At 40.3% G+C, this 64786-nt stretch overlaps 1 protein-coding gene across 2 annotated transcripts; it reads right to left on the bottom strand.

Annotated features, from left to right (window-relative positions):
- Positions 1-28210: 28210 nt before the first annotated feature.
- Positions 28211-29235, bottom strand: LOC120876182 (intraflagellar transport protein 22 homolog). 2 transcript variants are annotated; one of them, XM_040257876.1, is made up of 2 exons: positions 29077-29235; positions 28211-28986 (listed from the first exon to the last, which is right to left on the bottom strand). In XM_040257876.1, the coding sequence occupies exons 1-2, from the start codon at positions 29191-29193 to the stop codon at positions 28636-28638; spliced, it is 468 nt and encodes a 155-aa protein (XP_040113810.1). In that variant the 5' UTR covers positions 29194-29235; the 3' UTR covers positions 28211-28635. The 2 variants fall into 2 exon arrangements, with proteins under 2 accessions (XP_040113810.1, XP_040113809.1); XM_040257875.1 differs by having other exon boundaries at positions 28216-29235.
- Positions 29236-64786: the final 35551 nt, after the last annotated feature.

The raw sequence follows: 64786 nt of genomic DNA, 5'->3' as shown, positions 1-64786 counted from the left end.
TTTTCCATCACTTGTAGAGCTAGAAGATCCATTACACAGCCTATTCACTAGGCCTTTTTAAAGAAGGGGTTCAGTCACCATATTGTTTGTTGAATGAGATTACCTTTTCAACCATAAGGCTCCATGATTCACACTGAATTGTCGTAGGGTGAATGCTGATCATATTACCAAATAGCAATAAAAATACTTTCAGAAATTTTCATTTATGCATTCAATAAATATTTACTCAGTACTTGTGGGTCAGGCACTGTTCTAACCCTTAAGGAACTATCTTTAACAATAAGTATGATTTTTGGAATGAAGCCTTTTATTTGATTCTTCTCATTTCAAAGAACCACATTTTGCCATCAAAATACACCAATTTAGAATCTTAAAAAGAACAATGCAAATCCAGAAAGAATTAGGCAATAAATATATGAAGCAGGTAATATACCTGTCTTTCAATGACATTTTATACTGAAATTCACAGAGATTTGTAGGGGCGTCTATGTTGAATGCATAGATATTTACAAGTATTATATCCTCTTGTTGGATTGATCCCCTTATCATTATGTAATACTCTTCTCTTGTAACATTCTTTGTTTTAAAGTGTATTTTGTCTAATATAAATATGCAATCCCTGTTTTCTTTTCATTTCCATTTGCATGGAATATCTTTTTCCATCCACTTTCATTTTGTGTGTTTTTAGATCTAAAGTGAGTCTCTTGTAGGCATCTTGTATATAGGTCTTGTTTTATATCCATTTATTTACACTGTGTCTTTACTTAAACATTTAGCCCATTTACATTCAAAATAATTGTTAATAAATATGTATTTCTTGCCATTTTTATTGCTTTTTTGTTGTCTTTAAAATTCTTCTCTGTTCCTTTCTTTTCTTGTTCTGTTCTCTTGTTATTTGATGACTTCCTTTGGTATTAATTTTGTATTCCTTTCTCCTTATTTTTTGAGTATCTGTTATTGGTTTCTTGCTTTTGGTTACCTTGAGGTTACTATATAACAATCTATGTATATAGAAGTTGATTTTTAGTTGATGGTCACTTAAATTTGAACTCATTTAAAAAGAACCGCATTTTTACACCCTTGCTAATGTTTTATGGTTTTGATAATTTATATTTTAAAATTTTGTGTAGTACTTTGTTTTGGATGCATTTGATTTTTACTAATTTGGCTTTTAACCTTCTTTCCAGTTTTATGGATAGTTGATCCACTAGCTTTTATATATATTTGCCTTTACCAGTGAGTTTTTTTTTTCTTTCATAATTTTGTTTGTAGTTAGAACTTTTTTTTTTTCCTTTAAAAGAAAACACTCTTTTTTTTTTTTTTTTTGTAAGGACACTTCAGTGGTGATGAATTTCTTTAGCTTTGCTTATCAAGGAAATTCCTTATCTGTATTTCAATTCTGAATGATAACCTTGCTGGGTAGGGTGGATTTGTTTGTAAGTTTTTACCTTTGAGTACTTCCCTGTTGGCTCAGATGGTGAAGAATCTGCCTGCAATGCAGGAGATTCAAGTTTAATCCCTGGACCATGAAGATCCCTGGATGGCAACCCATTCCAGTATTCTTGCCTGGAGGATTCCATGGACAGAGGAGCCTGGCAGGCTACAGTCTATGGAGTCTCAAAGAGCTGGACGTAACTGAGCACTTTTACTTTGAATATATTATGCCAGTCTCTTTTGGTCTATAACCTTTCTGCTGAAAAATCAGATGATAGTCTTATGGGGGCTCCCTTGTACATAACTGGTTTTTCTCTTGCTGCTTTTAAGTTTGTATTTATCTTTAACTTTTGACATTTTAATTATAGTGTGTCTTGGTGTAGGTCACTTTAGGTTATTCTTTTTGGGAATCTTTGCTTCCTGGAATTGGATGCCTGTTTCGTTTGCCAGGTTAGGATAATTTTCAACCATTAATTCTTTGAATAGGTTTTCTGTCCTCTGTCTCTTCTCCTTCTGGGATCATTACGATGCAAATGTTAGTATGCTTGATGTTGTCCCAGAGGTTGCTTAAACTAATCTTGTTTTGAGAAATTCTTTTTCCTTTTGCTTTTCTGATTGTGTTACTACCCTGCCTTTATTCTTCTGCATCCTCTCATCTGCTGTTGATTTCCTGTAGCATGTTTTTCATTTCAGTTATTGCCTTCAGTTCTGATTATTTTTAATATTTTCTCTTGGCTGACATTCTCAGTGAGTTCATCCATTCTTCTTCCATGTTTTGTGAGGATCTTTATGACTGGTTCTTTGAATTATTTATCTGTGTTTTACTTATTTTTTCCCTTGAAAGGTTGTTTTGTTCTTTTGTTTGTAAGGTATTCCTTTGTCTGTTCATTTTACCTAATTCTCTCTGTGTTTATTTCTATATATTAGGTATATCAACTACATTTCCCAGTCTTGAAAGAGTGCCTCGTGTAGAATATGTCCTTTGGGGTACAGTGGCACAACTCCCTATGGTCACTTTATCTAGGTATTCCAGGTCTATCCTCTGTGTGGGCTGTGTGCCCCCTCTTCTTGTGGTTGGGCTCTGATTGCTGCAGGCATGCTAGTGTGTTGGACTGGTCCACTGCAGCAAGAGCCTTTTGGTGGGGCACTGATGCTGTTCAAGACCACTCACCGGGTGGGATAAGACTGGTTCCCTGGGGCAGGAACTGCTTGGAGGAGCGCTGTGACTGGCCAATGCTGCCTCCCAAATGAGATGAAGTACAGGCCACCTTGGAGGGGCAGCTGGTATAGTGAATTGAGAAGTGGTGGTACTTAGGGGTATGCTTGGGCAAGGCACAGTGTTAGCTAGGTTGATGAAGAGTGACAGAAAGGGTGCCTGCCAGTGCCAGGGCAGCTGGGTGGAAGGAGAACAAAAGAATGGTGCCTGCCTTCATTTCCAGTCCAGGAGAAAATTCTATCAGATCCCTCTCCCTCTGGTGCTTACTATGAAATCAGTCGATGATCGCCTTCTTATACGACCAAGTGCCTTTCAAGCTGCTGATTCAGTACTGGAACTTGGAGCAGGTGTGTGCATAAGCTCTTTAAGAGTAGAATTTTGGTTTCCCATAACCGTTCAACTCTCCTGGACGTAAACCAGATGTTTTGTGGGCTGGTCATCCTGATGAAGGTCTCCCATGCTGGGGATCACACTGTGGGGTTCAGACCCCTCATTCCTCGAGAGAGACCTCTGCAATTGTGATATCCCTCCTGCTTGTGGGTTGCCAGTCGGGAGTGTGGGTTCTGACTAGACAGCATCTCTTCCCCTGTTACCCTTCTTGATGTGGCCTTTAAAAAATATTCTTAGTTGTAGAGTACCCCTTTTGGTCTTCAATTCATTCTCAGAGATAGTTGTGCTACATCAAGTTGTATTTTGGTGAGTCCATGAAGGACATGAGCTCAGGATCTTCTACTCTACCATTTTGATTCAGATCTCATGAGATTTATTTTCTTAAAACATTCATGACAACAGGTCTCCATTTGTTTGAGTTTATCTTTAAAATGCTAACTGAGATTTACACCTTCAGACTCTTTTAAAAATTTTTAGCCAAAGTGAATTAAAAATTTTGTAGATTGGGTTTATAATTATCTTTTTGCTCAGCAAATCAAAGAGGAGGAATGATGAATACCAAATACTTTATTTATTGACTATAATTCAACATGAGAAATTATAAGGAGGACTCAATTACAAGTTGTTACACAACCCACATATGCATTGATTTATTTCATTCAGTAATTTCTTTATTCAATCATTTATTTGACAAAAAGTTTTAAAGTTTATACAAAGGTTAGTTAAGGTAGGATATGTTAAGATAAATAAGACACAACCCCTGGTTTGGAATTTAGGGTCATAACTCCATCTTCAATAGTAAGATCATTAGAGTTTCCCACATCCACAATAGAAGCTTAGACCGTGTATGAATGATTTTCATACAATGAAAAGATTTTCTGATAAAAATCTCTTAAAATGTCGAAAGTACCTTAGATGACTAGACTACCTAGATGTATGCAACTTATTCAGAGTTTTCATTGAAACTGAATGTTATACTAGAGCTCCAGTTAATTTCACAAAGCCACTCTGAATAATATCCATTATAAAGTATCATAAAATGTGATAAGATTACCTGTTTTTTAGTAATAGATTTATTATTAGAAGATTTCTGAGTATACAGAAAAATTATACAGAAGATATAGAGAGTTCTCATATGCTTCCTCTTCCCTACTGCTCCCACACCCCCACAGAATGATGGTGGTAGGTTACTCGCTAAGTCATGTCGGATCCTTGCCACCTCATGGACTGTAGCCTGCCAGGCCCCTCTGTCCGTGGAATTTCCCAGGCAAAATTACTGGAGTGGGTTGCCATTTCCTTCTCCAGGGGATCTTCCTGATCAGAGATCAAACCTGTGTCTCCTTCATTGCAGGCAGAGTCTTTACCACTGAGCCACCAGGGAAGTTCCCCCCCACAGTTTACCCAATTATTAATATCTTGCATTCAGTTCAGTTCAGTTCAGTTGCTCAGTCGTGTCCAACCCTTTGCAACCCCATGAATCGCAGCATGCCAGGCCTCCCATACTGTTCATGGGGTTCTCAAGGCAAGAATACTGAAGTGGTTTGCCATTCCCTTCTCCAGTGGACCACATTCTGTCAGACCTCTCTGCCGGGAGCCAGTGTGGGGAATCCCGCCCGTGGCAAAGGACATGAGGAAAGGGGCCTGACAAAACGCAAAGGCAGGATCAGGCCTCAGGGGTCCCCTTGGATTTTCTTGAGCATCTTTCCCCAAAACCAGTCTGCCTGCTTTACTGTGTTATGCTTTCCACCTACTCTTCTAACATTAACAGGGGGCTGTCCCCCCAGCACCTTTTTCTGGAAAAAGTTAATTTAGAGCTTTTAGATAATAAGTCTCCTGGGCATAATAAGAGTGTTTCAATCCCAAAAGCCCTCTGATGGCTTTCTAGCCTGCCTGACAGGTTTGTCCGGACTCTTACAGCTGTGCATGTGATTGTTTGCGGCCTCCTGACCGCAAGAGGCACAGGAAGCTTAAAACATCCTAGGAATGTAGGGGCTTCTGAGGAGTCAAAATCATTAGAATAGGACTAATTAAGGGTTTCATTGTTGAGCCAATACTTGCTGCCAAGTTTTCATATCTTTTATTTGTTGATATAGTTGGTATGTAGAAAAAACAGGTAGTAGCCCTGGTATTAGCAACATTAGATCTTTGAGTTAAGTACTTTCTTTGTTATAACCCATTGCACCTTTGTTCTACAGGAATGTAACTTTATTTAGTACTTTGAGGGTGATGCAGATTAAAGAAAAAACACTTCAAGGGAAAATGAGTTTTCTGGTTGATAGACATTTATCTAGGAAAAGAGCCATAAAAATGTTAACAGGCCCCCTGGCCAGAAGATGATGTAAAACCACCTAAGACCTTTTGTATACGGGAAGGTATGCAAAAAGAAAGCCTGGTCTCAATAAGGGTCAGGACTGCTGCCCCTGCATAACTCTGCATATTCCATTATTTCTTTATGTACAACTTGGGGTATATAAGCTGCTTTTGAAAATAAAAGTCTTGGGTCTGGCACCAATGCTTGGCTCCCCCATGTCGTTCTTTTCTCCCGTTTCAGGCTGAATTCCCATCTGGAGCACAGAGGCTCTCTGTGTCTACTTATTTGCCCTGGCTTCTAAGATCCACGCGAGAGGGAGCCCAAGGCGGGGCACCCTCCGCTATTCAAGCAGGCGCCGGTGGCCTATGTAGACGGTGCAAGCTCCTTGTCTCAGAGCTTTATTGGTCTCCTGTGTAAACCAAGTTATTCACCCTCTTTTCTCCACTAATTTTCCTACTACACTATTCTTTCCTAATCTCTCTTTGTATCTCTAATGAATAAGTCTCTCCTCGACGACTCCATCCCTGCTTCAAATTCCCTGGATCCACCAGGGCTGGACCCCGGCACCTCTCTACCATGATCCACCTGTCTTGGGTGGCCCCACATGGCATGGCTTAGTTTCATTGAGTTAGACAAGGCTGTGGTCCGTGTGATTAGATTCACTAGATTTCTGTGATTATGGTTTCAGTGTGTCTGCCCTCTGATGCCTCTTGCAACACCTACCATCTTACTTGGGTTTCTCTTACCTTGGACGTGGGGTATCTCTTCACAGCTGCTCCAGCAAAGCACAGCCACTGCTCCTTACCTTGGATGAGGGGTATCTCCTCACCACTGCCCCTCCTGACCTTGAACGTGGAGTAGCTCCTCTTGGCCCTCCTGTGCCCGCGCAGCCACCGCTCCTTGGACGTGGGGTTGCTTCTCTCGGCCACCACCCCTGACCTCAGGCATGGGGTAGCTCCTCCCTCATATGGTTACAGTCTCTTATAATCCTTTGTATTTCTGCATTGTCTGTTGTAACCTCTCCTTTTTCATTTCTAATTTTGTTGATTTGATTCTTCTCTCTGTTTTTCTTGATGAGTCTGGCTAAAGGTTTGTCAATTTTGTTTATCTTCTCAAAGAACCAGCTTTTCATTTATTAATCTTTACTATTGTTTCTTTCATTTCTTTTTCCTTTATTTCTGCTCAGATCTTTATGATTTCTTTCCTTCTACTAATTTTGTTTTTGTTTGTTTGTTTGTTCTACTTTTTCCAGTTGTTTTAGGTGTCTTGAGGTAGGATCATACTGGTATAAACTTCCCTCTTAGAATTGCTTTTGCTGCATCCCATAAGTTTTGACTTGTCATGTTTTCATTGTCATTTGTTTCTATAATTTTTTTTATTTTTCTTCTGATTTCTTCAGTAACCTGTTGGTTATTTAGAAATGTGTTGTTTAATCTCCATGTGTTTGTGTTTCTTAGAGTTTTTTTTCTTGTAATTTGTTGGGGGCCAGCGTGAGGAACTCCGCCCATGGCAAAGGTCATGAGGAAAGAGGCTTGGCATACGCAAAGGCGTGATCAAGCCTCAGGAAACCCCCTGTTCCCGAGCATCTACCCCAAAACCAGAGTCTGTTTTATGCTCTCGCCTACACCTCTGACTTTATGGGGGGCTCTCCCCCATAACCGTTTCTCTTGGAGAAGGAGTAAACATGCAGCTCCAAGGCAATAAAAATTCCTGGGCGTGACAAGAGTGTTTCAGCTTACGAACTCCTCTGAAGGTTATCTAGCCCGCCTGTATAGGTTTGTCTGGCCACATGCGATTGTTTACAGCCTCCAAATCTGAGAGGCATGAGATGTTTAAGACTTACTAAAGGCAAATTCTTTTGGGGTTAGAAATTATTAGTATAGTGGGTTGGTTAGGAATTATATTGGTGAAGGGTTTTTCATTTGTTGTGCCAATAATTGCTGCTAATTCCCTCCCCTGGGTGGGACAAGGAAGTCTCAGGTCAAACCTCTCTGCTGACAGACTAGCTTGTGTGACAGGATTACCTATACTCCTGCCACTACTGCACATGATTGTTTACTACTTCTCAACCATAAACAGCACAGAGAGTTTTGGAGTATTTTGAGAGTCTTAATTAGCATAGGGCTTTTCTCATTGTTGAGTCAATTATTGCCGCCAGGCCTCCATATCCTTAGGCACCTGGGAACATATTAATCAATGTATTTGGAATATAGAAAAGGAAATATAGTAGTTTTTGATGTTAGCAATACTAGACTTTTTGAGTTAATGAATTTTCTCTTTTGTATTAGATCACTGTGCTTTGTTATAAATCACTGTGTCTTTGTTATGTAAAAATGTAACTTTATCGCTATCTTAAGACTAAATAGATCTTAAGGGGAGCATTGGTGAAAGGATTTTCATTTGTCAGGCTGATGTTTGCTGCTAAATCTCCATATTCCCTGTCCTTATAATGAATATAACTAACAATATAGGAGAAATAAGTATTAACCTTTAAGCATATAGGAGAAATAAGTATTAACCTTTAAGATTAATCCTGTTAACCTTGGGTTAAATAAATTCCTTTCTTGATTGTAACTCACTACACCCTCACCCTATAGGAATGCAACTTTATCTGGAGGGTGGTGCCTGGTTTAAGAAAAAACACCCTTGGAGGAAATAAGGTTTTTGGTTATCAGAAAGAAAGGATCATAGAATGTCAGCAGGTCTTACTCATGGCCAGAAGATGATGTAATATCCCTAAGACCCCCCGAGTGACTCTGTATTCATCCCTATGTGTAACCAAAGGTACATAAGCAAACCCCAAAATAAAGAAATCGGATCAGTTTCCGGAAAGACTGATTCCACCATGTTGCTTCTTTCTTGCTCCTGTTTCTCTGGCTGAAATTCAGCCTCTTTTCTCCACTAATTCTCCTACTACACTATCCGTTTCGAATCTCTCTATATATCTGTAATTAAATATGTATTTTTCCAAAGATGCTGACGCCGTCCCCACCTTCGAATTCCCTGGATCCACCGAGGCTGGACCCCGGCAGTAATTGATATCTAGTTTCATTGCACTGTGGTCAGAGAAGATGCTTGATATGATTTCAATCTTAAATTTACTGAGGTTTGATTTGTGACCCAAGATGTGGTCTATCCTGAGGAATGTTCCATATGCACTTGAGAATAAAGTATATTCTGCATTTGGATGGAATGTCTTGAAGATATCAGTGAGATCCATCTCATATAATATATCATTTAAGACTTGTGTTTAGTTATTAATTTTCCATTTGATGATCTGTCCATTGGTTTGAGTGGGGTGCTAAAGTCTCCTACTATTATTGTGTTACTGCCAATTTCTCCTTTTATATCTGTTAGTGTTTGTCTTATATATTGAGGTGCTCCTATGTTGGGTACATAGATATTTACAACTGTTATGTCTTCATCTTGGATTGATCCCTTGATCATTATATAGTGTCCTTCCTTAACTCTTGTAATCTTTAAGGTCTATTTTGTCTGATATGAAGATTGCTACTCTAGCTTTCTTTTGCTACCCATTTGCATGGAATATATTTTTCCATCCTCTCACTTTTAGTCTATATGTGTTTTTAGGTCTGAAGTGGGTTTCTTGTAGAGAGCATATATATGGATCTTGTTTTTGTATCCATTCAGCCAGAAGCATTTAAACCATTTACATTTAAAAGTAATTCTTGGTATACATGTTCCTATTGCCATTTTCTTAACTGTTTGGTGTTGATTTTGTGGATCTTTTTTCTTCTCTTATATTTCTTGGCAATGTTAAGTCCCTTTAACATTTGTTTTAAAGCTGGTTTTGTGGTACTGAATTCTCTTAACTTTTGCTTGTCTGAAAAGCTTTTTATTTCTCCATCAATTTTGAATGAGATCCTTGCCGGGTACAGTAATCTTGGTTGTAGCTTTTCCCCTTTAAGTTCTTTAAATATATCCTGCCATTCCCTCTAGCCTGCAGAGTTTCTGTTGAAAGATCAGCTGTTAAATGTATTGGGTTTCCATTGTATTTTTCTTGTTGCTTCTCCCTTGCTGATTTTAATATTCTTTCTTTGTGTTTAGTATTGGTTAGTTTGATTAATATGTGTCTTGGCATGTTTCTCCTTGGGTTTATCCAGTATGGGACTCTTTGTGCCTCTTGGACTTGACTGACTATTTCTTTTTCCATGTTGGGGAAATTTTCCACTATAATCTCTTCAAAAATTTTCTCATACACTTTGTTTTTCTCTTCTTTTTCCAGGACCCCTACAATTCGAAAGTTGGTGCATTTGATATTGTCCCAGAGGTCTTTGAGACTATCTTCAGTTCTTTTCATTCTTTTTACTTTATTCTGCTCTTCAGAAATTATTTCTATCATTTTATCTTCCAGCTCACTGATTCATTCTTCTGCTTCAGATATTTTCCTCTGATGGACAAGGCTGAGTGAGGTGGTAATCCTGTCTGCTGATGATTTGGTTTGTATTTTAGTTTTATTTGTTGTTTAGATGAAGTGGCCTGCACAGGGTGCTTCTGGTGGTTGGGTCATGCTGGGTCTTGTATTCAAGTGGTTTCCTTTGTGTGAGTTCTCACTATTTAATACTCCATAGGTTTAGTTATCTTGTAGTCTCAGGTCTTGGAGTCCGTGTTCCCACTTGAAAGGCTCAAAGCTTGATCTCTGGTCAGGAACAAAGATTCCACAAGTTATGACATTAAGTGAAATTAAAACAAATATCCATAAACAAGAAACCAACGATGAACCCCAGACAAATGGCAGTTACAAAATCAGGCAAATAATAATTAAAAGAATGGAATATACACATGTACATATATACCTATGAACAAAGTCAAAACAGTCCAACAAAAATAAAGTACAAAAAAAAAAAGTACAATAGCTTGATCTGGTGAACAAAAGAAATAAAAAATTATACTTACCAGTTAAGAACAAAACTAAAGCAGAAACTGTAAAGCAAAACTAAATCAAGGTGACAGGTGGGGGAATAAAGCAATGAAAACTAAGCTAACAAATATGTTGAGAGGAAAGGAAAGAAAGAAAAGAAAAGATATATATATATACAAAGTTAAATAGAGGAAGATGAAGAAGATTTATATACATTAAAGATTAACTGCAAGGGGAAAAGAACAATAGGAAAGGCAAACAAAGGAATAAATGTAGAAAACATATTGTAGGCTTAAAAAAATTAAAATTTTTAAAAAAGAGAAAGAAAAAAGAAAACAGAAGAAAAAAGAGAAAACAAAACAAAAAAAACCCCAACTCCACAGAACTTCAAAAGTCCAACGTACAGGCAGTGGTTTATAACAACAGTAATAAGTGTGACTGAATATACACATATACATATACACCTATAAGCAAATTCAAATCAGTCCAACGAATATAAAGTAGAATGATTGACCCAGCAAACAGAAGAAGCCATAAATTATATCTACCAAAATAAAACTAACAAAAGCATGAACTGGAAAACAAAAGTAAAGAAGGTGTCAATTCGGGAATAAGGCAATGAAAATAAAACTAACAAATATGTCCAGAGAGAAGGAAAGAATAGAAAGAATGGATATGCAAAGTTAAATAGAGTTAGATAAAGAAGATTTATATACATTAAAGATTAACTGCAAGGGAAAAGAACAGTATGAAAAGCAAAGGAAAGAATAAATGTAGAGAAAATAATAATAGGCTTAAAAAATTAAAATTAAAAAAGAAAAAAAGAGGGGGAGAACTCCCCAGAACAGCAAAGGCCCAGTGTAGAGGTAGAGATTTATAACAAGAATATAAAAATGTAACTTAGAAAAATAAAAAGCTCAAAATCTTGATTAGATATCATAGTGTCAATAAAATTGACAATTACAACAGAGGGGGGAAATAGAAAAAAAGAAAAAATCCAAAAGAATCTACAGAACAAGTCAAAACATCAGAATAATAAATGTATTTCTTGAGTCACTACTGTCAAGAGTCCTTCCCTGCTGGGAGTCACAGTCTACTCACCTCCCTAGGATGTCCTCCAACACTGCTGATCTCTGGACATGCTGTGGGGGCAGCTCAGATTCTAATCTGGTCCTACTCCTGTGTGTTCTTGCCTCCAATGTCCACAGCCATCAGAACTAGTGCGTTTTCTTTTGTGGGAGCTCTCAATGACGTTTTATATATTCCATAGACACAGTGTCTGCCTAGTTGTGCAGATTTAATCTGCAGCTTGTACAGCTGGTGGGAAGGTTTTGGGTCTTCTTCCTTAACCACACTGGCCCTGGGTTTCAGTTGTGGTTTTATTTCCACCTCTGCATGTGGGTTGTCCACTGGGGTTTGCTCCTGAGGCTGCCCTGGAGGACTTGGGTTTGCCCCTGTGAGGGCCAGGTGTGGAGGTGGTGCAGCTGCTTGGGTCACAGGGGTTCTGGCAGCACCAGGTACTCAGGGGAGTTGGCGGCTTGGGCAGCAGGAAATATAGTGCTCTAGAAGGCTATGGGAACCAGTATTGGCCAATACCCTCCAGTATTCTTGCCTGGAGAAACCCCTGTCAGAGATGCGTGGTAGGTCACAATCCACAGGGTCCAAGGAGTCAGACACTACCAAAATGACCCTGTACACATAGACATAAGAATTTTTTTGCCCATGGCAGCTCTACCCCAGTGAGAGTCGAGCATGAAGGTAGTACATTTGCTTGGTTTGCAGGGACCCTGGCATTGCCAAATGTGTAGGGACACAGATTGCCTCCATCACAGGAGTTATGGCCCTTTCAGAGTCTTTTTTTGAGGCTCTTGTAGCTGGTGATTAAAAGGCCTCGGCCAGTCTTTCTCCATAGCTCTGCCTTTTCAGACACTTAGAGGGCTCCTTTGCCTGGAGTCCTTCTCTGTTTTTCGGCGCATCAGTCACCTAGAGGGGCCCCTGGCTGGAGTCCTACTCTAGTTCAGTTCATCAGGTGTTTGGTGGACCAGCCTCTCTACTGTTCAGTTGAGGATGCTGGCGTGTGGGGAGAGAGGCTATGGCGATGGCTCCACCCCCTACTCGTGACTCAGCAGTATCGCCTTGCTTCCATGGCTGCCTGGCTTTCCTCCACAGGCTTTCCCACCACAGTCTCCTCCTTCACGTCCCCTTGGTCCGTCTCTCCACAGTCAACAGCAGCCCTTGTCCTGGGATTACTCCACAATCCCCAAACTCCAGCTCCCAGCTGCTGTCCCTTCTAGGGGACCTGCGTCCCTGTCCTGCATATCTATCCAGGGTATGTATGGCTGTGGCAAGGACTACCTTGTTCTCATTCTATTCAGGCTGTCACAGATAAGCTGTTTCACTCTCAGCCTTAAATGTTTCTTCTCTGGCTCAGATAATTGCCCCGATGTGGGGATTGGACCCCTGCTTCAGTTCCCCCGCCCACCGAGGGCAGGTCCAGTCCTACTAATACTCCAGTTTAGTAGGGGGGGAACCCCCTACTTCCTTAGTCCTATTGAGTTTTGTGTGGTTCTACATATTCTTTTGCACTGGTCAGGCAAGTATTCCCGTCCACTCTCAGTTGGTGTTCTGCATGCACTTCTGTGTCTGAAGGTGTATTCCTGATGTATCTGTGGAGAGAGATGTACTCCATGTCCACCTACTCCCCCGCCATCTTGTTCTCTCCATTGTAACTTAAAAAAAACAATTTAGTATTTCATGAATTTGGTAGTGAAATTAAGCAACTCAGTTCCATGTTAGATAAAATACAAAATTTTGATCAATAGATAACTAAGTCAAATTGTCCCTGCAGACAGTGATTTCTGACTGGTATGCTGCTGCTAAGTTGCTTCAGTCGTGTCTGACTCTGTGTGACCCCATAGACGGCAGCCCATGAGGCTCCCCCATCCCTGGGATTCTACAGGCAAGAACACTGGAGTGGGTTGCCATATCCTTCTCCAATGCATGAAAGTGAAAAGTGAAAGTGAAGTCACTCAGTCGTGTCCGACTCTTAGCGACCCCATGAGATCAAAATGAGATCTATTTTTCTACTTAAGTCAGTGTCCACAAATCATGTAACTCAATTGAATAGGAGACTCCTCTTGTATCAACTTCAAGGCATCCAGAGGAATAAAAAATATTTATAAACACACACTCTCTCTCACACACATACCTATACCCTACTCAGGGAACATATAAAACACATAAAGTATTTTTCTATATCTTAATTTGGTTTAATAATAATAGCTACTTGAAAAATCAAACATTTAGTGAATTTAAGGGAGAGAAATAGGAGTAAATAGAGTTAAAGGGTAGGGAAAACAAAGAAATATTTTTGAGACTGTGAACTACGTGGATCTTCTGCTATCTTAAGATTTTTTTTAATGGCAAAAACAGAAGAGATAAGGAAGAATAGAAACAGAAGGGAGGGCATACATACATGTTCCCAAGACAAATGCAGACGTGACTGTTTGATCCTGGGATGGTAACATGAGCTGGACACAATTTAGAGAGACGATTATAGTGATAGCAGAGTCATGGTGTGGGGGGGCACGCATATAGAACAATAGCGTAACAGAAAGAAAGGATAGTTGACACCTAGAAGATAGCACACACACCATGCACAGAGACAAGAGTGAAGATGCATATAAAAGACAAATGTGCATAGAGAGAGGAGAGGCAACAGAACTCATACTTCCCAGACACATTTTAACTGGGTCACTGTTGCAATTTTGTTATTTAAATAGTTTTGATTCAAACTTCCTTTGGAACTATAGAGGATCTTGAACTCTTGACTTGAGGAAGTATTAATTAAGCCCTATGAAGAAAGTTTAAAGGGAGAAAAAAGGCCATTTTAAATGGAGTAACATCCCCATCTTGTGGTGTTTCAGAATATTGACTGCTTTTTAATGGCATTTCGAGTTTACATAATTAAACGATAGCTAACTTGATTATTCTTGGGAACAGGGGACAGTAATTACAGAGAAAGTTGAATCTGCAATTTCTCAACCTATTAAAATTTTAATGGAAGAGTTACACTAGTAAACAGTAGGTGCTAACTATTTAATAGTTCACTGTTCAGTGTTTGCCTTAACTTACCAAGGTCAGAGCAAGAGTCAAGAGGCAATCTACATTTGAATTTACCTTTTCTCAAATTTATTGACTAGAAGTTTCATTTCTTAATATTACAAAATCTAATTTTCTTGCACGTTGTGATATAATGAAAAGCTAGGACCACTAGTGCCGCCGACAACAATTCTTACATTCAGTTCGTTTCAGTCACTCATTCATGTCTGACTCTTTGAGACACCATGGACTGCAGCATACCAGGCTTCCCTGTCCTTAACCAACTCCTGGAACTTGCTTAAACTCATGTGCATAGAACTGGTGATGCCATCCAACCATCTCATCCTAATGCATCCCTTCTCCTCTTGCCTTTAGTCTTTCCCAGCATCAGGGTCTTTTCTAATGAGTCAGCTATTCGCATCAGGTGGCCAAATTATTGGAGCTTCAGCTTCAGCATCAGTCCTTCCAATGAATATTCAGTATTGATTTCCTTTAGGCCTGACTGGTTTGATGTCCTTGCAGTCCAAGGGACTCTCAAGAGTCTTCTCCAACACCATAGTTCAAAAGCTACAATTCTTCAGTTCTCAGCTTTCTTTATGGTCCAACTCTCACATCCATAAGTGAGTACTGGAAAACCCATAGCTTTGACTAGACGGACCTTTGTTGGCAAAGTAATGTCTCTGCATTTTAATATCTAGGTTGGTCATAGCTTTTCTTCCAAGGAACAAGGGTCTTTTAATTTCAAGGCTGCAGTCACCATCTGCAGTGATTTTGGAGCCCAAGAAAATAAAGTCTATCACTGTTTCCATTGTTTCCCCATCTATTTGCCATGAAGTGATTGCACCAGATGCCATGATCTTTGTTTTTTGAATGTTGTTTTAAGCCAGCTTTTTCACTCTCCTCTTTTTCTTACTTTACTACACTCCATTCCCTTAGCCTGGGACCCATCTGGTTACCTGTAATATGGAGTGGAGTCTCTGAAAATGCATGGTTAGGAATGTAAGTGTATTCTCTATTCTCTTACTTTTTGTTGATTTTGTTCTTTGGCATAAGAGGTTTAATTTTTAATTAATCCATGATTTAAAGCATTCACTGAAATGCTGCTGATGTGCCAGAACTGTGTAACTAGGAATATAAAAGTAGGGAAGGTGAGATACAGCCCCTACCCATCAGATGCTTATAGTCTATTTAGGGACATAGACAAACACATGAGTCACATTGAAAAGTAAGGTGATGTGGATGGGGATTAAGACAGCAGAGGAAGAAGAGAGGATGTGTAGTTTGCCTCCTCCCATAAATATGTCAAAATTACCTCTACATGTGGAACAATTCTCATGGAAAACTATCTGCAAACTGGCAGAACTCCTATATAACCCAGGCTACAAAAAATATTCCCACATAAATAGTGAGGAAAAACAAACAAACCCCCTAAACACTGAGTTGCTCCAGCAACTTGGGAGGAGATCACATCCCTGCCAGGGCCACTGAGCAGAAAGGGAGTCCCACCTCATACCCTGTGCAGCTTTAGCTCCTCAAACACCAGCCACACTCTCTCAAGGTGATAGTGGCCAGTACACCATAAGGAAATACATAGCTGGTGTCCAAATCGAATTTAGTCCTGGCACTGAAGACATTTAGCACATACAGCCTATATGGGGATGATCCCACATAAAAACACCTCTTCAAGATCATGAAGATACATGTTTCACCTAAGTTCATAGAAATAGAGAAAGGTAAATAAAATGATAAGGCAGAGCAACTACTCCCAATTGAAAAAGCAAGAGAAAACTCTCCACAAAAAACCCCTGAGAAACAGAGATAATCAGTTTATCATATATGCAGTTCCAAAAGTTGGTAGTAAAAGTTCTTACTGAACAGAGCAGACAGGAGAAGCAAAAAGAACTACAGTCTTACAGCCCATGGAACAGAAAACACAATCACAGAAAGTTAGACAAAATGAAATGGCAGAAGAATAAGTCCCACAGGAAGGATCAGGATAAACCCCCAGAAAAACAACTAAGTAAAGCAGAGATGGGCAGTTTTCAAAAAAAAAAAAAAAAAAAAAAAGAATTCAGAATAATGATAGTGAAGATGATCCAGGATCTCAGAAAAAAATGGAGGCAATGATTGAGATGATACAATAAAAGTTTAACAAAGACCTAAAAGAACTAAAATACAGAGTTGAGCAATCCAGTAACTGAAATGAAAAATGCACTAGAAGAAATCAATAGCAGAATAACTAAGGCAGAAGAACATGTAAATGACCTGGAAGATAGAATAGTGTAAATCACTGCCATGGAAAAGAATGAAGAAAAAAATGTGAGGGAAAAAAAAAAAAAAAACTAAGACAGTTTAAGAGAACTCTGGGACAACATTAAAAACACAAGTATTTGCATTATAGGGGTCCCAGAAGGAGAAGAAAGAGAGAAAGGGCCTGAGAAGATATTTTAAGAGATAGTGCTGAATACTTCTGTAACAGGGCAAAGGAAACAGTGACCCAAGACCAGGAAGCACAGAGAGTCCCAGTCAAGATAAACTCAAGGAAGAACATGCTGAGATTAATCAAGTTGGTAAAATTAAAGACAAATAAAAAAGTATTTAAAAGCAACAAGGAAAAAACAACAAACATATAAGAGAACTCATAAGGTTATTAGCTGACTTCTCAGCAGAAACTCTACAAGTCAGAAGGGAGTGGCATGATATATTAAAAATGATGAAAGGGAAGAACCTATAAGTAAGAATACACAGCAAGGCTCTCTTTCAGATTTGACATAGAAATAAAAAGCTTTACTGATAAGCAAAAGCTAAAGGAATTCAGTACCACTAGACCAGCTTTGCAACAAATGCTAAAGAAACTTCTCTAGGTGGAAAAGAGACCAGCAATGTAAAACAACTTTGTACATATATAGACTGTTGTATCAAAACCTAATGGGAACAGCAAACCCCAAAACTACAATAGATACAAAGAAAAAAGTAAAAGCAACCCAAACAGAACACTAAAGATGGCCATCAAACCCCAAGAGAAGAGACCAAGAGAGGAAGGGAAAAAAAATAACTTATAAGAGCAAACCCAAAAGAATTAACAAAATGGTAATAGGAACATACATATCAATAATTACCTTAAATGAAAGTGGGTTAAATGCTCCAACCAAAAGACATAGACTGGTTGAATAGATACAAAAACAAGACCTGCATATATGCTGTTTATAAGAGGTCCATTTCATACCTATAGGCACAGATATACTGAAAGTGACAGGATGGAAAAAGTATTCCATAAAAATGGAAATTGAAAGAAAGCTGGAGTAGCAATACTCATTATCAGACAAAATAGACTTTACAGAATATATTAAGAGACAAAGAATGTTTACATAATTGGTCAAGGGATCAATTCAGGAAGAAGATACAACAATTGTAAATATATATACAGAACTTAGGACCACTTTGATATATAAGGCAAGTCATAATAAGGGAGAAATTGAAAATCAATAAGGAAACACTGGCACATTCAGTTCAGTTCAGTCGCTCAGTCGTGTCCGACTCTTTGTGACCTCATGAATTGCAGCACGCCAGGCCTCCCTGTCCATCATCAACTCCCAGAGTTCACCCAAACCCATGTCCATCTAGTCGGTGATGCCATCCAGCCATCTCATCCTCTGTTGTCCTCTTCTCCTCCTGCCCCCAATCCCTCCCAGCATCAGAGTCTTTTCCAATGAATCAACTCTTTGCAAGAGGTGGCCAGAGTATTGGAATTTCAGCTTTAGCATCAGTCCTTCCGGTGAACACCCAGGACTATCTCCTTTAGGATGGACTGGTTGGATCTCCTCGCAGTCCAAGGAACTCTCAAGAGTCTTCTCCAACACCACAGTTCAAAAGCATCAGTTCTTAAGCACTCAGCTTTCTTCACAGTCCAACTCTCACATCTATACATAACCACTGGAAAAACCGTAGCCTTGACTAGACGGACCTTTGTTGGCAAAGTAATGTCTCTGCTTTTTAATATGCTATCTAGTTTGCTCATAACTTTCCTTCCAAGGAGTAAGTGTCTTTTAATTTCATGGCTGCAGTCACCATTTGCAGTGATTTTGGAGCCCCCCAAAATAAAATGTGACACTGTTTCTGCTGTTTCCCCATCTATTTCCCATGATGTGATGGGACCAGACGCCATTATCTTAGTTTTCTGAATGTTGAGCTTTAAGGCAACTTTATCACTCTCCTCTTTCACTTTCATCAAGAGGCTTAGGCCAATGGATTTAACTGATATTTATAGAGCATTCCATCCAAAAGAAGCAGAATACAGCATTCATCTCATGTGCACATGGAGTATTCTCCAGGTTTGACAAAAGCTGGGCCACAAAATGAGGTTTGGTGAATTTAATAAAACTGAAATCTTATCAAACATCTTTTCCTATTACAATAATATGAGATTAAAAGTAAAATAGAAGAAAACAAATTGTAAAAGCCATAAACACGTGCAGGATAAAAATATACTAGGAAAAAAACAATAGATCACTGAAGAAATCAAAGAGGAAATAAAAAAATACCTGGAGACAAATGAAAATGACAATACAATAACCCCAAATCTATGAGATACAGCAAAAGCAGCTCTAAGAGGGAAGTTTATAGCAATACAAGTTTACCTCAGGAAACAAAAAAAGTCTCAAACAACCTAACTTTTCCCTGAATGGATGAATTTAACTCAGATGACCATTATATCTACTACTGTGGACAAGAATCCCTTAGAAGAAACGGAGTAGCCCTCATCATAAACAAAAGAGCCCAAAATGCAGTAATTGGATGCACTTTCAAAAATCACAGAATGATCTCTGTTTGTTTCCAAGACAAACCATTCAATATCACAGTAATCCAAGTCTATGCCCTAACCAGTAATGCTGAAGAAGCTGAAGTTTAATGGTTCTATGAAGACCTACAAGACCTTATAGAACTAACACGCAAAAAAGATGTCCTCTTCATTATAGGGGACTGGAATGCAAAAATAGGAAGTCAAGAAATATCTGGAGTAGCAGGCAAATTTGGCCTTGGAGTACAGAATGAAGCAGGGCAAAGGCTAAGAGTTTTGCCAAGAGAACGCACTGGTCATAGCAAACACCCTTTACCAACAACATAAGAGAAGACTCTATACATGGGCATCACCAGATGGTCAACACTGAAATCAGACTGATTATATTCTTTGCAGTCAAAGATGGAGAAGCCCTATACAGTCAGCAAAAGAAGACTGGGAGCTGACTGTGGCTCAGATCATGAACTACTTATTGCAAAATCTAGGCTTAAATTGAGGAAAGTAAGGAAAACCACTAGACAATTCAGTAATGACCTAAATCAAACCCTTTGTGATTACACAGTGGACGGGACAAATAGATTCAAGCGATTAAATCTGATAGACAGAGTGCCTGATGAACTATGGACGGAGGTTCATGACATTGTACAGGAGGCAGTAATCAAGACCATCCCCAAGAAAAAGAAATTCAAAAAGGCAAAATGGTTGTCTGAGGAGGCATTACAGATAGCTGAGAAAAGAAGAGAAGCTAAAGGCAAAGGAGAAAAGGAAAGATATAAGCATCTGAATGCAGAGTTCCAAAGAATAACAAGGAGAGATAAGAAAGCCTCCCTCAGTGATCAGTGTGGAGAAGGCAATGGCAACCCATTCCAGTACTCTTGCCTGGAGAATCCCAAGGACGGAGGGGCCTGGTTGGCTGCAGTCCATGGGGACGCGAAGAGTTGGACACGACTGCATGACTTCACTTTCATTTGTCACTTTCATGCATTGGAGAAGGAAATGGCAACCGACTCCAGTGTTCTTGCCTGGAGAATCCCAGGGATGGTGGAGCCTGGTGGGCTGCCATCTATGGGGTCGTACAGAGCCAGACACGACTGATGTGAGTTAGCAGCAGCAGCAGCAGTGATCAGTGCAAAAAAAATAGAGGAAAACAATAGAATGGGAAAAATTAGAGATTTCTTCAAGAAAATTAGAGATACCAAGGAAACATTTCACGCAAAATGGGCACAATAAAGGACAGAAACGGTATGGACCTAACAGAAGCAGACGATATTAAGAAGAGGTGGCAAGAATACACAGAAGAACTGTACAAAAAAGATCTTTATGACCCTGATAACCGCATCGGTATGATCACTCACCTAGAGCCAGACATCCTGGAATGCAAAGTCAAGTAGGCTTTATGAAGCATCACTACAAACAAAGCTAGTGGAAGTGATGGAATTCCAGTTGAGCTATTTCAAATGCTAAAAGATGATGCTGTGAAAGTGCGGCACTCAATATGCCAGCAAATTTGGAAAACTCAGCAGTGGCCACAGGACTGGAAAACATCAGTTTTCATTCCAACCCCAAAGAAAGGCAATGCCAAAGAATGTTCAAAGTACCACACAACTGCATTCCTCTCACGCTAGCAAAGTAATGCTTAAAATACTCCAAGCCAGGCTTCAACAGTACATGAACCATGAACTTCCAGATGTTGAAGCTGGATTTAGAAAAGGCAAAGGAACCAGAGATCAAATTGCCAACATCTGTTGGATCATCGAAAAAGCAAGAAAGTTCCTGAAAAGCATCTACTTCTGCTTCATGGACTATGCTAAAGTCCATGGTGACTGTGTAGATCACCACAAACTGTGGAAAATTCTGGAAGAGATGGGAATACCAAACCATCTACCTGCCTCCTGAGAAATCTGTATGCAGGTCAAGAAGCAACAGTTAGAACTAGACATGGAACAACTGGTTCCAAATTGGGAAAGGAGTACATCAAGGCTTTGTATTGTCACCCTGCTTATTTCACTTATATGCAGAGTACATCATGGGAGATTCTGTGCAAATGAAGCACTAGCTGGAATCAAGATTCCCGGGAGTAATATCAATAACCTCAAGCTACGCAGATGACGCTACCCTTATGGCAGAAAGCGAAGAACTAAAGAGCCTCTTGATGAAAGTGAAAGAGGAGACTGAAAAATTTGGCTTAAAACTAAACATTCACAAACTAAGATCATGGCATCTGGTCCCATCACTTCATGGCAAATAGATGGGAAAGCAATGGAAACAGTGATAGACTCTATTTTCTTGGGCTCCAAAATCATTGCAGATGGTGACTGCAGCCATGAAATTAAAAGACTCCTGCTCCTTGAAAGAAAAGCTATGACCAACTTTAACAGTATATTAAAAAGCAGAGACATTACTTTGCCCACAAAGGTCTGTCTAGTCAAAGCTATGGTTTTTCCAGTGTCATGTATGGATGTGAGAGTTGGGCTATAAAGAAAACTGAGTACCGAAGAATTTTAGCTTTTAAACTGTGGTGTTGGAGAAGACTTTTGAGAGCCCCTTGGGCTGCAAGATCCAATCAGTCCATCCTAAAGTAAATTAGTGCTGAATATTCATTGGAAGGACTGATGCTGAAGCTGAATCTCCAATATGTTGGCCACTTGATGTGAAGAACTGACTCATTGGAAAAGACCCTGATGCTGGAAAGATTGAAGGTGAGAGGAGAAGGGGACAACAGAGGATGAGATGGTTGGATGGCAATATCGACTTGATGGATAGGAGTCTGAGTAAGCTCCAGGGATGGACAGGTAATCTGGCATGCTGGAGTCCATGGGGTCGCAAAGAGTCAGATGTGACTGAGCAACTGAACTGAACTGTACTGAACTTTCCCCATAAAGCAACTAGAGAAAGAAGAACAAACAAAACCTAATTCTAGTAGAAGAAAAAAAAATCATTAAGATCAGAGCAGAAGTAAATGAAATAGAGACAAAGAAAACAATAGCAAAGAACAATGAAACTAAAAGCTGTTTCTTTGAGAAGATAAACTGAATTAGTAAGTCTTTTGCCAGACTCATCAAGAAAAGAAAGAAGAGGACTCAATAAAATTAGAGCTGAAAAAGGGGAAGTTGCAACTGACACCACAGAAATACAAAGGATCATAAGAGATTACTACAAGCAACTATACGGCAATAAAATGGACAACCTGGAAGAAATGGACAAATTCTTATAAAGGTAAAATCTCCCAAGACTGAACCAGGAAGAAATAAAAATATGAACAGACCAATCACAAATACTGAAATCAAAACTTGGTTAAAAAACTGCAAACAAACAAAAGTCCAGGACCCGATGGTTTCATAGGTAAATTCTATCAAACATTTAGAGAAGAAATAACACCTATCCTTCTGAAACTGTTCCAAAATACTTCAGAGGAAGGAAAACTTCCAAATTTCATTGTATGAGGCCACCATCACCCTGATACCAAATCCAAATTACAGGCTAAGATCACGGATGAACATAGACACAAAAATCCTCAACAAAATACTAGCAATCCAAATCCAACAGTACATTAAAAGGATCATGCAACTGACAAACAACTAATCTCAAAAATATACAAGCAACTCCTGCAGCTCAATTCCAGAAAAATAAACGACCCAATCAAAAAATGGGCCAGAGAACTAAATAGACATTTCTCCAAAGAAGTCATACGGATGGCTAACAAACACATGAAAAGATGCTCAACATCACTCAGTATTAGAGAAATGCAAATCAAAACTGCAATGAGGTACCACTTCACACCAGTCAGAATGTCTGCGATCCAAAAATCTTCAAGCAATAAATGCTGGAGAGGGTGTGGAGAGAAGGGAACCCTCCTACACTGTTGGTGGGAATGAAAACTAGTACAGCCACTATGGAGAACAATGTGGAGATTCCTTAAAAAATTGCAAATAGAACTGCCTTATGACCCAGCAATCCCACTGCTGGGCATACACACTGAGGAAACCAGAATTGAAAGAGACACGTGTACCCCAATGTTCATCCCAGCACTGTTTATAATAGCCAGGACATGGAAACAACCTAGATGTCCATCAGCAGATGAATGGATAAGAAAGCTGTGGTACATATACACAATGGAGTATTACTCAGCCATTAAAAAGAATAAATTTGAATCAGTTCTGATGAGATGGATGACACTGGAGCCGATTATACAGAGCGAAGTAAGCCAGAAAGAAAAACAGCAATACAGTATACTAACACATATGTATGGAATTTAGAAAGATGGTGATGATGACCCTGTATGCAGGACAGCAAAAAAGACATAGATGTGTATAGTGGACTTTTGGATTCAGAGGGAGAGGGAGAGGGTGAGATGACTTGGGAGAATGGCATTGAAACATGTATAATATCATGTAAGAATCGAATTGCCAGTCTATGTCCGATGCAGGATACGGCACGCTTGGGGCTGGTACACGGGGATGACCCAGAGAGATGTTGTGGGGAGGGGAATGGGAGGGGGGTTCATGTTTGGGAACGCATGTACACCCATGGTGGATTCATGTCAATGTATGGCAAAACCAATACAGAATTGTAAAGTAAAATAAAAAATAAATAATAAAATAATAAAATAAAATAAAATAAAAGTTATCAGAAAAAAAAAATAAAAATAAAAACAATAATCCTGAAGGTAAAAAAAAATAATAATAAAAAAAAATAAAAGGATCATGCACCATGATCAAGTGGGATTTGTCCCAAGGATGCAAGGATTTTTCAATATCTGCAAATCAATCAGTGTGATACATCACATCAACAAACTGAAGAATAAATACCATATAATCATCTCAATAGATGCAGAAAAACTTTTGACAAAATTAATTTCCAATTTATGGTAAAAATTCTCCATAAAGTGGGCATATAGGGAACATATCTCAACATAATAAATGCCATATACTATAAACCTATAGCTAACATCATACTCAATGGTGAAAAGCTGAAACCATTTCCTCTAAGATCTGGAACAAACAAAGATGTCTACTCTCACCACTTTTATTCAACATAGTTTTTGAAGTCTTAGCTATAGCAGTCAGAGAAGAAAAAGAAATGAATCCAAATTGGAAAAGAAGAAGTAAAACTGTCACTGTCTGTAAATGATCCTATACATAGAAAATCCTAAAGATGCTACCAGAAAACTACTACAGCTCATCAATGACTTTGGTAAAATTGCAGGTTACAAAATTAATATACAGAAATCTGTTGCATTTCTATACACTAACAATGAAAGATCAGAAAGAGAAATTCAAGAAACAATCCCTTTACCATCATATCAAAAGCAATAAAATACCTAGGTATCAACCTATCTAAGGAAACAAAAGCCCTGTACTCCAAAAACTGTAAAACACTTATGAAAGAAATCAAAGATGACGCAAAGAGAAGGAAAAATATACCATGTTCTAGGATTAGAAGAATTGATATTGCCAAAATGACTATACTACTCAAGGCAATCTATAGATTCAGTGCAATCCCTATCAGATTACCAATGGCATTTTTCAGAGAACTAGACAAAAAAAATCTTAAAAATTTATGATGACAAAAAAGATCCTGAATAGCCAAAGCAATCTTGAGAAAAAAAAAAAAAAAAAAAGCAGCTCGAGGAATCAGAATTTCTGAATTTAAACTACACTACAAAGCTGTTGTCATCAAAACACTGTGATCCTGGCACAAAAATAGAAATATATATACCAATGGAACAGAATAGAAAGCCCAGAAATAAAGCCACACACCTATGGTCAATTAATCTACAACAAAGGTGGCAAGAGTATATAATGGAGGGAAGGTCATCTTTTCAAAAAAACGGTGCTGAGAAAACTAGACAGATATGCAAAAAAATAAAATTAGAACATTAACACCATACACAAAAATAGTGGATTAAAGACCTAAATATGAGACCAGACTTGTAAAACTCTTAGAGGAAAAACTAGGCAGAACACTCTTCAACATGAATCTCAGCAGTATCGTTTTGAGTTGGCTCTTTTTAAAAAAAAAATAAATTTATTTATTTTAATTGGATGTTAATTACTTTACAATATTGTATTGGTTTTGCCATACATCAACATGAATCCACCACAGGTATACACGTGTTCCTCATCCTGATCCGCCCTCCCTCCTCCCTCCCCGTACCATCCCTCTGGGTCATCCCAGTGCATCAGCCCCAAGCATCCTGTATCATTTTGATTTGTCTCCCAGAGTAACAGAAATAAAAACCAAAAAAAAAAGAATTAATTAGATTCAAAACCTTTTGCATAACAAAAGAAACCATAAACAAAATGAAAAAAACAACCCTCAGAATGGGAGAAAATACTTCCCAATGGTGTGACTGTTAAGGGTTTAGTCTCCAAAATTTACAAACAGCCCATGAGGCTTAATATCATGAAAACAAGCAAATTTGTAAAAAAATGGGCAGAAGACCTAAATAGAAATTTCTCCAAAGAATACATACATATGGCTAAGAAGCACATGAAAAGGTGTGTTCACCATCACTAATTATTGGAGAAATGCAAATCAAAACTGTAATGACACCAGTCAGAATGGCGATCATAAAATAATCCACAAACAATAAGTGCTGGTAAGGGTGTGGAGAGAAGCAGACTTTTCTTAAGTGGGACCTCAAAAATTGAAGGCAGTAAGCCAAGTTTGGTTGATTTTCTTATATAATTATTAATATTGACTGAATAAATACATATTAAATAGCTATGAACTTTTTGGAAAAAGAAATGAGCGGTAAAAAATGGAAACATTTAGAGGAAGCCAACTTATTTGTAATGTCTTCCATATAAAGGAGAGCTTACAAATCTATAAGAAAGGTGTCATCAGGCAATTCATAAGTTAAACTATTGGCTTACATTAAAAAAAAAGTTCAACTTTGCAAGTAGTCAGAACATTATATGAAAATATGTAAAATGATGTAAGAAAGTGAGAGTCCATATTTTTAAGTATCAAATTATAAAAGATTAGAAATTAATTAGGGTCATTTATTGCCAAAGATGTTGAAGTGAAGTGAAGTTGCTCAGTCATGTCTGACTCTTTGCGACCCCATAGACTGTAGCATACCAGGCTCCTCTGTCCATGGGATTTTCCAGGCAACAGTACTGGAGTGGATTGCCATTTCAAATGAGGGTAAATTGGATGAAAGTTTCTTGAAAGCATTTTAGCAATGGTCGTTTTCTTAAATTAGAGATTTGCACAACTTTCAATACAGTAATTCTGCCTTCAGGAATTCATCCCAAGGAAAGAACTATGGATATGGACTAAGGTTGTATTACAAAGATATTGTTCATAAAAAGAGAAAATAAAGAATGACCTGCTTAATGATTTGGGAATGGTTATGTAAATAAATTTTGATATACTATAAAAACAAGTGATCTTATAGAAGACTGTTCATTGGCATGGAAAAACTAATTTTGTCATAAGAAATGAGTCACAAAACGTTGTAATTCTTGTTTCCACTTCTGTATTTAAAATGCATATATTACATAAAACAGTAGAGGGAAAGTTTACAATAAGATGTCTATAGTAAAATTTAGGTGATGACCTTAATGATAATACCTTTTCCCTTTGCATAGATACACTTTCCAAAAGTTTTTACAATGCACAGTTATTAATTTTGCAACAAAAAAGGAAAACCTATGCAATTATTTTAAAAAAGTTCTCTCATAAGAAACATCAAATTATATAAAGAATGATTCAGGGATAATAAACCTGATGTATCTATAACAGCATTTCTGAGTCAAATGCAAAAGAAGACTGAAAATGCTTGACAGAAAGACTTGGCAGTTACTGAGAGAAAAGTCATTTGTTTCTGGAGCAAGTTGAAGTTAGGTAAGCAGAAGTCAATTTCTCTCATCATCTCCGAGCTGAAACTTTACCCTAGGCTTAATACTTGGGAAAAGCTTTCTGTTTGCAGACACTGCTCTGGGAAGAACAACACATCATGGCCTGAGCTTCAGCATAGGTGGAGTTTGTTCTACAATCTTTAAAACATTGGACAGAATAACAGTAGCTTTTATTTATTTATTTTTTTAATTTTTATTTTTACTTTATTTTGCTTTACAACACTGTATTGGTTTTGTAGCTTTTAAAGAGCTGTCATGTCAGAGTTGCAGACCATTTACCTCTTGCAAGAGGCTCTGGTTTGGATTTATGTTTACGGCAGAATGTTCTTTCTTCTGGAAAAGCCACCTTGTGTGTGTAAAAATATAATAGAATGTGATGAGAAAATAGAAATGCTTGGAAAATGGCAAAATAAACTGTTCAAATGATTAAATTACTCCTTCAGTTCAGTTCAGTTCAGTCACTCAGTTGTGTCTGACTCTTTGTGACCCCATGGACCATGCCAGGCCTCCCTGTCCATCACCAGCTCCCGGAGTCTACTCAAACTCATCTCCATTGAGTCGGTGATGCCATCCAACCATCTCATCCTCTGTCATCCCCTTCTCCTCCCGCCCTCAATCTTTCCCAGCATCAGGGTCTTTTCAAATGAGTCAGCTCTTTGTATCAGCTGGCCAAAGTATGGCAGTTTCAGCTTCAACATCAGTCCTTCCAATGAGTATTCAGGACTGATCTTTAGGATGGACTGGTTGGATCTCCTTGCAGTCCAAGGGACTCTCAAGAGTCTTCTCCAACACCATAGTTCAAAAGCATCAATTCTTCGGCGCTCGGCTTTCTTTATAGTCCAACTCTCACATCCATACATGACTACTGGAAAAACCATAACCTTGACGAGATGGACCTTTGTTGGCAAAGTAATGTCTCTGCTTTTTAATATGCTGTCTAGGTTGGTCATAACTTTCCTTCCAAGGAGTAAGCGTCTTTTAATTTCATGGCTGCATCACCATCTGCAGTGATTTTGGAGCCAAATAAAGTCAGCCACTGTTTCCACTGTTTCTCCATCTATTTGCCATGAAGTGATGGGACCAGATGTCATGATCTTAGTTTTCTGACTGTGAGCTTTAAATTAGCTTTTTCACTCTCCTCTTCCCCTTTCATCAAGAGGCTCTTTAGTTCTTCTTCACTTTCTACCATAAGGGTGGTGTCATTTGTGTATCTGAGGTTACTGATATTTCTCCCAGCAATCTTGATTCCAGCTTGTGAAACATTGTCTTTATATTGCAGGAAGAGCTCTTGGTATTTTTTTTTTTTTTATGACAGGTACAATTCCACAACTTTAATGACATATGGAAGGAAGCAAAAAAAAAAAGAAACAAAAAGAAACCACCTCAGTTTTTCAGCTCTTTGGAGAGGTCTGGGGCAAAGGAATCAGAATTCAACAATAGGATTTCCTCAGCTGAACTAAGGATGGAGAACAGATGGTATGGAGTCAGCTCCCTGGCTGACTGGTCTTTGGGGCAAACAAGGAAAATGCCTTCTACAGCCAAAGGGCGATGAGAACATTCTTTGGTGGATGGACGTCAGGCTCTGCACTGACGTTAACTTCTTTTGGGATGTGGAAGCTTCCAGATGAAGGCTGGTCAGGTAATAATGGATATCTCTTCCCGGTCTCTGCTCTCCGACACTGAGTTGATTATGCTTCTTAAATACTTTATGAATTCCATCCTGATCTCTTCTGGGTCGTCCTGGAGATTCGAGTGCACCAGCTTCTGCTTGTTCAAGGGTGGTGCCAAAGCTGGGTTTTCTTTGTCACTTCCGGAGCCTGGTTTGTGGTGTGCAATTAACAGACACTGAGTATTCTGTAAGAACTCCTGCTGGAAGAAGTAGGAATACCATGTCTCAGTCTCCTTCAGGTGACTTGGGATGTCGGCGTTGAAGACGATCACCACTCCGTGAGAGTCCTTCATCAGCGCTGGCCAGCGAGACTCGAACTTTGGATCGCCGCCACAATCCCAGAGCTCAAATTCACACCCCGTGCCTTTGTTGTTGCTGGTAACATGTGGGTTCTCGAATTCCAGGATCCTCACTCCTTGGGTTGGGTTGTATTCAGTGATGTCAGAAGATTCTGTCATAAAGTTGGCCAAAACGGTTTTTCCACTCTCGCAGGGCCCCACAAAGAGGATCTTGGCCTTCAGCATCTCTGTCCGGGGACCACTCAGGCACCGCTCTAGCCTGAGTCGTAGGCTCTATTTTTTTTTGGAGAGAGAATTCTTGTGTAAATGAAAAATTTAATTTGCAACGTGCCTTCACTGTGTGTGAACATGTGGGCAAGTGTGGATGTACATGTGTTTATTTTTATGTATTCATTTGTTTATTTGTATGTTTGGTATTTGTATGTTTGATTGTGTTTGAGCAGTATTTGAAATGTCAGATATTTAGGCCAAAAATGCTGCAGGGATGAATGCTGGCAGGAAAAGACCATAAAACAGCACTAACTAGTTTGTAGATGCTCAGTCTGGTGAGACTGCCCGTGGGGTCAAGGCTGGGTCCACTGCTATGGGTACCAAGCAGACTTTGTGTTGAAGGAGGTCGATTTTCCTATTATAAATTCTCTGGAATAGGAAATGAGGATGAGGAGGTAGCCTTCTGGATTGGACACAGAAGGAGCTCCTTTTGTGACTATCCACTTGAATCTAGTCTCGATATTCTTGCAGACACTTCCAGTGGTGGTTAGAAGTTTTCTTTGCCACAAGGAATCAGCTTAGTAGCTACACGTGGAGATTCCCTGCAAAAGCCTCATTAGAATGATACAGGATGCCTGGGTTCATATAAAGTAGCCAAAGGTAAGGTGATTTTTTAATTTTACATGTTGTAAATTCTCTTCACTTAATCCATAAAGCTCAGATGCAGAAACTGGCTTAGGTTCTGATAAAGATAATTAATCACACCTGTATCCATGTTTAGAAAGGATTTGAGACAGTAATCATTCTACTTGAATCTCTCTTCCAGAAAAATCTGATTTAATTAGCCTGGAGCACCAGAATTTTTAAGAGTAGCCCAGCTGATTCTAATGTGCCAATTTGAGAACTGAAAAGGGAAGCCTGGTGGCTCAGATGGTAAAGAGTTTGACTGTAATGCAGGAGACCCAGGTTCGATCCCTGGGTCAGGAAGATCCCCTGGAGAAGGGAATCCCATGGACAGAGAGGAGACCAGCAGGCTACAGTCCATGGAGTCACAGAGTCAGACATGACTGAGCAACTGACACTTTCACTTCAATTTGAGAACTGCTCTTTTAGAGACTAGTGTGGAAGAGGGAGCAGCCCCAGTGTTACCAGACCATGTGTATTTGCCAACATGCAGCAAACCAAACGCTGAGATCTTGAGGCCTAGAAAGAGTTTATTCACATGGCAGCCAGTCAAGGAAATGGGAGTACAATGATCAAATCTGCTTCCCTGAAGTTAGGGTGGTTGGGATATGTATGGAGTAAGCAAGATGATCTTAGGCTTGGGGAAAGATTCTTGGAGGCAGGGAAGAGGTGAAGTAATTGATATTTTGAGAAGGTGCTTCTGGAGGACAAGTTTCTGTATATTCACAATGGAGGTGAACAGAGGGCAGAGTTTTCCAGTCCTCTGACATCAACACGCCATTCATCAGACATCTGTGAGGCCCCAGGTTTAGAGTTGGTGGTCCCAACTGGCTGTAGCTGGCTCACACTGGGCAGAAGTGGAAGTGTGAAAGTAGCCCACCAGGCTCCTCTGTCCATGGAATTCTCCAGGCAAGAATACTGTAGTATGTTGCCATTTTCTTCTCCAGAGGATCTTCCTGACCTAGGGGTTGAATCTGGGTCTCCTGCATTGCAGGCAGATTCTTTACTGTCTGAGCCATTAGGGAAGCCCCCACACTGGGCAGAAGCTGACTCCAAGTTCCTGTAAAACAACTGGTCTGAGTGAAACTGGGAAGGCAATTTGCAAGCAAGAGAGTTTTAAAAAGCTGTTCCCTTATCTGCTGACCTGTAAGACAAGTTCAAGAATGTCTGTTGCTTACTGCTGCTGCTAAGTCGCTTCAGTCGTGTCCAACTCTCAGCGACCCCATGACTGCAGCCTACCAGGCTCCTCCGTCCACAGGATTTTCCAGGCAAGAGTACTGGAGTGGGGTGCCATTGCCTTCTCCGCTGTTGCTTACTAGCTCTGTTAATTGTATGGAGTATAGTTTCAGCAGCAACTCAGAGATGATTTGGTTGTTACCTAATTGCTGGCAGCAGAGTCTTGAGTCCAGGGAGGCCAATTAGAAGGGTAATTGCAGTACAGAGTTACGCAAGAGCAAAAGTCAGGCATTCACAGGAATCTGCAAATACTATGCTTCCTAGTATAAGGTATTTCAAGGAGAAGGAACCTGAAATCTTGCCACTATGCAAGTAAGGGCTATTATGATCTTAGCATTCAGTTCAGTTCAGTTCAGTTCAGTCGCTCAGTCATGTCTGACTCTTTGCGACCCCATGAATCGCAGCTCGCCAGGCCTCCCTGTCCAGCACCATCTCCCAGAATTCACTCAAACCCACATCCATCGAGTCGGTGATGCCATCCAGCCATCTCATCCTCCGTCGTCCCCTTTTTCTCCCACCCCCAATCTCTCCCAGCATCAGAGTCTTTTCCAATGAGTCAACTCTTACAATGACTCAACTTTGAGGTGGCCAAATTACTGGAGTTTCAGCTTTAGCATCAGTCCTTCCAATGAATATTCAGGATTGATTTCCTCCAGGATTGACTAATTTGATCTCCTTGCAGTCCAAGAGTCTTCTCCAACACCACAGTTCAAAAGCATCAATTCTTTGGCGCTCAGCTTTCTTCACAGTATAGCTCTGACATCCATACATGACCACTGGAAAAACCATAGCCTTGACTAGACGGACTTTTGTTGGCAAAGTAATGTCTCTGCTTTTCAATTTGGTATCTAGGTTGGTCATAAGTTTTCTTCCAAGGAGTAAGCCTCTTTTAATTTCATGGCTGCAGTCACCATCTGCAATGATTTTGGAGCCCAAAAAAATAAAGTCTGACACTGTTTCCACTGTTTCCCCATCTATTTCCCATGAAGTGATGGGACCAGATGCCATGATCTTCGTTTTCTGAATGTTGAGCTTTACACCAACTTTTTCAATCTCATCAAGAGGCTTTTGAGTTCCTCTTCCCTTTCTGCCATAAGCGTGGTATCATCTGCATATCTGAGGTTATTGACATTTCTCCCAGCAATCTTGATTCCAGGTTGTGCTTCTTCCAGCCCGGCGTTTCTCAGCATTACAGGCTATGAAATAGAGAGGAACAAATCTGACTCTATATTGGATCTGTTTAACTTTTGTATTCTAACTGCTTTTACTACAAGTTAATCACTATAAAGAGATGTTGTCTATATAAGGTGTACATAATGGTGCATGGCTGGGAACCCTACCTCCCATGCCTGATGTTAAGCTAAGATACCTTTGTTTAGCTCACAGGAACCATCCTGACAAGGTGCATCTGTGAATGGCTGCAGGAAATAAGAAATTATCACATCCCTTCAGAAGTCTGGCTGGAATCAGGAAACTTGTACAACAACCTATTTCTTTTTTCACTTTACCTCCTCAGTTCCCTGTCTTTGTTCTATGAAAGAAACTAGCATCCAAAGCCTGGGAAAAATGGTTCTTTAGGGCATCATATTGTACTGTATTCTTGGTCTGCTGGCTTTCCAAATAAAGTTGCTGTATCCCATCCCAACAACTCAATTCTTGACCTATTGGACTGTCATACAGTGAGGTGTACAAGCTTGGACTTGATAAACACTTATATAACAATTCCTATGAAGAACAGTTTTTAGATGAAAATATTTAAGTTCAAGGAGTCTGAAGTCACATGATGTTAGAAACATTTATGCCTATATTTGATAGATATAAAAGATAGTTCCCATATGTTTAATGTATGAATGAGTAAGAAAGATAAAGCCTGAGAACATTTCCAGATAAAAAGATAGTAAAGAGATGTGACGATGAAGCATTTATATGAGATAGTGGACTGAAAAGCAAAAATTGCGATACAGGCTATCACTGGGACAACTGATGAAATTTTAACACTCAAAGTGGATCAGATAATAGCTTTGTATTCCTGTTAAGTTTCTTGATTTTTGTTAATTACATTCTAGTTCTGAAAGAGAATGTCCTTATTCTTGGTAAAGGCACATAAAAGTATTTAGGAGTAGGGGGCATAATGTCTCCAACTTAAGCTCTTATGGTTCAAATAAATGCCAAGAACATACAAAAATATGTATAGGAGGAATAAAAAAGCAAATGGGGCAATTGAGGGATCTGGACAATCAGTATACAAGTATTCATTTTTCTATTCTTGTAACTTTTCCGTAAGTTTAAAATTATAAGAATCAACACAAGAAGAATCTAAGGGAATGTGAGGCAAAGAAAACACCCTTGAGATGGGAAGGAACTTGACACATTGTAGGAACTAAGAGATACCTCCTATGGCTGAAATGTGTTGGCAAGATCATAGGATGGCAAGTGATGAGGAAATTGATGAGGATATTGATAAGGGAATAGAAGGTAGATCATGAAGTTCTCATAGGCCATGGTAAGGGATATGACTTTAATTATAATGGGAAGTCACTATAAATTTCTGAGCAGGGATGGATGTAGCAAGGTGCACTTTACAGTTGATTCCAGGGAATGATTCTTCCTGGGGCTATTTAGGCTACACATCAGCTTCTAAATAACTCAATCAATGTATCTACAGAAAGGAGGGAAATGAATAGGTAGGCTTCCTTGGGCCTCTTGCCAGGTGAAGAAGGATGAGGAAAAACCTACTGGGACCCCACGGGTTAGCCAAAAACAATAGCTGACATTGTTTACACCTTGCCATGTCTGGGCTGCCTAGCAAACCATAGGTACTGACTCCTACAGCAAGACTTCATTCCACTTTCCTAGTTCTAGAAACATTCCAAATCACATTATAAATTTTCCCACATTTAAGACCAAAAACAATAGTAAAATCCTACACCTAAACCCTCTCTAAAAGGAGACGACCCAATCAATTTTTCTATTCTGTTCCAAGTCCAGCATCTTTGGGTAGTGTTTATTACACCATGTCAAGTTTGAATGGGCTCTTCTTGACCCTGCAGTTGTGGCTAAATGACAAACTTAATATATATTGGAAGAGAAATGGGAAGTTGTCCAGCAGCTTAGGTAAAGAGGCTCACTCCTCTTCTAGAAGGAGTGGCTATGTCTGGACCCACAGTAATAGAGGGCTTTTTCCAGCAGTAACAGCAGCTACTACTTACAAGTAATAAAATGATAGCAGCTGGCATTCTTAGACAATTCCCAACTGCACTAGCATTTCTACTCAGACTGCTGGTGCCTAAATCCTTTCAATTTATAACGCTTATCCCAACTTTATCATGATTGCATTTTAAGAGAGTCAAGAGTCAGAGTCCTGCAATAGGAAAGAATAAGTCTGACTCCATATTACAGCTATTTCTTTTACTTTAACCTTTGTATTCTGTTGCTTTTGCTTTAAGAATGTTGCCTGTAGCCTAAAATATACAGGGTAGCCCATTTCAAGCCTCTGATCTTTAAGGTTGTAACACTTCTCCTTTCAAATAGAAATTAAAAAATGCAGAATAGAGAATAACATTTGTCTTGTTCGAAGTTTACAGGAACACTGTGACATGACCTACATGGACAGCTTCAAGGACAAAGGATTCCAGCCCCAGAAGTGTACACAGCCAAATACACCCCTCCTCTTTTAAGTATAAAAGAAATCTGTATTCTACTTTGATACGATGATTCTCTAGGACATTAGTCCACCATCTTCTCAGACTCCTGGCTTTCTGAATAAAGTTGTTATTCCTTGCCCCCACACCTCATCTCCTGATTGTGCATTGGCCAGAATGAGTTTGAACTCAGTAGCAATCCCTCTCCTGCAGACAAGGACCTTGTGGTGTCAAGGAGTATGAGGTGCTTGTTTTTTCAGACTCCTGTTTGTGACGATGAGAGAAAGCAGACTCTATGCCTGTGAATTCTTGATATCTATGTTTTTCCAGTAAATCCAGCTCATTATATTTTTACACATAACACTAGAATTTGTCCTCACCCACCTTTAGTTATAATAAAAATTCCTTTTTCATAGAAGGAAATGAATGCAGTGAAGTTGCTGTACTGTTATATGTATGACATTTGCTAGATAGATATCTAAAGGATCTCCCTGCTCTGCTAGCAGACTGATTTCCTGCAGGTGACAGAGTAATTTTTTTTTACGGGTTCTCCTTGCCAGGAGTATCTCCCTGGCCCACCGTGGATATCTAAAGGATCTCCCTGCTCTGCTAGCAGACTGATTTCCTGCAGGTGACAGAGTAATTTTTTTTACAGGTTCTCCTTGCCAGGAGTACCTCCCTTGTCCACCATCATCAATGACTATCCTTGAGTCTGGTATAGATGAATATTCCCCTTCTGAAGTATAAAGACTCCATTGGGTCTTTTATATTGTATCTTCTGGCATACAGTCCTCTTCTGATCCCAGAACCTGAACTCTCTAAAGGAAATGAATGTATTTTGATTATAACTGCACACCTTGTAACCAAACAGGATCTATGGGGTTTTCTGGGACAGACATCCCCCACCTCCGTGTCCTCTACTTGCCTCTTGTTTGTAGAAAGCTTTAGTCTCCCAGGCCTCCCCTGAGTCAGAAAAGGCTGGCTCAAGAATGAACAATTGAAAGAATGCGAACATGTAATAACAAAGAAAACAGCAGTTGGGCCAGGAGACCCAGTAACCATTTAAACAGTAAATCAGCCACATGGCAGTCACAGAATCTTTAATTCCTCAGTGAAGGACATAGATAACAGTGTTTGATGCACATCCCTGAATTGTTCTGCAGATACGAAAACGTCCACCAGATGGAAGCAGCTAACTTCATGATGACCGTGAGCATGTAAACCCTAGACTGGCTAGAGTCTAAGGATTGATGATGTAAACCCCTGTGAAAGCAGCCTGTTGCCTCACCCTCAACCAATCAGAGAATTGTGCACAAGCTGATCATGCACCCTGTAACTTTCTCTGTCAGCTTGCCTTTAAAGACATTTTCCTGAATCCATCAAGGAGTTAGGGGTCTTTTGAATATTTGCCACCTGTCTACGTTGCTTGGTGCCTGCAATAAAGGCTGTAGTTTGCTTCACCACAACCTGGGATCAGTAGATTGACTTTATTGTGTATGGGAGATTGTCCCCAAGTTTGGTTTGGTAACAATCTTAGCCTACCATACCCCTATTCCTTTCTTCTCCCAACTACAGAGATGGGCATATGCCCCGAAACCAGGGCTGTCAAGACTCCTCAGAACCTCTTCAGGGGATTTGCAGATGTTCTCATACAATGGGAGCTGTCAGACTGGTACTCTGCCAGTCTTGGGGTGCTGGGGATGCTCATGCCTGCTCTATGAGCAGAGTTTGCGGGACACAGTATTTGCGCACTTCATCTAGCTGTGCCTCAGGGCAGTATAACTTCTGGACTTTTTAGCTGAAGTGGCCCCCAAATACCTTTTTATTGCATAGGTGAAATTTTGTCAGGTGTAGACAATAGTCTGCCTAATTTCATTAGGGCTTTACTGCTTTAGCTGAATACTTTCCTGGCAAGTTTATAAAGACTGGGAATTGTTTTAGGAGTTGAGCCATCACAGGACCTTCTTGGTCAAGTTTGTGTTTTCCCTAGCAATTAAATTCCTTTAACATCCATCAAGTGCCAGAAATCTTATTGAGTCACGATTCCAGAATCCAGATTCTGCCTCTGAAGTTTCGGTCTCTTGGCAACAGCAGCTGCCTCTCCCTGAAGCGCTAAGTCACAGTTGAATACTTTTGTTTTTGTTGCTACCTTTAAAACAATAGGTATGAGGGAACATATGGGCTTTATTTATATGAATATTATTATAACAATATTTTGTATTAAATATGAAAGGATAGGATTTTTGGGGGTATATTAAATAATATTTTTTAGTATATATACATTGTTTTAGCTCTTTTTTGAAAATCAACGTTTTAAAGTTGGAATGTTTTGAATTTTGAAAAGCCTGGATTCTGATTAAAATTCTCAAAGCAGACATTAGAATTTCTTTACATTTAAAAACTATGATGTTATTATATTTTAATATAGCTTTTTTCCTTCGAGTTTTGCAGAGGCTTTAAAAATGTTTAAATATATATATGGATTGTATGTAGAAAAGTAGATATTGTTGATAATATGGTTTAATAATTACTTTTTAAAGTTTAACTGGCATAAACTTCATTAGCAAGTAAGAAAAATGGGAGATATTTTGAATAATGAGATCTATCAGAAACTACTGAGGGGTAGAATAATTTATTCACAGATGGTTTCATATTAATTAAATAGTAACATATTTACTGAAATCATTTTTAGAATTGTTTTCTTTGCTAGTTCATTCTGACTAAATTTCGTAATAAAACTTAGCCCTTATGATTCACACTTAGCAACCACATGGGTAAGACATAGCTTGCTTTAAGAAATGCCAAAATATGAAATATTAACTTCTGATAGATGATGAAGATGAAGGAAAGTATCCTTGTGAAGAAAGGTTTTTTTCCAATGAATTAATCACATCTTAAATAGTTCTACTAGTGATTTATTTTCTAAAATGTGCCTTTAGCAATTGTATTAGTTTTTTATCTCTGTGTAACAGATTACCATAAGCTCAGCAGCGGAAAGCAATCCCCATTTAGCAATGCACAGTTCTGTGTGTAGAAAGTCTGGCAAGGCATGGCATGGAGGTGGCCTGTGCTTTGGGTCTCACTGGTTGAAATCAGAGTTCCGGCCAGACTGGGTTACTTTTGGAGGACCTGGGGATGATCTCAGGTTGTTGGAAGACTTTGGTTCCTTGAGGTTATAGGACTTTTTCCCTGTTTTCTTACTGGCTGTCAGCTGAAGACTGCTCTCAGCTCCTAGATACCACCTGCATTCCTTGCCATTTGGCTTCCCTCATCTTCAAAATGGGAAACAAGAATTTCTGTTGCACCAAAACCTCCACCCTACCCCATCTTTGAACCTCTTTCACCAGGATGAGACAAGTTCCTGTCACAGCCTCAACTAATTAGGTCAGGCCTACTGAAGGCCCATTGAAGATATTTACCTGTCTTAAGGTCAGCTGATTTGAGACTTTTATTATACCTGTATACTTCTCAACAGCAGCACCAGGTGAGTGTCTGATTGAGTCTCTGGGAGAAAGGTTGCATACAAGGAGAGGGGTGGGAATATTTTGGGAACTATCCCAAATTCTACCTATTACAGCAGTGAAGTGCACCATGATTAGATTTAAAACATTCACTTAAAAATATGATTTCTAGCTCAAAATAAGAGGTTACTTGGAAGACTTAAAAGCATTGTGGGCATGAAGAACTCTTGATGTTTATGAAAGATGAGCTTGGGAATCTATTAGCACATGCCTTAGCTTTGAGCAGGGTAGGGTGCTCACTTGAGTTTTTCTGACCTCACATTTGGCTTTGTTTCCTTACAGGATAATGCCAGTCATAGGAGAGCAGCACCCATGTCAGCCTCTTCTCTTTCATCTTTGTATCCTCCTTCTCAGAAGCAGAAATACAGTCCCCAAAGCCTAACTATTCTCTGAATAAATTCACTTTATCTCTCCTGAGACTAAGCTGCAAAAACACTGCTCATATTCTCCCAGCCATTTAGTCTCTTTTTCTCATTTCAAACTTCAAAATATTCTTTTAACAAGGAGTCATACCAAAATCTTCCCCAAAGCCCAGTGGCATAAGTAGTTCTGCTTTCTGGAACCCAGTGCTCTAGTGAAGTTTCATGATGTTATCCCCAATCATTACAGAAATGTTAAATCACAATGTATACACTGCTGAAGAAGTAGGATAATATGTAAAACTGCCATATTTCTTCGAGAAGGAAATGGCAACCCACTCCAGTACTCTTGCCTGGAGAATCCCATGGATGGAGGAGCCTGGTAGGCGGCAGTCCATGCAGTCTTGAAGAGTCAGACATGACTGAGCAACTTCACTTTCACTTTTCACTTTCATGCATTGGAGAAGGAAATGGCAACCCACTCCAGTGTTCTTGCCTGGAGAATCCCAGGGACAGAGGAGCCTGGTGGGCTGCCGTCTATGGGGTCACACAGAGTCGGACACAACTGAAGTGACTTAGCAGCAGCAGCAGCCATATTTCTACTTAGCTGTCATCCCATACAGAATCACCTTGTGCCAAGAGTTTCATTCATTTCAGAATCAAGTTCATTCGTTGTCACTGTTTTGTCGTGGATTTGCTGTCTCAGTGGTGAGTTAGGGACTGCTGCAATTTAGAGGTTACTGTGAGCCACCTTTGGTGCATCAGCTCCAGCTATTTGTCCCTGAGTCACCAGATCTCAAGTCTATAAGTGTACCTCGACCAGCAAGGCTGTATGAGAAGTGATGTGTGAGGGTTCCAGTTCAAGTTGTTCTGGATTCAAATCCTAGTTCTTCTGCTTACTAACTAAAATCATTTAATGTTTCTGTGCTTTAGTTTTCTATCTTACTAGGTGCACTCTTAGTGTGACTGGTGAGTAATAAGTGCTTACTATGTTAGACACTATTTTACATACCCCCACCTCCTGCCTATGTGCTAAGTCCCTTCAGTCATGTCTGACTCTTTGAGACCCTATGGACTATAGCCCACCAGGCTCCTTTGTTCACGGGATTCTCTAGGCAAGAATACTGGAGTGTGTTGCTGTGCTCTCCTCCAGGGAATCTTCCCCACCCAGGGATCAAACCCATGTCTCTTAACATCTTTTGCATTTGCAAATGGGTTCTTTACAAACTAGCACCACCTGGGAAGTCCTGCATTGAGGTCAAAGTCTGTTGACATGCTTCTTGTCCCTTGGCTCAAGAACTGGCAGAGCTGGATCCACGTGATGAGGCATCTCTTTCTTTTAAAATATGCCCAGAATCTAACCACTTCTCCCCCCATCACCACCACCACCACCACCACCACCACCACCATCACCACCACCACCATCACCACATCATCACTGTCATCACCACCATCACCACCACCATCACCACCACCATCACCTTCACCATCACCACCACCATCACCATCATCACCACCACCACCAACATCATCACCACCATCACTCCCATCACCACCATCATCACCACCACATCGCCTTCACTACCACCATCACCACCATCACCTTCACCACCACCACCATCACCACCACCATCACTACCATCGTCACAACCATCACCATCACCACCACCATCACTACCATCGTCACCACCATCACCTTCACCACTAACACCACCACCATCACCACCATCACCTTCACCACCACCACCATCATCACCACCATCACCATGCTCCCCACAACCCACCTGCCCAACATAATTGCAAAGACCTCCTAACTGGCCTCCTTGCTTTTATTCTTGCTCCCCTAAAGTCAGTCCTTTATATAAAAACCAAGATGATGATTATCCTTTAAAAATATGAGTTTGGTCATGATTGTTCCTCCTTTCAGAATCCTGCAATCATTTTCTGATTTATTCAGTGTAAAAAATGAAAACCCTTACAATGGCCAGAGGCCCTTCATTATCTGGTGCCCCATTAACTCTCTGACTTTTCTCCTGCTCACTGGGCTCCTGCCTTGCTGGTCTCTTTGCTCTTCCTCAATCGTTCCTAGGCCTGCTTTCACCTCAAAGTTTTTGCAGTACTGTTTGCTGTGTCTGAAATGCTCTTCTTCAGATATGTGCCATCTCCTTATATCTTTGATCATATCTCCTTCTCAGAGAGTTTTACCATGACCCTCTCCTCTCATGCTTTGATCATATCTCCTTCTCAGAGAGGTTTACCATGACCCTCTCCTCTCATGATCTCCCTTATCTTGCGCTGCCCTTTCTTTTTCCATAGGCTGTATTATAATTTCTACACATTATATATTTTGTTTATTTAATATGGCTACTAGTTTTTGTTCCCATATGATAGCATATTAGCATCATGGCAGGGATATTATCTGCTGTGTTCTCTCATGTATCCCACATACCTGACAGCTAGCAGGGGCTCAGTAAGTACAGGTGAGCTTTGAACAACATGTGGGGGTTTGGGGGTTAGGGGTGCTGGCCCTCCATGCACTCAAAAATTCACATATAACTTACCTGTGTGTGTGTGCTAAGTCACTTCAGTCAGATCCAATTCTGTGACCCTATGGGGTGTAGTCTACCAGCCTCCTCTGTCCATGGGATTCTCCAGGCAGGAATACTGGAGTGGGTTGCCATACCCTCCTCTAGGGGATCTTCCTGACCCAGGGATCAAACTCATATCTCTTACATCTCCTGCATTGGTAGGCACATTCTTTACCACTGGCTCCACCTGGGAAGGCCACATGTAACTTTCAGTTGGCTCTTTATATCTGTGGTTCCTCAATATCTATGGTTCTGCAACCCAGATTTAACCAACCCCAGTTCATGTAGTACTGTAGTATTCGCTGTTGAATAAAGTCCTTGTGTAAGTGGACCTGCACAGTCAAACCTGTGTTGTTCAAGGTTCAATCGTATATTTTGAATTAAAGAATAAATGGATGCTGTGCTGGGAAGCCAAAGATAGAGGAAGATGGATGTGATGGCAGTTTAACAGCTGGTATATCACAAAGAGCAATGCAGAATTTTAAATAAGAGCATGAATCAAAGAGGCAGACCGCTGCAAAATTTGATTACAGTAACCAAAGTACCATCTGAATCTGTTGGTTCTAAATTAATCTTTTCAGGCATGAGTAGATATTTAAGAAGTAATCTAGTGCTCTACCGAGTGCCTGATCTTAGGTATTGAAAAGACATTTTGATTGACTCGCTGTCATCTCCATAATTATCAAAACTCAGGTGTGTCTATGAGGCAAACTACTAATCACAGTTCAGGTGGGTGGGGAAAGGGAGGACACTGGGACTGAAGATTTATCAGTGATCTGAATTATAGTTTCTGCCTAAGAAGTCATGGAAGACACATTACATTGGGACTTTGAATTCCTACAGATATGGGTTTGAGTTCCAACTCTGTCATTTTGTAGTGGTAGGGCCTTGATTAGGGCTTTTACACCTCAAGCCTTCAACTCCCTCTGCTGCAAAGTAGGGAAAAGTAATATTATCCTAAAAATTAGAAATAGTTTTGTGAAAGTAAGCCTTTAATAAATAGTAGACATTGTTGCTTTGTTATTGTTGATTGTACTTAGATAACTAGGCTTAATTTAGATTTAGATTAGTGTTTATATCTTCTACAGGCTGAATTATGCCCTGCTGCTCCCAATTCATATACTGAAGTCCTAATCCCCAATGTAACTGGGTTTGGGGATAAGGCCTATGAGGAGGTAATTAAGGTTACTTTATGACTTACAAGGTCTTCCCTTGTTGTTGCTCAGCTGGTAAAGAATCCACCTACAATACGGGAGACCTGGGTTCAATCCCTGTGTCGGGAAGATCCTCTGGAGAAGGGAAAGGCTACCCACTCCAGTAATCTGGCATGGAGAATTCCATGGACTGTGTAAGTCCATGGGGTCACAAAGAGTCAGACATGACTGAGCAACTGAACTGAACTGATGACTTATACAGTGAGGTCATAAGGATGGGGTAATATCCAGTGGATCAGTGTCTTTGTTGGAGGAAACACCAAAGAGTCTGTTTTCCCTCTTTCTCTCTTCCATGGAGGATGCACTGAGGAGGTGGCTGCCAACAAGTCAGGAAGAGAGCTCTTACCGGAAACCTAAAAGGTTGATACCCTCATCTTGAGCTTCCCAGCCTCCACTGAGATGAAATACATTTTTGTTGTTTAAGGAATCCAGTCTGTGGCATTCTGCTATAGCAGCCCAAGCTGCCTAAAACAATATCCAGTGATGTTTCATAGAGTGAGGTTTTAGGTGAACCTTCAGTGTGTAGATAGCATCCAAAAGAACACTCCTGGCGCTCGAGTATTCTCAAGGCCCATGCATTGTAACGACTCCTGCAAGTGGGCTGGGATTCCAGGAAAGACTCTTGTTTATACAGAAAACAGGGCTACTACTCAGGATCTGAGGTGGAAGATTGGCAATGGACTGGGCATGTGGCCAGTAAAGACAGAGCCCGCTCTCCCCCACCTGGACTCATGCCAGATTTCATATGTTATTTCTTCCTCTGCTCATGTCTTCTTGCTGAATCGGACAAAAGTGAGCCTATGGATGAAGGGCACTAGTGCCCAGAGCTGACTGGGGCCAAGGAAAGTGAAGACAGGTAAGCTATCTGTGGCTATAAAGTATTCACCCTCATTAGACCTTTCAGGGCATCCCAGGTGGCACTAGTGGTGAAGAATCCGCCTGCCAATGCAGGAGACAGAGGAGATGTGGGTTCGATCCCTGGGTCAGGAAGATGCCCTGGAGTAGGAAATGACAATCCACTCCAATATTCTTGCCTGGAAAAATTCCACAGACAGAGGAGCCTGGCAGACTACAGTCAATGGGATCATGAAGCGTTGGGCATTACTGAGCACACACATGGCACACCCAGAGACTTTACAGAGCTTTTACAGATAAAACCTAACACCACTAAACCTGAGGATGTGAGTTGTTTCATAATTATAGGTGCCTGTTTGTTGTCACTTAAAAATATTTCATATATAATTAATAGGACTGAAAGTGGCTGTCTAGCTATGTCTAATGGACTAAATTCTCTAAGATATTACTGAGCGATTGGTACAAGATCTTTTATGATTACTTCCTGGGCAATCTTATCTAGCAATTGTCCTTTACTCGAGGTCTGGTTTGTGGTTCTCAGTGTGTCTTTATTTTTACTGTCAGTGTATCGATTGCTTAGCCTTGCTAATATTTCCTGAAGCTTGAGAGATTTATCCTCCAAATTGGATATTGTCATTTCCCTTGCTTGGGTAGGCTGAATATCTGAATTTGCCCTAATTAGAATTGACTGTTCTAGATTGACAAAGAGCCCTGTGGGCTAAGGCATGATAGGCATAAGGAGTAAACTTCAGTATTCTCAAATCAATACTTTTCCATTTGGTTTATGACAATTCAGAAAGTTCCATAGTATCTTTTAAAGAAATAATTTGGAAAATTTTTCAAAATATAAAGCACACATGCAAAGCATATTTGCTACAATATGAGGATTCACTTAAACCCATTTTGGTCAATATCCTTTTATATAGGTGTAAACTCTCCAACTAAATTCAATAGAAATAGTTTAATAAAAATAAGTGTAGTCTGAGATGGACATGTACACACTGATATGTTTTTAATGGATAACTGACAAGCACCTACTGTATAGCATGTGGAACTCTGCTCAATGTTGTGTGGTGGCCTGGATGGGAGGGAGTTATAGGGAGAATGGATGCATGGATATGGATGGCTGAGTTCCACTGCTGTTCACCTGGAACTGTCACAGCGTTGTTAACTGGCTATACCCCAATACAACATAAAAGTTTGCAAAAGTAAGTGTAAGTCATATTGTGAAGCATGGAAGAATATCGGGATGAAGAAAGCATAGTCCTTAGCTCTTACAAAATGTTAGAGGCAAGCTGAATAGCAAACATAACCCAGTGTGAAATCTGGTAGGGAGTCAGAAACTCATGGGGTACTTTAGGGTCAAAGAGGAGTGCCACCGAACATAACCAGGTGGTGTCATGACATTTTCTTAAATATGTGCCACTTACATTCATTGTTGAAAGATAAATGGAGATTATCCAGGTGGCTGGGAAAGAAGAGTAAGACACTGCAGACAGAAGCAAGAGTGTGTTCAAAGGTCTAAAAAAGCAGGTATAGTTGAAACAACTTTATGTATGAGAGTAAAGTATTGTAGGTGATGAAGCTGAGGCCAGACAATAAAAATCATATTTTAGGACATTTGGATGAAGACATAGGATGTGTTCATAGAAACGGAAGTGTTATGATTATTTTTGTACTTCAGAAATTTCATTGGTGATTAGTGATATCTACTGATCTTTTGCATTTATTCTTCATCACGATCTTGTGTCCAGATGAGTATTTGTAATATACTGGACTTTACTAAAAAGATAGTACTTTTGTGCTCTCCCCTTATTTATACTTCTTAATTTTATCTATATTTAATTTTTAATTATTCACTGTGACTAACAATGGCAGGATAGATATTATATTAACTTGAATAATGGTCCTTCTAATCCATTTTTAGCCTGGGGATTTTCCTTGTTAAATGGGAACATGTTCAAAAGAAATTATGTGACTACTTAGAACTGAAATCAAATTTTTCTTGTCTCCATACTGTATAATACTGGGACTAGACGTTGTGTCTTGTTCTTATGTTAATTGGTGCTGGGACCAGGTAAAAATAAGTTGGTTATCTGCTTTAAGAAATGCTTGTTCATCAAAAAAAGAAAAGTCAAAAAGAAAAGTAAATCATTGAAACAGCTTACTTATCAGGACTAATAGCTTGCCCATCAAGACACCCTACCTCAATGCATCTTGGTAGAGGCATTTGGATGATTATAACAATAATGATAAAACTCTGACCAATTTCAACCAGTTTCCATTTGCAAGACCACCATAAAACTACTCAACCAAGATCTTGAAGCCCTACCAATACTCTGCCTTAATTTCTCATTTTGAGCCATTTTAAAGATTCTATCAAAGTTACTGGTCCACAGATTTTATTGGGAGGAATTGACAGTCAATACTATTCTGCTGTAAATTATCTTCGGCAGCCTACTGTTAGAATATAATTTCCTCTATGATATTCTGATAAATTTTCTGCAGCAACATTGCTTATAGGATAGTACTTGAAGACTTGATGAGAGATGCAGAATTAGATGAGAGCATAAATTAACTAAGTCATTTACTTCTTGCAAACACAATTCTATCAAATAAAATGGGGTAGCTGATGACAGAGAGAGAGATTTTGAGTGGTGGTGGGAGGGAAGTCTCGTATATCTTGCTGAAGTACACAGTTTATTCTCTGAACTCTTAAGGACTCCTGTAGTTCTGAAAATGAACAGAAGAAATTGTTTACATAAGATTGATCAATACTTCTCTATGTTTTATGATTTCCCTACTATATTCTAATTAGAGTTAACCTGTCAGTCTCTCATCCACTCCACACAGAGGCTCCTTGAGAGAGAGGCTATATTTTATATATTTCTATGTATTCTCCATCTAGCATACTGCCTAACAGATACTTAATAAATTCTGTTGGAGTCTCCACTGGTGGTCCAGTGGTTAAGAACCCACCTTCCAATGCAGAGGACGTGGGTTTGATCCTTATTTGGGGAACTAAGCTCCCATATTTCACGGGCATCTAAGCCCATGCACCACAACTACTGAGCCTGTGTGCTCTGGAGTCCACATGGCACAACTAGAGAAGCCCATGCGTCACAATCAAGATGCAGCACAGCCTCCCCCCCCAAAGTTATTAAAAAAATAATTTTGTTGAATAGATGAATGAACCCTTGCTTGGCTGCCTTCACTCACCTCCTGAAATTCTACCTTCTCTCAATCACCAGTCTTTCCACTGAGTTGGTCTCAAGCCCATTTCCTCTTGGACACTATGCCTGACCTGAAACTTTTCAAAGTTAATTTCACATGCTAATTTTGCTGTAGTGAAGAACAGAATTTTTTTCTTCCCTTCATTGATTTCATGTACCAGAGGGATGCTTGAATTCTAGCTGGTCATAAGTCTTGAACTTGGAGCTAAATAGCAAATTTTAAAGTTGCAGACACTGCAATCTATTGATTTCACGTCTCTCCCCCCCCCCCCATGGAACTTTTATTCCCTTGTTACACACATTTCACTTTTACATACAGGAATTTCTCCTGAATACGCAAGCTTCTCTTTTCCTTCCGTGCAACCTCGTCCCATGAACCTTGCTTCATGACGTCAGCACTAGTTCCTTTGGTCTCCCATCTTGCGCTCTCTGCCCCTGCTCTCTCACCTTTCTCCCTTTCATCCAAGGAGTTACTTTCCATTGAATTATTGTGATGGCCTGAATTTCTCCAAGCCATTAGCACCACTTAGGCATGTTGTTTTGTGTCTCTAGAGTATCAGTAAGCCCATGTTAAAGCCTAAAATGAGGCTCTGGAGGAAGGTGAACAGATCTGATACTATGGGGCAGGATCAATACCTAAGCTGCCAACCATCTTGTGATGGCTGCATGTAGTAGGTGCCATCCTGATGAAGAAGTACACAAATGTTGAGGTTTGAGGGAGATCCAAGAAGTTCACTCACCCCCAAATATCTTATTTACCGGCTGTTAAAATTCCTAATGATCAAAGTTCAAAGGCCATCATTTATTTAAAAAAAAAATCTTTCAAAAACTGTAAAGATCACAGAAAAAGATAACATAACTTCGCATTTATGATGCCCACAGTAACTTTAGTGGAGTTACCTTTATAAAGGTGAGAGAGCCTAGGTGTCAGATCCAGCTTTGAGGAACTGAACCATAGACCAAAACTCTGGAGAGGAGACAGGTATTCAAATTCGAATTTCAGCTACTTTGAGGCAAGCGCACTGCACTGCAGTTTAAAATGACTGTCAGTCCCATTCCCCATCAGGACCTCAGACCTCTCTTAGAGGTTCTCTTCTTTTCTCTAGTGTCTGTAGGAAATTATCTAGAAGTTTCTGTATCAGTTCTTTTTCTATCCGTTCTGTCATTTCTTTGTCTCCTTAGTTGCCTGGCTTTGGAATCCTCATCTCCACTCTGTCCAAGGCTGCAGCTGATACGCCTGTGGGTTGCTTCTTGCAGTCCTGGGAACTCTGACTTCTGTCATATTTATGCTGTCAGCACTGCACGAAGCTGTGGTGCAGCACAGTGTAGGCAAGGGCTTAACTTTGTTTTATTTTAATTGGAGGCTAATTACTTTACAGTATTGTAGTGGTTTTTGCCATACATGGATATGAATCTGCCATGGGTGTACATGTGTTCCCCATCCTGAACCCCCCTCCTACATTCCTCCCCATCCCATCCCTATGAGCCATCCCAGTGCACCAGCCCTGAGCACCCTGTCTCATGCATTGAACCTGGACTGGTGATCTATTTCACATATGATAATAAGGGTTTAACTTTTGATTAGGCTTTAGAACAGCTGTGGGATAAAGTAGGGTCTGAGATGGGAATACCAGACCACCTGACCTGCCTCTTGAGAACCCTATATGCAGGTCAGGAAGCAACAGTTGGAACTGGACATGGAACAACAGACTGGTTCCAAATAGGAAAAGGAGAACGTCAAGGCTGTATATTGTCACCCTGCTTATTATCATGAGAAACGCTGGGCTGGAAGAAGCACAAGCTGGAATCAAGATTGGCAGGAGAAATATCAATAACCTCAGATATGCAGATGACACAACCCTTATGGCAGAAAGTGAGGAGGAACTAAAATTCCTCTTGATGAAAGTGAAAGAAGAGAGTGAGAAAGTTGGCTTAAAGCTCAACATTCAGAAAACAAAGATCATGGCATCTGGTCCCATCACTTCATGGGAAATAGATGGGGAAACAGTGGAAACAGTGTCAGAGTTTATTTTGGGGGGCTCCAAAATCACTGCAGATGGTGACTGCAGCCATGAAATTAAAAGATGCTTACTCCTTGGAAGAAAAGTTATGACCAACCTAGATAGCATATTGAAAAGCAGAGACATTACTTTGCCAACAAAGGTCCGTCTAGTCAAAGCTATGGTTTTTCCAGTGGTCATGTATGTGGAAGGAATGATGCTAAAGCTGAAGCTCCAGTACTTTTGCCACCTCATGCGAAGAGTTGACTCATTGGAAAAGACTCTGATGCTGGGAGAGATTGGTGGCAGGAGGAGAAGGGGACGACCCAGGATGAGATGGCTGGATGGCATCATGGACTCGATGGACGTGAGTCTGAGTGAACTCCGGGAGATGGTGATGGACAGGGAGGCCTGGTGTGCTGTGATTCATGGGGTCGCAAAGAGTCGGACACGACTGAGTGACTGAACTGAACTGAACTGATGTATGGATGAGAGTGTTGGACTGTGAAGAAAGCTGAGCACCGAAGAATTGATGCGTTTGAACTGTGGTGTTGGAGAAGACTCTTGAGAGTCCCTTGGACTGCAAGGAGATCCAACCCATCCATTCTGAAGGAGATCAGCCCTGGGATTTCTTTGGAAGGACTGATGCTAAAGCTGAAATTGCAGTACTTTGGCCACCTCATGCGAAGAGTTGACTCTTTGGAAAAGACTCTGATGCCGGGAGGGATTGGGGGCAGGAGGAGAAGGGGAGGACAAAGGATGAGATGGCTGGATGGCATCACTGACTCAATGGACGTGAGTCTGAGTGAACTCCAGGAGTTGGTAATGGACAGGGAGGGCTGGCGTGCTGTGATTCATGGGGTCGCAAAGGGTCGGACATGACTGAGTGACTGAACTGAACTGAACTGAACCCTTTGTGACACCATGGACTGTATCCCACCAGTTTCTCCTGTTCATGGGATTCTCCAGGATAAGAATACCTGAGTGGGTTGCCATTTCCTTCTCCAGGGGATCTTCCTATCCCAGGGTTTGAACTCACATCTCTTACATCTCCTGCATTGGCAGGTGAATTTACCTCTGAGCTACCAGGGAAGCCTGTACGAAGCAACTTTAATTGCTAAAACGTGGCCATTCTTTGAAAACCCAGGTCAGCTCTATCCTTGTTAGTTCCTGTGTCAAAGATTACTAGTGTCTGTCATATATGGTCTGCTCTCATTTTGGGTTCTCAGGATATACTTTTATCCCCCTTGCAGTTGGGTAAGACCACAAGATTAGTTCTGATCAACGGTTTGTGAATGGAAGCAGGATCAACTCAGGGTGTGGGGTGATCCTGGGCAAAAATTATTTTCAAGACTTCTGCCTATATAAACAATTCAATCTAAATATATATTACACAGTCATGGGGTCATGTAAGTATAGTTATTGATCAATGAAGACTGAGACTAGTGGTTATAGAAGAAATACCTGTGTATTTGATTATTGTTCAATCAGGGCAAATAAAGATTTTTGTAGTGTCCAGGCACCATCTCTTTCCATTCAAGATCAAGAACCATCTTTTGGACTTCTTTATTATCAAATGCACCATTTCTGGCTAATTTCATATCTCCCACTGGGGGTAAAAGATGGCACCACCGTTGTTACAAGGCTATGGCTATTTGGAAACTTTTTTGTCTTGAAACAATATAGATCTTTCTGCTTCTGTGCTTCTCTGATTGCCTGTGTTTCATGCTGGTTACACCATCTTTTCTGACACTGCATTACCTATTCTGCTGCTTCTGAATACTGGCTTCTAATGATTCTCTCAAAGGTTGTTGCTAGGCTTTTCTGTTGATGACCACACATGTAAGTGTGGACCCTGTATGAAAGAAAATGTGAATGATAATTCAGTTTTGGTCATGTTAAGTGTACTGTTTAAAATTTTACAGTGGAAGTAAGTTGCATCACACCTACCAGCCATGTCTTCTTTTCAGCCTTTAAGGATGCACTCCTTGCATTTCTAGAATGTGATCTCTTTCAAAATATTTGCTGACAGCATCCCTGAATTCCACACACTGACACCAGCAGGGAGAATAGGCCCCTGGGCAGAGTGAGAGGAGTGGTCCAATTCACACCAGGAATGTCTAGTTCCTTGTCTGGCACTGCTTCAGACAGACTCAGAAGAATATGGTATTGCTGCTGTAATTGGAAACAAAAGAAAACCTCAACTGAAAAAGTCCATTGATATCAAAGAGTAGTGATCTAAAATTTTACCCTTGAAAAAGACATATACCACTTCCTCCTCACTCTGTCATGTGACGCAGAGCCTTCAAAAGGGGTGGTATCTGTGCTGCAGGTCAGAGTCGGAGGTATAGAGTAAGAATGCCTGCTGTCACCCTTGGGTCCTATGCACTGGAGATGGCATTGTGAACTGAACACAGACAGAACTGACATAAAGGCCCATAACATGTTTAAGCCCAAGGGATGGGGGGAGGGGGAACAGATGGTAGCTCAGAACACATTTTTGTCCAATGTGAGTGAGAATCACCACAAATGAACGTGCCATCACCATTGTGGCAGCCTGATCTGTAAGATCCTGCTAGCCAGCAGGAGTAGTGTCTGCTGCACCAGACTGGCCTCCTGGAACCAGAGCCAGACTCATGGTACCAGGATGCTTCCATGGGCACAGGTCTCAGGGCTCCTTGGGACATCTGGTTGATTCCGTGTATGGGATACAGGGTCAGAAAGTTCCTAGAGGAGCACTGAGGGCTAGGGACTCTTGCAGGTCCTGGTCTGGGTTGAGAACCTCCCGGATCACACTGCCAGCCCTAGCCAAGTCCCAGACACTGACGTGGTACTCCAAATTTCAGAGATTCCTAAGGTGTGGCCCACGTCAAAAAAAGCGCAGGGCTGAGTAAACAGGACATGGTCACTCCTGGCCTGAAGCACAGAAAGCCCCATATGTACTTCCCCTTCCTGCTGCAGCAATAAGGGAGCTGCATGTTTCATATTGTGCAGCTAATGGTAGGTGTGGGGAGCAGAGCTTCCTGCTGATCCCAAGGGACACATAATGTGAGTGAGAAATAAACTGGTTTTGTGTTAAGCCTATGAGGGTTTAAACCACAAGAAAACCGATCTTACCCTGACTAATACAGATCCTGTACATGGCGTTGGCTCTCCAGCCAGAGGGCAGCCTCCTACTTTATAAGGTTGAATTGAAGTAAACACATGTCCAGTTAGAAAGGTAAGTGGTAGTTATTTTTATTACTACTGGTTATTTGTTCTTGTATTAGGGACTAACATAACAGTTAGCTGGGGACTTCCTCAGTGGTTAAGAACCACTGTTGAGTGGTTAAGACTGTGCTCCCAAGGCAGGGAGTGCAAATTCTGTCCCTGGTTGGGGAATTAAGATCCCAAATGCAGTGTGACATGGTCAAAAAGAGAGAGAGAGAGAGAGAGATAAAGGTTAAAAAAATATTGTTAAACAGTGGCTATCCATTGTGACTGAATATGTCTTCAGTTGACTAGATCAAGACCTGCCCTTTGCGTTTTCTTTTCTTGTCCTGTAACTACTTTTTTAAAACAATGATAGATGGGGAAAAATTTTATTCCTACTAATGAGAAAGTTCCATCCTTCACTCTCAAGGGGATAGCCTCTCTCTGCACAATAATTTAATGTATAAAACATTTATTGAAACCCCAATAAGGTCAATTGTGGGGTGCAGAGTGAGCTTCACACTACAGTATTTGTAAACTCTGGTTGAGTACCTACAGTTGGCCAGGCAAAACTCTAAGTGTTTTCCGTATAGTAACTTATATAATAGTCCTTGTACAACCCTGTATCACATACACTGTTGTTTTTACTGTGCCTATTATGAAGGGGAGAGGTGCAGAGAGGCTAATAGCTTTGTTCAAAGTCATGGAGCTACTAACTGTTTCATTTAGTTTTAGCATGAGCACTATGGTTTCAGAGTCTATGCCCTCTTTTTAAAATTTAATTAAAAAATTTTTTTTGTTACTACATCAACCTGAGACACATGCTTCACCCTCCCTTGCCTTTCCTTCCCTCCTCCCTCCCTCCCTTTCTTCCCCTTTCCTTTCTTTTTTCTTGCTTCCTTTCTTCTTTCTCTCCTTCCTTTTTTGCTTCCTTCCATCTTCTGTTCTTTCTTTCCTTCTTCCTTCCTTTCTCTCTTTCTGACTGTTCCTACAAGGAACTGAAGATCAGAGATCTTGAACCATCATCATGTAGTCTTCTGGATCTTACCTTCAGAATTCTCAAGAACATGTAGACACAAATTTCCTCAAAAATGATGGGTGAATAATGGTTATTTGAGGCTTAATGAACCTTTACAACAAGGCAGTATTCGAGTCTTCATTCACTTATTCAGGAGATATTGACTGGGTGCCTACCATGTGCCAAGCAGCATGACAGGCACGAGTGGACAAGGTGGTCTCTGCCCTGAAAAAAATCTCAGATGCACTTTACAGCCTCCTAATAAGTTTTGACAGCCCCTACCATCCAGGTTTAGGGTACCCTGCCACAGTTAGTAATTGTCTTGAATAATCCATATTCTTGAATCTGCAACCTCATGGACTGCAGCATGGCAGGCAACTCTGTGGAAATCTCCAGGCAAGAATGCTGGAGTGGATTACTATTTCCTTTTCCAAGGGGTCTTCCTGAGCCCAGGGATCAAACCTGCATCTCCTGCCTCTCCTGTAATGCTGGTGGACTCTTTATTGCTAAATGAAGAAGCCTATATTCTGGGGAAGCCCATATTCTGCCCATGCCTATTTATTTATAGTAAATTGTCCAGTGTAAAATATGCACTGAAAATAAAATTCTGCCTATAGAATCAGTAGGGGGAGATGTATGACCCAAAGGATGAGAAGAGGGATCTCTGGGTAGAAGAGTTTTGTGGAAAATACTTCATGTGGCCTTTGCCAACCTCTGTATAGGTGGCACTCATGATAAAGTACCCATCTGCCAATGCAGGAGATATAAGATATGTGGGTTCAATCCCAGGATCAGGAAGATCCCCTGGAGGAGGGCATGGCAACCCACTCCAGTACTGTTCCCTGGAGAATCCCAAAGACAGAGGAGGCTGGTGTGCTACAGTCCATAGTCACAAAGAGTCAGACATGACTGAAGTGACTTAGCACACACATCCAAATGAAGTAAAGGAAGGGGGAAGGAGAGCCCTCTCTGGTTTGTCAGGGCGCCAGGGTCGGGGAGTAGGAAACGAATAACAAATAAACACAATCCCAAAGCAGCAGCTGAGAGTTTTACTCCTTGGAAAGCTGTCATCTCAGCCAGTGAGTCTCAGAGCCTGACATCAAATTTATTGTTGACCAGACTGGTATAGAAACTTTTGGAAACAGTCCTGGCAACTCCTTTCTCTTCAGCATTAGTAGGCAGGGAACTTTGTCCCCTGAGGGAGAGATTCTCTTGAAGTTTATTTGATGCAGTCTCAGTGGGTGGATTGGAGAAGGAAATGGCAACCCACTCCAGTGTTTTTGCCTGGAGAATCCCAGGGATGGGGGAGCCTGGTGGGCTGCCATCTACGGGGTCGCACAGAGTTGGACACGACTGAAGCGACTTAGCAGCAGCAGCAGCAGCAGCAGTGGGTGGAGGAGAAGCGCTCACAGAGGACACTGAGGACTAGCCACCATTTCTGTGCAGCATTTCCCCCTTCAAACCACAGACATACGCTAAGTGCTGCTTACTGGGCGCTGTGCCAGACATGGCTTGCAAAGCAATGAATAAGATGTAGGCTCTGCACTCCTGAAACACTCAGTCTACAGGGGTGGACACTTCCCAGCTGGCACTAGTGGTACAGAGCCGCCTGTTATTGCAGGAGATACAGGAGACATGGGTTAGACGGCTAGGTTGGGAAGATCCCCTGGGGAAGGGAACGGCAACCACTCCAATATTCTGAGAAATAATCCCACAGACAGAGGAACCTGGCGGGCTACAGTCCTTGGGGTCACAGAGTCAGACACGACTTAACAACTGAGCGTGCACGCAAGCACACACACACACAACTTCCATAAATGACAGCAGTGATACGATGAGGTTTATGTACTCATTAAGGTACATATTAAGGGTTATTAAGGATGTCAGAGGAAGGGCACTTCTCCTTAAGAAGGAAGTTGAGGGTGCAAATGGAGAACAGAAAGAACTCTTGCAAATCTTCAGATGAGGCTAAATTACGTTTTAACATTTCATTTTCCAGATTATGCCTCCTAGCTGATGTGGCCTTGAGAGCAGCATCTGTCAAATATGATTGTGTAGCCTCTTGATTTTCGATCTCTAAAGAAACAGGGTGCATATCTTTCGAGTTTCTTTGTAATTGCACTTAGCGTCATACTCCCTCTGCTTGCCACTGATAATACGAGCAAGATTCTGATTTAAGCACAGAGGTGCTCTTGACCTCACCGGACCTCTGCACTGAAAAGAAGGCAATACAATGTAAAATCGGGCCTCATTTTGATCCTTATCTAGTGGTAGAACCGCTGTCTATTTATTTTCAAGTGTTTTGCATCGCCAGCATATTTTAAGGACTGACTCTTAAACTATTTTTCAAGGAAAGTAAAACTGCATGATGAAAAAGAAAAAAATCAGAGAAGTTTAAAAATATGGATAAGCTTGTAAAGGGCAAAGCTTGAGTGACTACACAGAATTCAAATGATTCTCCTTGCTGAATAAGGGAAGGTCTTTCTTTGCTAAAAGGAGAGTGACTGGGGAAGGTGGGACAAGTATTTATTTGTTAGCAATTAGCCTTTCAGTTGAAGAATAGATGAGAGGCTTAATCCTAGCAAGCAGAAATTGGGTGACTGTGGGCAGAAGAGACGGCAGGGGAGGTTCTGCCATCTGAAATGGAGATAAAAGGCTACAGCTGTTCATGCTTTGTGAAAACAATATGGATTCAAGTGGAGCTAACTGGTGAAGAAGATGAAGATTCCCGAGTTAGACAGAAACGTTATGAAATCCCTGGCTCTGTTTTCTACCTCACCAATCTGTGCCAACTTACTTGACTTATTTAAGATTAGTTATTTAAAGATAAATAAATACTTGATAATATTTTTGAAGTAGGATAATTATTATTATTGCATTAGGTTGTGTGATGATTCAAGCTGATGATGAACCAAGCCTGGCACAAAGTATATGCTTAATAAAGAGGAGTTATTTACTCTTTAAAATGTTGATGTCATCTCATTATTATGTGAACACAGACTTCTTAGTGCTTGGGTTATGATAAGAGTGTGAAGTTTTCTAGATGATCAGGCCAGGAGGATGAGCCCAAAGGAAGAAGCATATAGGTCTTCTTACCCATGGATAACAGGAGGTAGGAAGACGCATATAGGTCTTCTTACCCATGGATGACAGGAGGTAGGAACTCTTTCTTGCTAGATAGATCTTGAAAAAATGTGAGGTGAGAGCTACAGTAGCCATGTTGTAGCCATGAGGAAAAATCCTGGAATATCTATGAATAGCTCTGAGAAGCAGGAGAGGAAAGGCAGTACAGTAAAAGAAAAATCAAAAGAGAGTCTCAAATGCATTCCTTTTTATGGCTGAGTAATATTATATTGTGTATATGTACCACAACTTCTTCATCCATTCATCTGTTGATGGACATCTAGGTTGCTTCCATGTTCTAGCTATTGTAAATAGTGCTGCAATGAACATTGGGGTACATGTGTCTCATTCCATTTTGGTTTCCTCAGGGTATATGCCTAGGATTGGGATTGCTGCGTCATATGGTGGTTTTATTCCTAGTTTTTAAAGGAATCTCCGTACCGTCAGTTCTAATGAGGTGGATGAACCTAGAACCTATTAGACAGGGCGCAGTGAGCCAGAAAGAGAAAGATAAATATCATATTCTAACACATATATACAGAATCTAGAAAAATGGCACTGAAGTTTATTTACAGGGCAACAATAGAGAAACAGACATAGAGAATAGACTTATGGACATGAGGAGAGGGGAGGAGAGAGTGAGATATATGGAGAGAGTAACATGGAAACTTACATTACCATATGTAAAATAGATAGCCAATGGGAATTTGCTGTATGGCTCAGGAAACTCAAACAGGGGCTCTGTATCAACCTAGAGGGGTGGCATGGGGAGGGAGCTGAGAGGGAGATTCCAAAGAAAAGGGATATATGTATACCTATGGCTGATTCATGTTGAGGTTTGACAGAAAACAGCAAAATTCTGTAAAGCAATTATCCTTTAATAAAAAATAAATAGATTAAAAAAGAAGAGAGAGAGAATCTCACTCCAGATAACATCATTTGATTGGTGAATCTGGTCAGCCTGAAATGGGCATCACCCCTGAATTTTCTCATTCTTGAGCCAATGCTTTTTGGGTTTAACCTTCTTTAAGTTTTCTGATACTTGACATAATAGAGTCCATATAAAAAGTAATAAGTCACATCTTTTAGTTTTTGATAGAAAGAAGAGCATTTTACTCCATCTTGTCCTCTCTTGGATGTAGACATGAAGCTTGGAGCTGTATTAGCTGATTGTCAACCATAAGGCAAAAAAAACTCGAATAAAATGCTAAAAGAAGCTTTGGAATCCCTGTCCTGACCTTATAGAACCAGAAATATGCTAAGTTCACTTTTTGTATTAGTTTTCTAGGGCTTCCATACAAAGTAGCACAGAGTGGGAGGCTTACACAATAGAAATTTATCTCCTCACAATTCTGGAGGTTAAGTCTGAGATCAATGTTTCAGCAAGAGTGACTTCTTCCAAGGCTTCTTGCCTTGGCTTGTAGATGGCCATCCTCTCCACGTTTCTTCATGTGGTCTTCTTTTGTGTGTTACTATGTTGAAATCTCCTCTTATAAGGACACTAGCCATGTGGTATTGGAATCCATCTTAGTGACCTTCTTTCAACTCAAAGATCTCATCTCCAAAGACAGTCACATTCTGATGAACTGGGGAGGGGTTTAGGACTTCAATATAGGAATTCTGGGGAAAAACCTGTAACATTTTTATGGCAGAAAAGGGACATCTACAACAGTAATCATATTTCAGATTATGTTACTCATACTTTAACACTATGAAATAGTTAAAAACTAATAGCAGTTGTATATTAATGGATATATGTGGAATCTAGAAAGATGGTGCAAGTGAAACCATTTGTAAAGCAGAAATAGAGAACAAATGTAGAGAACAAGTGCATGGGCACCAAAGAAGGAAATGGTGTAGCATGAACTGGGTGATTGGGACTGACATACGCTCACTACTATGTATAAAATGCATGGCTAATGAGAATCTACTGTAAAGCACAGGGAACTCTACTCAATGCTATATGGTGAGCCAAATGGAAAGGAAATCCCCCAAAGAGGGGATATGTGTATACATATGGCTGACTCAATTTGCTCTATAGTGGAAACTAACACAACATTGTAAAGCAAATAAACTCAACAAAACAAAACAACAACTGATGGAGGAAGTTCATTATACTTTCCATTTCTGCTAGCTTATGATCTCATGGTTTGGTAAAACTCATAATACTCAAGAGAAAGGTATTTGCAGATGAAAGATGTTTTGCTTTTTAGTTCAGGGCACACAGATTCTGTTTCTCTTTAATTTTCTTTTTAAAAATTGATTTTTCTGGAACTCCAGGAAATAAGTTTAGGTCTTTCAGAGCTTAGAAGACTGCAGGAGAAGGAGAAATTTTTAAAAAAGTAATACAGACTAGGCTTTATAAGGGCAAGATCCCGTTCCAACAGAAGTCTAACCAATGGGATTAATGAATTGCCCCTGCCAATACCAGAGCATTTTTTTGACTACTGAATGCCAAAATAAATTAAAAAATAGCAACCCCTGCTTCACTCCAAGACCATATTGCTAACTTTCAACTCTAAAACTTGAGCTGGTAACTGTAAATGTTGATGTTTTCAGCTATACAGTGGACACACTGCCTTGGTACCTTAGAGAGCCCTCAAGCAGACCAGCTCAAGCACTTGAACAGAGCATTCCTCTTCAGGGGACGAAAACCAGGTAAGTTAGATTCTAGCTCTGCTAGTGGAAAGAAGAAATACATGTCTAAGTGCTGAAAAGAAAAGTCAGCTTTTAGAATACCGACCATGACTTTTTTTTTAATTTCTGAAAACAATATAGTTCACTCTATATTTACACTATTAAGTTGATACAAAGTATTAAGAATCTGACCATCATTTGTTTTCTGCTGCTGCTGCTAAGTCGCTTCAGTCGTGTCCGACTCTGTGTGACCCCATAGACGACAGCCCATGAGGCTCCCCCGTCCCTGTGATTCTCCAGGCAAGAACACTGGAGAGGATTGCCATTTCCTTCTCCAATGCATGAAAGTGAAAAGTGAAAGTGAAGCTGCTCAGTCGTGTCCGACTCTTAGCGACCCCATGGACTGCGGCCCACCAGGCTCCTCCATCCATGGGATTTTCCAGGCAAGAGTACTGCAGGGGGGTGCCAATAGTTTCTAATTTCTCAAGAGGCAGTCATATTTGAAATGAGATTTGAGTAATGAAGAAAAGTCCAGTGTTTGAACATTATTCGTAAAGTAAACCGTTAATGAATTTTTCTTCCAAGATTTTAATATAAGGCCCGATCCTCTATCTCTACATGAGTTGAATGCTTATATATATATTTATATATATATTTATATATATATTTTTTTTTTTTTTTTATGGAGTTTTAGCTCGAATAGAAACTCAGCCGGAGACAGCTGAACCAGAACTGAACAGAAGCGGCTTTTTCACCAGCTGTTTGTTTTGTCCAGCAGAGGGCACCTGGAGCTCACACGTAAATGGCGGCAGCAGCAGCATTTAAAATATGTTTCATTGCCTCGGTGATTCTTAATTAACACAAAGCATCAGGGTTTCATTGACACCAATAAAATGAGGTGACTGCGACCTTGATTAATAAAATGTGTAATCATCTTGGAAATATCGGGAGTTAGAAACTTATTAGATATTTCTTCTTGGTGATTACACTGGCCGGTAATCAATAAAAACAAAATCTAAATTGCAGATTGCTCCAGTTCAATCTCCAGGTTAAAAACTTTATTTCTTCTTAAAAATAAAATTGAATATACATTTGTGACAGCTTAAGGTTTAGAGAGTAAGATTAAATAGCATCTTTTATTACTATGTGAGGAGTATTGAATTGTCTGATAGTTCTCAGTATCAAATAAACAAGTTTCAGGCACAGGGGAAAGGAATGTTAGAATGTTATTGATATGTTTCTAAATTCTGCTTTTTCAATTTCAGGATCCAGATCAAGAAGCATAAACGAGGAAATTGAAAATCCCACATTGTTCTATTTCCGAGTGAAAAGCTTTGATTCACCACTAGAGGACACTATTCACCCTCTCATCTTTCTGAAGGCTTCAGCCCAGCAGAGCTCGTTTTCAAGTGAAAATAACTGCATTTACTAAGGTTTGTGATTTGTTTAGAATAAAAAGCAGCACCCCCATGATTCTGAGCAGATTTACCCCCGCAAAGCTCCTGTTGATTGTGATGCAAAGTCTTTAACTGCATCAAATATAAACTGGAAAAATTCAGCAAATTAGGATTGCCTGTGCAACTATACATAAAATACACTTCATCACAAATTTTTTAGGTTTACAAAATAGACTAAGTACAAAATTAAGAAACTTTATGCTTCTCCTTTCATGTTTTATAGAAACGTTATATTGATCAAATATGGTACCATATCTTTGTGATGTTGCACACCACAAAGCCAAGTAATTCATTGGTTTCTTTTCCTTATTTTTCAGAATTATAAGTATATAATTGATCACATAAAGATCCTGCTCATTGCACTAATTTTCTGGGGTTGGTCTAGTATATCCACAACTCTGAGGTTGTACAACTCTGGTTTATCAGTAATGTATGTGGTAGATGGTATTGTTATTTGAAAATTTTACTCCACCTTCTTCCTGGGAGAAAATACTTCCCCATTCCATCATGCTGAACTTGGTCAACAGAATGTGAGAAGTAACTATGCTACTTTCAAGCAAAAGCTTTAAACGTGATTTAATACCTCTTGCTCTTCCTTTCTGTCTCAAGAATGCATACCTTATGTATAGTGGCTGCCCCTTCAGCCTGGGTCCCTGAATGTAAAGACAGTACATGAAACAGAGCCAAAGTATTCAGAACTGAGAGCTTCCCTGTTGGTTCAGATTGTAAAGAATCTGCCTGCAATGCAGGATACCTGGGTCCCTGGGTTGGGAAGAACCCACTGCAGTATTCTTGCCTGGAGAATTCCATGGATAGAAGAGCCTGGCGAACTACAGTCCATCGGATTACAAAGAGTTGGACATGACTGAGCGACTAACACTTTACTTTTTATTCAGAGTTGAGTGGCCCCTGCTGACACATGAAGTGAGCAAGAATTGTGTTGTTGCTAGCCACTGGAGTTTGGGGGTTGTTTTTTGTGCAGCAAGCTGAGTAATATAAAAATGGATATGAGGAGTGGGGTGCTTTGTAGGAAAATAAAAATAGGTGGCAACTGCTTCTAGATAAAGCTGTAGGTGGTGGGAAAAAAACTATTGTGGGAAACTGAAAAGAGTGATTAGATCAATGTAATAGAATTTTTTTCTTCTGCAGCAGCAATCACTTGGGAGGCAGATAGCCTATGTGATGAACTTATTATAGCTTTAGGTGGAAAGGTGTTTAAACAGAACTGTCCTAGTGTGAATTAGTTGTTATTTGCTGCATTTGACAGGCTATTTAACAAATGAAATGAATCCAGAAAATAACTGGTCTACTTGCAAGATGGAACTAAGAGAATATAGCCTCAAATTCTGGGATTTTAGGGTAGAAAAATGGGATTGTTTTTAATCTTCAACCGGTCAAAGGTCAAATGGAGGAATACTTTGAGCCAAAACCACTAATTAAGACATTGGCTGAGATGAAATTACAGGAGTGGCTGCAATTCCTAGAGACAGGATTCGGGAAGAGCTGATCAAGCCTGTAGCACTGTTTATTAAGTCTAGAGAAAACCTTACATCCATCAGAGAAGTGTGGTGAAGATAGCTGTAGATGTAAATGGAGTCCAAGAGAGGAAAATATGTTAAAATCCTTGAAAGAGTTGTAGTGCCAAAAGCACTGTCCTATGCCATTAAAAGAGACTGTGATATTTCCAGACTATTTGGACAAGAAGCAGGCTGAGAAATCTGATCATTTCCCTGGGCTGGTAGAGTCTCTAACGTCCTTCACGTGTGCATGCTAAGTCGCTTCAGCCGTGTCCAACTCTTTGTGATCCTATAGACCTGCCAGGCTTCTCTGGAGATTCTTCCGGCAAGAATGCTGGAGAGGGTTGCCATGCCCTCCTCCAGGGGATCTTCCCCACCCAAAGATCGAACTCACGCCTCTTATGTCTCCTGCATTGGCAGGTGGGTTCTTTACTACTAGCCCCACCTGGGAAGCCCAGAATGCCCTCCATAGATTCATCCAATAGTGTTAATGGAAGGTGTCCTGGAGGATGGGGTCCAGGGTAACAGAGAATGAGGGCCCGGGGTGCTGCCCATGGGTAGCAGGACCCACGGAACATTCCCTCCCCTAAGGTGGGGCTCATGATGTTTGCCCAGCAGACTCTCAAAGTTGCTGCATACCAGTAGGCTAAATGTTTCTCATCTTTCCTCTCTATGAGTGGTGGTTTTTAACGCAGCTATTCTGTTCCCTTCCACCACTGTATGTGGGTACATGTGGATTGTTTCAAGCCTGGTTTAGAGACTACCATCAGATCTTCAACCTAGTACCTAAAGCCATTATGGGATGAGACTTTTTGGGTGTATTGCTTGCAAGCAGGTGAGTAATTTTGAGTAAGAAGGGAAAGAAAGTGAATATTCATGAAAGGTCTGTGATAGATTATATTATTGTCTTCAGATATTTCTTCCTTTCCCTTGTCCTGGGCAGAAAGTATTTTCCTGCTCTATTGATGTTGGGCTAGATCATGTGACTTTTTTTGGGACGAATGGACTATGAGCTGATAACACATATGCTATATTTAAACAGAAGCTTCAGATATGATTGCCTCTTGTTCTTCGCCTCTGCCCTAAAAATGAGCATCTCCCAGGTAGGGCTGTGCTTTTATCTGAGGTGCTTGAATAAAAGGACACATGGAATGGGACTGCAGTCCTAGTCCATTCACAGGTGCAGACATGGGACGGGAAATAAATGTTTGCTGTTGCAAGCTACTAAGACTTGGGTTGTTTGTTTCTCAGTGTATTGCCTAATGCAGGGCTTGAGACCTTGTCTGAAACCCCCTTTGCAGTTTTGTTCAAAGGAGAGAGTGACATCCAAACAGGATTTTGCCTTTTCAAAAGGAATAATTTTAATGATAGCACTCCAAGAAATCTTAGCTTATATGCGACATAAAATAAAATGTATTTTTCCTTATTAAAATGAAGCAAACATGTACTGATATTGAAAACTTCAACACAATATATTTCCAATTGGAAGACAACTCCACAGTAGAATAAAAGGTGATTGGTTTATTTAATATAAGACTCTCCAAATTATTTGCTGTGAAATAGTGAGTTGGATCAAGCCATTTGGAATGCCTTTCCTTAAGAGTGAACTGGACACTTTGGAACACTACGTATGAATTATTGACATAAGATGCGCCACTGAGAAATGTCTGTTTATGTTTCTCAGCTCAAAGCTGAACAAGTGATCCTCCAGCTTGGTAGCATGTCAACACTAGAGTGGAGGATGATTTAGGAATAGAGCCCACATGACATGATCCTAGTGGTGAATTCAAACATTTGCTGACAGTTGCCTTCTTTTACAAATCATAGTGAATACAAGATTTGTTGTTGTTCAGTCACTAAGCCATGTCTGACTCTTTGCCAGTGCAGGAGATACAAGAGACATGGATTTAATCTCTGGGTCAGGAGGATCCCTTGGAGAAGGGAATGGCACTCATTCCAGTGTTCTTGTCTGGAGAATACCATGGACAGAGGAACCTGGCTGGCTATAGTCCAGGGAGTCACAGAGAGTTGGACACAACTTAGCAACTTAACAACAACAACAAGTATGAAGAACTAAAGGTGAAGTTACGGGTACCACCCCAATAAGCTCACGAAAACTTGGATGAATTTTGTCTGTGCTTTAAGCTGCAAAGTAAGCTGCATTTAGCACCACGCTCCACGTTTGAACCTCGTCTGTTGTGTGGAGGGGTAGTAAAGATGAGGCAGAAATCTCCTGAACTCCCACAAGAAGTGGTGTGACTTTTAACAGTGATAACAATAGCAACAACAGCAAATCAAAGATCAGAGTTAGAGCGTCAGTAAGCAGGGGACCCGTGCTCCTCTGGCTCGGAAATAGGGTAAGTAGGGGAAATGGTGAGAGGAACCTAAGAACAGGCTAAAGACAGTGAAAAAGAGTCTTCTGCCCCAAATAATTTCACACCCCAGTTTTTCTATTTGGATCAATAAAAGTCATCTTCTAAAATGAAAAAAAAAAAAACCCACTAGGAAAAGTAGATTTTTAACTTCTCTAAGGCCATAGGGAATAATTCCCTGAGAGTTTGGTGAGCCCAGGGAGGGAGATCTCTCTGGAGCTGGTGTGTTAAGGGGTACGGAAGCCTGGGTGAGGTGACAGAGCTGTGCCCAGCCACAGCCTTGGGCTCTAAGCCACCCTGGGCCTGTGCGGGCACTTGGTTCAGAGGGGAGTGAAGCAGGTCATGTCCGTGAGTGCCTACGGAACCCCTGAAGTATGCCTTCTCCTGTGCTAAATCCCACTTAGAACATAGTCATTCCCTCAAGTATATCCCACATAAGGACTTCTGTTTGGATTGCTTCTTAAAAAGAATTTCTTTTTTATTGGTGCATAGTTGATTTACACTGTAGGGTTAGTTTTTCTATAGCAAAGTGGTTCAGTTATACATAAACATATATCTATTAAAAAATTATTTATTTTTTAATTTATTTTCTTTCCCATATAGGCCATTATAGAGTACTGGGTAGAGTTCCCAGTGCTATGCAGTAGGTTCTTATTAATTATCTATTTTATATATAGTAATATATATATTTCTGTCCCAAACTCCTAATTTATCCCCTCCCTTATCCCCTGGAAACCATGTTTATTTTCTACATCTGTGACCCTATTTCTATTTTGTACCTAGATTCCTTTGTACCCTTATTTTTTAAAAGATTGCACATATAAGCAATGTGTGTGTGTTTGTGTGTCTTCTCAGTCATGTCTGACTCTTTGCAACCCCATGGGCTGTAGCCCACCAGGTTCCTCTGTCCATGGGATTCTGCAGGCAAGGACACTGGGGTGGGTTGCCATTTCCTCTTGCA

The sequence above is a fragment of the Oryx dammah genome, unplaced genomic scaffold (assembly GCF_014754425.2).
Source record: "Oryx dammah isolate SB20612 unplaced genomic scaffold, SCBI_Odam_1.1 HiC_scaffold_17, whole genome shotgun sequence".
Classification (NCBI taxonomy): Eukaryota; Metazoa; Chordata; class Mammalia; order Artiodactyla; family Bovidae; genus Oryx; species Oryx dammah.
Note: the sequence above shows the minus strand (reverse complement) of the source record. Positions and strands in the feature narration are given on the sequence as shown.

Bases quoted from the DNA above. Each gene is read 5' to 3' on its own strand.
- LOC120876182 (XM_040257875.1), bottom strand. From the start codon at position 29,193: ATGCTGAAGGCCAAGATCCTCTTTGTGGGGCCCTGCGAGAGTGGAAAA.